This window comes from Passer montanus, unplaced genomic scaffold, assembly GCF_014805655.1.
Source record: "Passer montanus isolate IOZ18808 unplaced genomic scaffold, ASM1480565v1 scaffold172, whole genome shotgun sequence".
In the NCBI taxonomy this organism is placed as follows: Eukaryota; Metazoa; Chordata; class Aves; order Passeriformes; family Passeridae; genus Passer; species Passer montanus.
The window spans coordinates 285,260-357,348 of NW_024364493.1; the positions used below are offsets into that span (position 1 = coordinate 285,260).

At 42.5% G+C, this 72,089-nt stretch overlaps 1 protein-coding gene across 1 annotated transcript; it reads right to left on the reverse strand.

Moving 5' to 3' along the window:
- Nucleotides 1–1,553: 1,553 nt before the first annotated feature.
- GPR26 (G protein-coupled receptor 26) lies at nucleotides 1,554–16,588 on the reverse strand. The gene is made up of 3 exons (XM_039704351.1): nucleotides 15,539–16,588; nucleotides 10,368–10,481; nucleotides 1,554–4,367 (listed from the first exon to the last, which is right to left on the reverse strand). Exons 1-3 carry the CDS (start codon nucleotides 16,204–16,206, stop codon nucleotides 4,136–4,138), a joined length of 1,014 nt encoding a protein of 337 aa, XP_039560285.1. The 5' UTR covers nucleotides 16,207–16,588; the 3' UTR covers nucleotides 1,554–4,135.
- Between the last annotated feature and the right edge of the window lie 55,501 nt (nucleotides 16,589–72,089).

A 72,089-nucleotide genomic window follows, 5' to 3' on the forward strand; every position in this document is an offset into this window, starting at 1 on the left:
AAAGCAATTTCCAAAGGGTTATTCCAGAGATATTCACTGTACACATAAAAATGTATAGGACAAGATATTCAGAGCCTTCTTCATTTAGAATTGAGAGGTGAGGGAGCTATGAAACCTCGGGCATGTAGGTCCAGAAAAATTCACATTCTGCAGGTGACCTAAACCTCTTGGAATTTAAGAATTAGACTGTCTGGTCATTCAAAGGATGTGAGTAGTTTCCATAAAAATCATCTGAAGACCATGAGAGTCTTCCCAAACCCCAAAATATCCTCTTATGGCAGCTGTCAGCCCAATCTATGGCACAGCTACAGGGCTTCGACAGGAATTTCACCTTTTTCTTTGGAACGAGTCTGAGAGACTTGGAGAGCTCTCAGGGTGGAAGCAGGGCACTGGGAAAAGCTCACTGCAGCCAAGGAATCCCAAACCATTGCAGCAAAGCCAGTTTGTATTTCCCAGCCTCCCATTTACAGCCATTCCTGCCTCACTTTTGGAGCCTTCTAAAGATGTTCTGATACAGCTGGGGTTTGAAGTTTAGTCTAAAAGGTCTTCTCAAAGTTATTTTTAAAAAAAATAAAAATCCTTGCCAGAAGATTTTACTGTTGACCTGAAGCAGACCAAGATAATTTTCTAGGTGCTTTGGCAAAACTGAGAGGGTAAATCATTGCTAGAGGCAGGGATGGGGCTTTTGGGGGCTTTTTGAGGTTCCTTCCAACCTCAGCTGGTCTGGGATGCTGTGATATGTGTGGCTACAGCTGCAGCAGCCATCAGGCTCCACCAGGATTTGCCTGAAACATTATTTAATCTCTAGATTTGAAGGTTTGTTTTTATTTTTCAGACATAAGGGAAGTTCTAAAAAGTCTGGTTTAGGGCTACTGAAAAGAGGTTTTTAGGGTCATCTACTCAAAGTGTAAGAACAAGGATAGAACTTAATTAGTTATGTGGCTGCCTGGCATTGGAAGTGAGCACATCAGAGGAGCTCCCTAAATCCTGTTCACATCCTTCCATTTGTAAATACCATGAAACCAGGGTGCTACACATAGAGAAGAAATCTACAAATCCTGGATAAAGTCACCTAATGGACCCCATCCTCAGGTGAAACCACCATTATTTTGATTTATGTCAAGAGAGGGCCTGGTACTTAATAATTGTTCAACAGTCCTTATCAGTCTCTCATAGTTTTTGCCAGTTGCAATTACCCAGATTTTCACATTCCAACTGGCTCAAGAGAAAAACAGGAACCATCATCACAGCTCACAGTGAGGGCTCTGAAATGGTGTAAAAACCGTTCAAATGAACAAAGGGAAAAGCTCAGAATCCACAAAACAACGTGGTGGACTACATTCTCTTAATCATCTGCCAGTGCTCTGCCTGCCAAATTCACAAGCTCTGAAGGAAATGTTAATTGAACATGCGTGTGAGGAGTAGATATTGCATATGGGTCACAGATACAACAAACAGAAATCTGCATATTGCCTAAGCAGCTGCCCAGATTTTGCACATGCAGCTCCAGATTTTGGGCACAGGTTGCAGCCAAACTTGACAAACTTTTTTTCAAAAATATTGAAGTAACAAATGGAAATTCCCCCAACCCCCCACTCCCCTTGCACACACGTGTGTTAGACAAGAGAACAGCTCTGCTTCATGAGCAGAGATAATAAATACTGTGCATTACATTTACCAGCATGATTTTAACTCACTCCAGTCAGAGTGTTGTGTAGTACATATAATACTCAGCAGACAGATAGTTACTCATATCTACATTCATCACCTAGACACACATTTTAGAAAATTTTGCCAGTTGCCTATAAGAATTCAGCTGAACATCTAGCACTTAACAAGCCACAGCATCATATTTCGAGTATCCTATAAAATGTCATCAGGAAATGTTGGGGTGGTATTTTTATTTCGTGTACTGAGGCAGTTTGTCAAGCACCAGCATTTACAACTCCTGCTTGCTTCAGATGGTCAAAACATGACAGAGAGCTGATGCAAGGAAGGGGAAATCATATCTATTCTCTGTTACAAGATTAATTACGGAAGAAAGGCACCATGAAAGAGAGACAAATTTTTAAACACATACAAGGGGAGAGATTTATTGCTCATGGTGGGATATAAATCAACCAGTGACTGACTGTGATACACAAGCATAATGAGACAAGTCCAGTGCTGTGTTCTCCATCTTTTACTAGACATCCTACATGGATTATGCTTTTTTCTCCTGGGAAATTAGCTTGCTCTCTTTGAATTTGAAGGTTTAAATGTTTCTGGAGCTGCCCTTATTGACCTACAAACCTCCCATTGGCTTTGGCATCAGCTCCATGTGTAAGTTTACAACAGCTGTGGCCTTTGCTGGTTCAGTTTAAGCCAAACATGCTCAATATGGAGCTTTTTGTCTTTTTAAACTCAATAATATTCAACTTTCTAACATCCTGTATCTAACATTCTAATACAATCCAATCATCAATATGTCTTGAATTTCTTAACAAACAAGTATTGAACTGGGTGTTTTTATCTATTGCACCTGAGAAAATTATGTTAAACCTAAGAAGCAAAATGATTAAGATGAGGTAGACTATTTAATCTGGCTGAGGGCTCATTTAAATGCAGTGGTTTAAAAGCTTCCTTAAATTCTGTGGCTACAGTTATGTGTGGATTTTATTGTAATTATGGGTTTTTTTATAACTGAAATTAAGAATTAAGCTGAAAATTTTTATTTACATGGTAGCTGATAATCTTCAGATAATAACTGAGGTATTACCCTACATTCACTGACTTTGGGGTGAAGCCCCTCACTGGGTCCCCAGTCTGGACTTTGAATCAGAGGCCAGAAAATTCAATATTTTAACATTGGACATTTTTTGCAACATACCAAGCCCTTCTCTTGCATGAGAGAAGGTGGCAACTGAAAAATAATCCCACATTTTTTACAACTTGAGGCCTTATTTCCTCAGAATGGCATTGATAGATGGAATATGAGCTGGGATAAACGGCAGTACAGCCAGTTGTGTCAGCTGTTATTGAAGCTGCCTTTGCATTCATGAAGCCTAATTAACCAAGCCTATTTTAAAATCTGGGCAGGCATCTGAGTGCATGGTAAATGTTAATAATGCTCCTATGCAGAACTGCAATCCAGAGCTGTAAAGGTTTGTACTGACACCTCCAGAGATTTGCACATTCAGATGTGGCTTCACATTATTGGTTCCACTTTCATGGTGGAGAGGGGGGCCTATTATTTGTGCTCCACTTGCTTTGGAAATTATACTTGAAACTCAGATTTAGGCTCATCTTTCCTTTAAGTAGGAAAAAGCCCCATGATTAATAACTCCTCAGAAAAAGGGATTTGTTATTTTTCCTCCTGGGCACAGGGCCCAGATCTGCAGCTTTGGGCAAAATCCAGCTACTCAGAGCTGAGCTATATGGAAGGTAGGCAGGAGGCATCCTGACCTTTCCACCCTGTCTACCACTTGTATTTTCCTGAAATTTAATGGGGAGAATATTAGTGGGATTCTATGTAAATAACTTTAAAAATTTAGAGAAGACATGGCTGAATCCAGCACACTCCAGAAGTGGTTTTTCTCTTCCTTCAATTCTATGGAATTCTTCCTAAAATATATATCAGAAAAGGCTGAACTGTACTGGGTGCTGGATGAATATTTAGATTTTTTTTTTTTAAGCTTTTCCCATTAAGATATTTTCTACAAACAACCTTCTCAAGCCACTAGGGTGGGGTGGTTTTTGTAAAACCACGTTGGCAGCTACATCAGAAGGAGCTTTACCTGCAGCCAACGACAAACACAGCACAAATATCCCTGCGCAGCTTTTCAGAATAATCTTACACCAGCAGCAGTTTGCTCCCATTACCTTCATGAATCCCTCTGCTGAGGACTGGGTTTCTATCTCTAGATGCAGCTGCTGATGGAAATCAATGGGAGATTTGTATTTGTGGAGCCTGCAGGACCACGGATCAATAGCGCTCTTCCAGTCGGATGTGACACGGGCTGCTGGAGGGACACGGTCTGGGCTTCACCCTGCCCACAGCTGCCTCCCAAAACCCAGACAGCTGAGGAGAGCTACTAGGGGTGGGCCAGTTGCTGTTGTTCACAAATACCCCTGGACAGGTGCCATACCAGGCTCCTCACTCGTTCAGCTGCGGGAGGTTCCGGTTGTGCGACTCGCCCGCCAGCGCCGAGGAGTTGATGGAGCTTCTCTTGAGGATCTTGTTTATGATGTCCTTCCACGTCTTCTTGTACTGGTGCCGCAGCAAAGAGTACACAAAAGGGTCTGAAACAGCTTTGCTGTAAGCTAAGCACTTGGAGATGATCCCCCAGTGGGAGTTGATGTGGACCACAGAAGATAATTCAACAAGTCTGGGGAAAGAGGGAGGGTGAAAGAGTGAACGTTAAAAATTACATTAACCCACCCCAAACCCACAAATTATTGCTGAGCAATCGCAGCAAAACTAAAGGAAAGAAAGCCCTACTCGTAAAAATGTGTATGTTGTCCTCCTCTTATAAATTTTAAAGGCTGCAAATGTAAATTTGAGGCTTGCTTGCCAAAGTGCCATTGCTTGGTCTCAGGGGAACAAATTCCTCTACTATGAGCAACCTAAAAAACCAGCATCATTCTGAACTCTTGGTTCTGGGTCCCCTCTAGAGCATCTGAGTCACCTCACCAGGGCTAAGCAGCTCTTTTGGCCAGTTCACTCCTAGAGAGAGTTGATGCCTTTGACCACTTTGTCTGAGTTGTAGAAGCACACACAGCAAATTCATCGCTGAGAGATGGCATATTGTACCTTGAATTTAAAAACTGGCCAGTTCAAAAGGCAAGGATTCATATTTGCAACAAATATAGCAAGACAAAACTTTTTAATCGTTATGGGAGGAGGAGGGGGAAGAGCTTAATATACTCCTCATACCTACACTAGCCCAGATGAGAGCATTTTTGACAGGGAAATATTGATAACTCCCCACGCCTTTGAGCAGCATCAAAGGGCAGCTCTGCTCAATATGCCTCTATAGCTGTTAGAAACTATTGATTTTTATAGAGGTCAAACAGCCACGTGTGCTATTACAGAGCCCCACATGGCAGGTCAGGTCTTTGCTGGACCTGTCTGCAGCAGCAGATGTTCTTAAATCTGCCTGGGAAATGCTTCAGTTGCTCACATTTCTACAGACAAAGCTCCACTTCCAAGGAGCATTCTGGAGGGTGGTTCCTGCAGCAGCAATGACAATAATGTCGTTACTTCAAGCAGTTTAGAGATGAGGGTTTTTTTTCCTAAGTCATCCCTATCTCATAACCTTTCACTACAACATATTATTTAAAATAATGCTGGCAGATGTCACAGTCCAGTCAATGTGAGGGACAGTTCAGGTGACGAGGGAATGAAAATACTTGGGAATTGTTGGTGCCACTCCACTGGTACTGTTTGGCTCAGCAGAGTCTCCAAAGAGCCCTCATCTGTCCCATTTCTCTCTCATCTCAAATAAACAAATGTTCTTTCTGTAATTCATGGTTGTTATCTTTCCCACAAAGATCAGAACTGAGACATAATTTTCATCTGCTGGAGTTTCCAGGTGGTCTCATCTGGTGTATTCTCTCTTCTTTAATAAAATGCAACTTATGGCATCTACGTTAACGTGTTCTAAAATGAGAATTGACAATTTTGAAATTAATCATCTACTGAGTCATATTTGCTTTGTAATCTACCATGAGCCATCCTTGTTGTTCTCCACTTCATTTATTCGATGCCTGCTTCAAGTTTTGAATTTCACCACATTGAATCTCATTTGGATGATTTATTTTTACTGAGTGCTTTACAGATGTGAATTTGATTACGTTTAATTAAATTCAGCGGATGCCTTGAATAACCAAAATATGACAAATTTGTGTCTGAGGCTCTGTCAGTCAGTTCTATGAGACATTAACAACCTCCATTTAAAGCACATCAAGCAGACACTTCAGGGTTGCAAGCCTAGACTTGCTAATTTTGCCTTCATTGACTGATCAAATGAAAAGCCTACACTTTTATTAACAAGATCTTAAATATTTTCTTTGCGTTCTGTAAGTCTCCTTGACATTTACACATTTTTCAATTCTCATGCATTATTTTTTATGGTAAATTACATTTGCTGTTATCAAGCAGCAAACACAGAAATGTAGCCAAACCCTGAGCTATGCATTTCCATTTCATGTACAAACAATTAAATGTCAGCCTTTCAAGGCACATCACAGAATTTATTGCCTTTGAAAGGTTTTGTTTCTCATTTGTGAGGGAAATTATATGCACAGCTTCCATTTTCATGAAATGTTTCAGCCTAAAAGAAGACATTTTCAGTGAATGAACATTAATATTTCAGTGCTACCTGTAAATTAAATTTTACAGTATCAACATAATTCCCTGGCTTGCTTTCATAAGCCTCTCTTCTACTGTCTGCCCTTTTTATTTCAAAGCTGTAAGCTCTTTTTCTGTGATGTTTTGGTCATATTTTAGAAACTTACAACTCTGTAGAGTGTGTCATTTAACATGGCTATCCAATTATGCTATTTCCCCTTCAGTAAGTAAACAAGAATGCCATGTCGAAGACGGTGACCGTGATCTCTACACACATAATGCACACTGGAAATCCTTTATTTACATGTGCAGTTGATCACTACACTAAAATATTTTACTGAACGTGTGCCCACTCGGCTGGGATGCTGAAGAACACAAATTGCACAAGAATTCTGAGCTCTTTGTGTGCCCAAGCAGGATCTGCATATGCAGAGGGCAAACAACAGTTTAAAACCAGGGTTTGCTTACCCCCTATCCCCCAGGGATGATACAACAGAATTTTAATCATCTTCTGCCTGTTCCACCATCCTCCTCTGTAACCTGAGGGCATGGGATTATGAACTTCTGCCTGCTATTACTTCAGGATTTTTAATTTAAGGCAAATTTCCTCACACGTTGACAGCACTTATTAACTTACATGAGCAAAGTTCTGTATGTCAGTACGAAATGCCTAGAAATTTTAGAAACTCGTATGATTTATCTTCATTTTTCTTATGAAAAGGTTCCTTGGAGAAAAGAGGTTTGGAACAAATATATTTAATTACATAATGATAAATATAGGGAAGGAAGAAATGTGTACCAGTAGATTATTTAACAAAACAAGAAGCAAGCTATGCCTAGAAATATATAATGGGGGGATTTACACCTGTCATGTTGGTAAAGTGGAAACACTGGGTCAAAGGCAATCAGATTTTGATACACTACTTAAGGGCATCTACTGAGCTAATTAGAAGGGTGTTGTCTTGATAAATGAAGTGCCTAATCTGATTTTTGCCTGAGTGTGTTCTGAAAAACTCAGCTTTACCCAGAGAAGCATTTATCTGTCTGGGGACATGAGCACACCCCCTTCACTCGTTCATGGAATATTTTTAGTATGGAAACAGGAAGATGTTGTAGTGAAACCTTGTGATTTGCTGCTGTCAGCCCCCAGTTCAGGGAGTACTTAAGAGCATGTTTAATTTAAATATATTGCTGATTAGGAGAGGCTGAGCAAGGCACTCCCTCTCCTGACTTCTGTCCACGGCTTGTACTGATTGATCATGTCCCTTTTGAGGATGCAAAGCACTGGACGTGGTCCAGAAATTACACAAAATCACACACTTGCTCACACAATTAAACTCCAATTCTCCCAATCCCCTCAGTGTCCAGGTGCTCAGCCCTGTGTGTGAGGCCCAGGGCAGGCAGGGATGAGTGTCCTGGAATAACCAGCCCTGCAGGTGTCCAGCAAGGGCTCTCAGGGAGATCAAGAGGGAATTCCCCTCAGCCTGTGCAGCTCTGGGAATTGGAAAAACAGAAACTCCCACAAACACTGAAGGGTTTGATCTGCAGCCTTGGAAGAAGCTTGGATTGATGTAAAAGTACAATACACAGATATTAAGGAGAAAAATCATAAACTTGTGTTTCTATAGCTGTAAGTAAGAATATGCCTTCAGTAAGTGAGAAACTGCACTGATGAGATGGTGAAGGGTTTCCAGTGTAGGGGCGGGGTTGTGTGGAATTACTGAGAGTTTAGAAGTTATAACAGAAGCAGATGTGTGCCCGTGAGACAGAAGCCCACTGGACAAAAGCATCCTCAGTGCAGCAGAAGTGAGTAAAGGTGATAGGTCAGAAAAGCAAAATAAACCCTGTGGCAACTGTCCTTTGGGTTAGAAAGTTCTGTATTGCCTTGTGACAAAGAACTTGTGACTGCTCTGAGCTATGGCCGAGTGCTGGCTCCTCTGAAATCTCACAGCCTCTGAGACTGGTGTTTGTCTGAGCAATAAATCATTCATAGCCTGAAAATAGTCCCATCCTTTCATTTTTAGCAGTGACAATGATATGCAGTGACCTTTTTACACATGTCAGAATTGAAAAGGCCAGGAATGTGGGAGACTTCACCCCTCCTGACATGTCTGACCAGCTCTCACTCCAAAACACCCTCATGCATCCAGGACCCTGTATTTTCCCTCCCCTCACCATCACCCTCTGTTCCTCAGCAGAACATTGAAGTGATCCTTGTACAGACTAAAGGGAGGATGATCAGGATGGATGATCAGGATTGTTCTACCCCCTCTTCTGTATTTTAAGGCTACTGGGACACAAATTGGGATGCCACGGAGTGAAGAGGAGATGGGGAGGTGGTGCCTGAGTGCTGAGATGCCTTTGGAGGAGCACAAAAATACTCCTGACAGCTCTGGTTAGAGCACTCAGTGTCACTCAGGATGAGCTGCCACCTATTCTGTGACTGGGAGGATTTTCATTAAGTTCAGAGACCATACATGAAATGAAAATTAACCATTTGCAAAAAGACAAAACTTTAATATCTTACAGCTTGAGAATTAAGGCTAAATGTCCTTAATTACAAGGCCTTTCATACCATTTAGGTGCATGGCTTGCTGTGGTGTCTTGTGGCCACGAAGTGAAAGTGAAGGTAATTCTAGTAAATTACTTAAATTTTATAATTCTGGGAATTCAGGGTATTACACTGAGTTGGAAAAGTTCAAGGTTGGCCAAACGCTCAATTATATTGACTCTTAATCCAGATTTTTCAATGATTTTTTCAAGGTGTATCTGAGATTGAATGAGGTCAGCCTCACTAATTTCCACTTAATAGTATTGGAATAGGTGATACCTTTTTTTTTCTTTTTCTTTCTCTGTTGTGCATAGCAGCATCTCAGTTTTTCCAAAATCTTATAATAAGGAATGTAAGCTGTAAATTTCCTTTAACAGCTAGATAACTTTTTTCCTGGATGTACTCACTTTCTAACACTTTTTATTTCACAGGAGTAATTTAGTGTTTCCCACAGGAGCCATTTCCAAAGATAAGCTGGTGGATGGATATCTACCATAAATCACGAGAAGATTTTTCAGTTATGAGCCAGCACAGCTCTGATATTTGGTATTTATTACTAATAAACCCTACCCAATCAGACAAAACTGTTGTTTAAGTCTGTGGACCATGTTTTCGCCTCAGTAGAATCTTGTTGACCAAATTTTTACAGTCTGAGCTATTCAGGCGAGAGTTTCCCTGGAGATCAACCCCTGGACTGGGAAGTCAGTCAGAGCAGTGGGTGACAGCAAAAAGTGTCTGTGATGCCTTGAGAAAGCTGCCCTAGAGCAGAGGCTGGACAGAGCTAAAGAATAAAGCAGGGATTTACTCAAAGGATCTCCTCCATGGATGCCCCTTGGGCAGCACCAGAGCCCAGCCAGGGCTGCCCCCAGGATGAACCCAAATGGCCCCAAAATGCACGAGCGCTGCCGGGGTCTCTCCCTGGGCTCAGCTCTGCTCCATGTGCACATTGCAGTTCAGTGTCCAATCCCACTGCAGCCCCTGCAGTCCCACCCTGCTTGTTTTTCTCTCTGCAGCCCACGGGGTTTGTGCTCCTGGGCTGAGATTGGGATCATTTGTCCTTGGTGCCCAGCTGGAGCAGGAATTGTTTTGTCTCCCTGCTATGCACAGAGCTCAGCATCCCCTGATGTGAACCCAGACCCACACACTAAAGCAGCACAGAATGTGAAAAATAGAAAAGCTAAACCTGAGGCATCATCTGCAAAACCGTATGGAGTGACTTCCTAAATCCCTCCCATGCAAGCAGCACGTTGCCTGGGCTGAGTGAGCAGAGTCTGACCCTCAGACTGCATCAGGACTGAGAGGAGAAGCACTGGGCCATTTTACATCATTTGTTAGCTCAGTAAATGCAACCTCTGCTGCAGGAGTGGGAACGGTGCACCAGATTTCCCCAGGAGACTGGAATCCTGTTCTGGCTGAGAGAGCCCTGCTTCCCTGAGCCAGGAGTGCATCTCAGCAGCCTTTTCCAGGATGTAGGTTCACACTTACCTTGTGATTACATAAGGGGCAAAGCACAGTATGAAGGTACCAATGAAGGTACTGATTTTCTTCGTGGCCCGCTGCCTCCGCCTCCTCTGCTCCTCCAGACAACGCTCTCGCACGCTGCGCGACATTCAACACAAACCACAACATCAGTCACAAACAACACCAGGCAACAGCTCCCCGTGCCTTCACCGTGGAATGATGGAGAATAGTCTGGTTTAGATGTGTAAACCAATAAGTGCACTGTGTTTAAGTGGGACAAAAGCAAATATTAATGCGTTGTCTGTTCATCCTACCCTCCACAAAGTTCCTGACAAATTGTTTGTATGTTTGTGTGCACACACCCCCATTATATCAATTGATCTATTGAAAAATTGGTGGATTTCATCCTTGAATTCAGTTTGCAGCTCCTTCTTGAACTACTGTAACCTGTATTTGCAGGCAAGATGATACTTAGAGGTTTGGAAAATATCCCGTTGGAATCCGAAATGCAGGGAATTCTCAGAACTTTGGGCTTGTAAGCCAAAGCTTAGAATTAAACACAGGATTTGATTTGAGACCTTGGAAAGGTTTCCAATCTTAGGTGCTAGAAGCAAAAATGTGGATTTATAGTTTAAAGCAAAGACATGTCACGTTAAAAAGAAGAAGTTTAGAGTTTTAAGAGTTTAAGATATAGAAGAAATAAAAGTAGTTTAGGTAAAGGAGGAGTTTAAAATGCAGTACTGTAAGTTTGTGTATCATAACATGATTGGCTAAGAAAGCTTACACTGTAGCATGAGTCCATAAAATGAAATATTTAAGGATTGGGTCAAAAACATAAATGTCCTTGGTAGCAGTGTTTAATTGGTCAATAACTCCTTAAAATGTCTTGTAACTATAAGTCTTGTGACCTTATGAACCATGCAGTGAAGATGTGAGCTGAGCTCACCCTTCCTATGTAGAAGGTAAGAAAATAAACCAAATAATCAAAAGCAATTAAGAGGTCCCATCTCTAACTCATTCAAAATTCCTTCAAAAATCCCCACATATCCAGAGTGGGATAGGCAGGATGCTTCTTCCCTGGAAACAGCAATTCCAACACCACTGCCTTGGAGAGGAGAAGCACCCCAGCAAGATACCCAACAAAATAACATCATAATGGGAAGAAGAACACTCTGAGCCTCCAGCCCAACATGGGAGCTCTCACTGTGTCCCACTGCCATAAACATCCCATCAGATCTGCAGGGCTGAATGCTCCACAAAGCTGGAATTGTTTCACAAATCCACAGTCTGGGATATCCTCATTCCTCACCTCAAACCAGCCCTGTTTCGAACTAAACAAGTACAAATTAGTCACACCTTGGTTTCTTTCCTACCTATGGTATTTTAGGATGGGAACTTTTCCTTTGAGTTTTCTGTGGATGGTCTCAGCAGGCCACCAGGGAGTTTTTAATCTTCTCAGGGAACCAGCAGGGCTGAGACCTTGATTTCAGTGCAAAAAATCCCTGAAATCAGCAGATTGGCTTGTGAAAACAGTGATTAATCTGAAAGCTCATCTTCCTCCTCTGTCTGAGGGACTCCTGTGCTCCCTGTGATTTCTGAGGGAAGTGGATGAGCTCCTGTCTGCTCCAGGCAGGTGGACTGGGCAGCAGTGGTATCTCCCACAGTGCCAGGACTGCCTGTACCTCAATAAATCCCTCTGGAAAGGGCACAGCAAAGCCAGACTGGCATCCTGAACCCCTCTCTGTGCCCATGGCAGAGCTGCTGACTCCTTGCACATATCTATATATCTATATAATCTATATCTCTATATATTTATTTTTTTTTAAACTCAACTGTTTGGCATTGGCCTTTCCATTCTTGTTGTAAATTTTTTATTGGTGACTCACTCTCAGGCTCCACACTCTCACAGCTCTAAGGCTCATGGCCATACCCTTACATTATTTACTTCATCTGTAAATGTTTTATCAACACCCAAACACATGCTGTGTCCTGAGGATCTCAGTGTGTTTCAGTCATCTCTGTGGCAATGAGCTCCTTTGGTTCTGTTGAAGAAAAAGTGTTTCTTTTGTTCCTTTCTAAATTTGGTTTTACATTGCCAGGCCCAGAGCAGCTATCATGATGGAGGAAAAGTTTGTTCTTCTAACAAATTGTCTCTCTCCTAAAGAATATGACACATTTAAAGGTGTTACAGGTTCTATATGTGAGTTATTTGCAGCTAGAAATGACAGCTGAGAAGGGGGGAAAAAATATCCACCTTTTCAAAGGAACCTGTGTGCTTTCAGTTCTGCAAGAGCTGGGGAACTTGGAGTATTTTTACGTGCAGAAAAATGATCTGAGAGTTTCATGAGCTTCGTTTAAGACCTGTGTTCTTAAATTCAGAATATCCCAAGCCCATGACAATACAGGAAAGTGAATCTCCAAACCAGGTTCAATTGAGGTGTTGTTAGGGAGGAGAGGGTGGTGTAATTTTTGTCTCTGTTTCCTCAGTTACATCTTTCCCTTTCTGGCACATGCAAATCTGTCTCTCACTCCTGGAGCTCACCCATGAGTGTCCTGGTAGACTTAAACCCATTTCTTTTGTTCAGCCCTTCCAGATGTATCCAATAAATACCACATCACAGAGGAAGGTATTTTATCTCACTCCTTCATGTAGACCATGCACACAGATGAATATTTTGGTTTTGTGCACACTTTCATGCACTAAGATAAGACATGTGTGAGTTCTAGCAGTGACATCAGTAATAGAACAGGATTATTGGCTAAGCTTTCATTTAAAGATTTTAATATCCTGGGAAATCTGAGCTATATCCCTTTGAAGGTTTGGCATTTTAAACAAAGTTTATGAGATATTGGACCTCCTTAAGATGTGTAGAGCTGGATACACCGAAAAAAAAGATAGTATAGATAATTTGAATTAGGAAATACATGGGTTAAGCACTTAAGTGAAGTTTTGCCCAAGTCTCCCACAATACCCAAGATATTTTGGTCTTAAGAACAAAGAAAAAGCAGGATCCACTAAAAAAGCCCCAGCTAACTTGAAATGCCCCATGCCCTAAACATTCACACATATTTGCAGAGATTTGGAGATTTCCTTTTTACTCGTCCTGAATGATCTTCAGGAGACCACTGGTGTCTTTCTAAGTCACAGGTAATAAAGCCATCTGTCACAACTCCTGTCACCAGACCCCCCTGCAGGTGGATTCTGAGTCATGGGAAGCAGAAAATTGTCTGTACACATTTCCCAGTGTTGAAACTGGACCCTGCCAGAGGAGTCAGAGTAGCCTAAAGTGGAATTGCAAACTTTGCTCTCTCACTTGGGCTCTCCCAGCATCCACAGCTGTGCTGTCAAGTACTACAGTGCACCCTGAAATTGCCTGTTACACAATGCAAATGATGCCTTTGTTATCAGACGTTTCTGAGCATCTCTGACTCTGCCAGCAGAGCTGCAGCCCCTGAGCAGCTCTCACAGGAGGCTTGGTGACCTGAGATCTGCCCCAGGAGCTGTCACTGGTTAAAGCAGCCCCTCCAGGGGTCAAATCAGCCACCAGCTCTGCAGGGTAGCAAAGAAACTAAAACTCCTTTCTTAGAGGGAGGCACCAGAAGAACCTGGATGAGAGGTAAAGGCAGCGGTGCAGGTTACACAGCAAAGTGCCTGCACAGCTCTGTCTGCCTGAAGAGAGGAAGCATCATTCCCACAGCCCCACTGAATCCACCCCGCAGTGAGAGCATCACAAAATGCACAAACACCCTCAAATCAACCTCAACCAGAAAAAATGCAGGGGAGGAGAAGCAACACTGAGGTTCTGCCCTTTTACTAAACTTTGCTGTGCAGTCCAGGCATACTTTTAGCATTAGGCAAAACAAGTGGGGTTTCAAACAGCCCTGGTGGGTTTGTGGCACTTTCCTGGGAGTAAGCAGCACATCTCCTCATGCTGCAGGACCTGAGGCAGTCGAGGCACAGCTCATCAAGCAGACAGCACAAAGGGCAGGAGGGTGTTTTTTCTCTCAGTGTGACTTGGTGAATAAGGGAAGATTTATCCCTGTATTTCTCAAGAACGGCAACAAGACTTGCCCAAAGTTCTGCTCTGCATTCTTGGTCAAGAGACAGCTCAAACAGCTTAACAGGAGGATTCTGAGTGAATGTTTCTGTTCCTCTAAAATGTGCTGCCCTGCCCTGATCCTTCCAGACTTATTTGTCTTAGCCTCAGGCATCCCCAAACCATGACCTGTGTTTGAGGACAGCCACATGTGCTCTGAACCCTGCAGCTCTGCTCCTGGCTGCTGCAGATGGAGAGGCTGCTGGAGCAAAGGGGAGCAGGGATGGTCAGATGGGATGTGTGGCATGGGACTGCCCTCTCTGTCTGCTCCCTGCTCTCCTCTCTTCCAGGCAGATTTCCTCCCTGTATCACACACCGAGCCTGCATCCCTTCCAGACCTATACATCAATTATTCATGCAATATTTATGGCTTATGCATAATTCCTTCTGCACACATTCCTCTCCCTGTTTGGTTCTTGCCTTGCAGCCCACAATCCTGCCAGTCCCTGGGGAGTTTTCTCCTCTTGTCTCGAGGCACAAGGGACTTGCCGAAAATCTCCCATTTGAAACAAGCTTTATACATCCCTTGTTTGTCACATTAACACTGCTACTGAATTCCCTCTCACTTAAGGTCTAAGTACAGGCATTCGAGCACATGAATTTTGCAGATGTAATTCCCTTAAGGATTCTGCCTTCAGGAATGATAAAGTTACAGAGAGCACAGCACTGGGGAAACTGCTGGGAAAAGGAGCAGCAGGCAGCGCTCAGCTTCCCTTGCAAACTCCAAGGGACATGTGCAGCCTCCTCCCTCTCAGGGATCCAGCATGGGTTTGGGGCTGACAGTGCCCAAAATATGCAGAGCTATCGACCACTAAATCCACCTTCAGAGACAAAGGGCAGTGATCTGATCACTGTCTCAAAGGGAAGTGCATGCTTGGCCAAAGCTGCCTGTTCATTTGCTCTCCCTCCCAAAACAAGTCTTTAAGCCTAACAAAAAATGAGTTCAGCAAACAGAGAATTCAACACAAGTGAAAAGAACCGTGCAGGACAGAAACAGGCTGAGACAATTTTTGTTTCCTCCCCATCCCCTGACACAACACTGAGCCCCCTCCTCACTTCTTCTGCCAGGAACAGCTGCTGAACTCAGGGGAAGCTTACCTGGGGTGGATGTCCACGAGCAGCACCAGGGTCTGCATAGTGATCACATCGATGCGCTTACAGTGGAACCGTGCCACCTTCAGCACTTTGAGATATGTGAAGCACAGCACTACCAGGGAGAGGAGGAAGCTGAGGGCGTGAAAGACCCCAGTGAAAATCACAAACTGTGTCCTATCCTCTGGTCTCTTGCTGTAGAGCGTGCAGGAGGCGTAGAGGTGATGGAAACCCACCCAGGAGAGAGAAGCTGCCACTATGGGGAAGGACGCCGAGTGCAGCCACGTGTAGCTCAGAATGAGAGCGGCGTCTCGGTACCTCATTTTGGAGTGATAGCTTAGAGGGAAGACCACGGCAATCCACCTGTCAATGCTCAAAGCTGCCATGCTCAGCATGGAGTTGGTGGTGAGGAAAGTCTCCAGGAAGCCCACAACGTGGCAGACCTCATCTCCCGCCGGCTGACTTTTGTAAATGATCCCAGCCAAGGTCAGGGGCATGCTCGAGACGGCCATCAACAGGTTGCAGAAGGTGAGGTTGAGGATGAACAATCCCGGGACCTGCTTGCGGATGTCGGCGCTGTACAGGAAGCACATCAGCACCAGCACGTTGGCCAGCAGGGCCACGAGCATCAGCACCACCACCACGAAAGCCAGGAGCAGCTCCCAGATGCTCATGGTGCGTCCAGTCACAGCAGGGACATCTCCGAAACTGCGCCGCGCCGGCACCGGGGGACCATGGTGCGAGGTGCCCCCGCCTCGCCCTCCTCCCCAGCCTGCTGGCTCCCGTGCATGCCCTCCGTATTTTTAGAGGAGCTGCAGTTTTCTCCTCCAACCTCCCCCTCCTCGCTGCTCCTTTCCACGTCAACGCTTCCCGAGACGTGCACAAAAGCACTGGGAATGCCCATCAAACTGCAAGGAGGGCTTAAAAAATATCAGCAGGGCTGAACCACTGTCTGCCGTCGGTCCATTTGGAGGAGAGCGTGCTGTTCTGAGAAGCTGCTCTCCTGAGATCCCTAATTATCAGCCCCAAGCTTGCAAGCAATCCACCGAGCGAATTGTGCTCTCTTTCTCCCTTGCTTTCTGCCTCTCTCTCCCTCTCAGTCTTTCTCTCCCCTCCCCTCTCCTCCAACCCTCGCTCTCTTCCAGGCTGAATGTAACCTGCTTTTTATGATCACAGATAAAAACCCCATTAATGGATTAAAGCATGCACACTGCTGGTGATTCGCAAACGTGATTATGTCATCCCTGCTCCACAACCCCTCCCCTTCTCCCTGCCACCGTGACTAGACTTTCCTCAAGAGAAATCCCATGCTTTCATTTAATTGATTTAGCCATTAATTTGCAAACTAGCCTTGTAAATTAATTCCTGCACTCCAGCGTGTTCCCTGCTTTTCAGTGCATCACTTGCAGTGCTGCTGCTTGCTCTCAGCCAGGGCAGGGGCTTTCTTTTCTCTTCCTCAGCCCTGCTTAAAGAGATGGGGGAAATGGATATATTCTGCTACTTCTCTGGGGCTGTCATTAAGCTATGGGAATGGTTTTACTGCTCGGGTTCAGCACTTTGCAGTTCCGTGTCTCCAAATACCATGTGGAAGAGGAAACGGATTGCTTCCCTTCCTTTAAAAGCAGGGAAATGAAAGCCCACATGCCCAAGGTCACAGAGCAGGTGAGGGGCAGAGGCAGCATCGTGCTGCAGGTACCTTTATTCCTCCAGCCTTTCTCCTCTCCAGGAGTTTCTCCTTCCTCCTAATCAAAGCCTCCCTCCCTGTGAGGGTGAGCACCCTGTGAGATCAAAACTAAAAAGCAGCTTGGCAAAGGGAGTAGGAATGAATCTGACTTGCACATAATTAGGTGTCAAAATTAAGTTTGTTTTAAAGGATGGAGCGGGAGCTGATTTCTCATTGCTTTTCCTGTCTCTTTAAATCAGTTTTAACCGGGGAGGCTGAGAGTTTGTGAGCAATCAGGACAGCTTTCTGATCCAGGCAGCCAGGCTTTAATCCCTGCACAATAAGAAGGCAAAAGATACCCTGCAGCACAGTTATTGGGGCTTAGCAAGTGCCTCTGCACGTGTGGGAGAGCTCGGTGCTCGATGCTCGGGCAGTTTTCCCTCGGAGCCTCCGGAGCTGTCATCTCCACGAGCAGCAGCTGTTCACTGCAGCTCCGGAGCAGGGCTGGCAGCCTGCACGCTGCCAGAGCTTGGCATGGTGGAGAGAAAGCATCTTTCACTCCAGTTTTGGTGTGTTTTGTTTTCAAAAGCCAGGCTTTAAGGGGCTGAAAGGAGCAGGTCAGGGTGTGACAGCTCCCTGTTTCCAGAACAGAACTCCTCATGCTGAGGGGATGAGGAGAGACCTACAGTGTTTGTCTCCTTTCCAAAATCAGTGAAGTGGTGGAGTGACCATCCCTGAGAGGGGTCAAAAACCCTGTGGATGTGGCATTTGAGGACGTGGCTTAGTGGTGAACCTGGTGGAGGTGTTGAGTTGATGGCTGGACTTGATGATCTTAGAAGGATTTTCCAACCTTAGTGATTAAATGAGAAAAGCCTAAAGGTGATGCCTTCCTTAAAAAGCAGGGCTTGTTACCCTCTTAGAAGAGGAAATGAGGGAGAGGAGGAAGGTTTTGTTGCTGCTGCTTCACAGCCCCAGAACCTCAGCAAGTTTCCTCTTTGTGTAGGAAGCAGCAGCCCTGCTGAGATGGGTCCCCTGGACCAGCCTGGGCAGGTGTCCAAGGGACACTCAGGGACAGATTAAAGCCTTCAAGCTCAGCAGGCAGGGGCAGCTGTGGGACCACAGGAAGGTGATGTGTGATCTGGGATCCACTGTGAAGAAAAAAGTGGGAAAACTTGCTAGGAAGAACAGGGTGGAAAATGAGAAATTCTGGTGATACATTTATGAGAGGCAAGAACTCTGTGACAGTGGTAAAGGGGAAACACCCCCACTTGGCATCAAGGGGATTTCTGCCTCTTCTTTCTACACTCAGTCTCTTCTTGGGCTCAAATGAACCCTGCAAAACCATCAGCTGCACTGGGGAATTCAGGCTTTTCCTCTGCCTCCAGTGCACGATGCCCTGGGTTTATCAGGGTGGTTTCCTGACACAGCACGCTGTTATCCCTTCAGTGAGCTGTGGTGCCTCCAGGATTGAAAAGCTCTGCTCCTGAGTAATTCCCTGCTGTGACAGGGGTCTGGCGTCAGAGCCAAGCCTGGGTGAACAGTGGGGGAGGAAATTCATGCCCAGAGAAAAAAGATTAGGGATGACAGTAGGGAAAAGAGGATTCTCCCTAAGTGATAGATGTGAAATAATGGGAGGCAGAATGGGAGAGTCCAGTGAAGCTGTGATAGAATATGGAAGGTCAGATCTGGGGGGAAATCTACAATCAAGGGGAAAACCTTTGTAGATATCAGGAGGAAGCTGAAGTTTTTTTTTCTCAGTGTGTATTTTGTATTCTGAAGACCCAAGTGATTTACATAACTAATTCCCCTGCTGCTAATTCCTGTAAGAGGGGGTTTGCTGAACACTTCTGGGCTTATTTATTTTGTGTACCTAAGGGAGCACGAGGGACCCATGAAATGGCTTCATTTTATACAAATCAGGAGGAAAGAATCTGCTGGGCATCTGTCAAGGGTTAACCCCAGCTGGCAATGGAGCACTGCTCAGTCACTCCCCTTTTCCCAGGGGATGGAATCCTGGGATGGAATCACTGAGTCCTTTGGGTTGGAACAGAGTCATTTAGGTTAGAACAGAGTCTAAGACCACAGTCCAAGGCTTTGGACCAGAGTTCAAGGAAGAAAAGGAAGCTCTTTAGGCACTCGTGGGTTTTGGTCTCTCCTCAGCCAGTACTATGCAAACCCTTGTTTGATGGAGACAGAAGTCACAGGTCTGTCTCTTTTTGGGGCATCAGAAGTGACCTTTATACTTCCCCTGTCACCTTCCCTGACCAAAAATTAATTTACTTCAGCCCCTACTCTCCCCATCCCCAGATAACAAGGATCACCCTGTGGATTCTTGCCTGGCTCCCTCCTCTCCAGCAGGGTCTGTGTGTGGCACACTGGGACTAGCTGGGAGTTCCTGGCCAGCCAGATGGCTTCTCATGGGCCACCACTCTGGGGATGTGGGCAGAGAAGCCCTGCACTGCCTCACCTCAGAGCCCTGGGGCTGGGAGTGCCAGGACAGCTCCTCAGCTGCTCCCCAGACCCTCCTGGTGAATTATTCACGCTCGGGCTGTCGCTGCTGCTTTGCTCCACGGAATTAAAGAAACATCAGGCACACGGCTGGTGCTCCTGGAACTTCTGCCTGCTGGATGGGTTTTTAAGGACTCTCAGGGCAGCTAAGGAAATCAAATCAAGCCAGGAGAAGCAGAAAGCCATGGGAAGATTTGAGTCAGGGAGGGTTGTGGGTAGATGTGTGTGTGGGTGGATGGCAGAACTCTCTCCTTCCCTGAGCTCCTTTGGAGCCAGGTGAGAGCTTCCTTCCATCCTGGGGACCAATTAGGGGATGAGCAGGCTCAGTGACTTGGTCCCTCTGTGTTATTCTGGCAAATGCAGGATGTTAAATGACATATTCCAGCAGGGGCTATGGTTCACAATTCATATTTTAGAATCACTCCCTATCAGCACCATCAGTGATGCAGATATTGAGTCACACTTCATCTTCATATGGAGCTCTGTAAGAACAGCATTCTTTTAAAGGAGAGAGTGCGTGGATGTACCTGCTTTATTTGGTTTACCTCAAAGACAAAAAGGGGGGCTCAAAATAGAGCTTGGGCTTTAGGTTTTAATTGCCATTTCTCACCCTGGGAAATATTTATTAACAAAAAATAATTAGCTACATTTTAATGCTTTTAAAGATATAAGAGAATTCTAGTTTGGTTTTTTCTGATTTTTTTTTTGTTCTCAACCTATTTTTACTCCTCGCCTCTTGCTTAATGCTAATGAATAAAAGAGTAACTAATGGGAAAATTAGCATCTTTGAGGGATCTTGAAAAACCCCAATTAAACAAACAAAATTCCATCTTATTTAAATGGAATTCAATAATGGATATCCATAATATCACAGCCTGTAGAGTTATTGAGCACACACCAACACTCTTTCTGTTTCAAACTTTTCTGGAAAGAATAATTTCCAGCCTCAAACTGCTGAAATAATAACTTGGAAATATAATAACAAAAAATATAATAATTCTAAATAGAATCTTAGAGTGGCTTGGGTTGGAAGGGAGCTGAAAGCTCATCCAGTGCCACCCTGCCATGGCAGGGACACCTTCCACTCTCCCAGGTGCTCCCAGCCGTGTCCAGCCTGGCCTTGGGCACTGCCAGGGGTCCAGGGGCAGCCCCAGCTGCTCTGGGCACCCCGTGCCAGTTTCCTATTTCCCTTTCTCTCTAGGATGCTTTTTGCAGCAGCTGAAAGGGAATTGTGTTTGCAGTCAGAGCTGCCTTGTGAATTGATGTCGCAGCCTGAGCTTTGCTTTGCATTGGGAAGTTTGTTCTTGTTCAGGGGACCTGGAAAGGGCTTGAAGAGATTCATGGACCTGTATCCAAGTGGGAAGGTGATGGAACTGGAAGGCTTTTATTCAGGGAAAGGAATGAGGGTGACCTCTCATAATGTCACCTATGATGTGCTGTCACTGGGATTTAAACTGTCCTGGGCAAAGCACTGGGTGTTTGAAATGCAGAGGAAGAAGGAAGACACTTGCTAATTTAAAGACCCCCAAATATTCTTGGCTGTCTGAAGACAGGTAAAGAAAATTATTTCCCATTTTTTTAGGAATAAAGGCAGGACTGGATTTGCTAGATGTTACATTTTATATTGGTCCTATATGTGATACAAGTGATAAAAGTGACACCTGTCAAATCTACACCGCTCTAGATAGAACTTGTTCACTTCACCCTGTACTCCTTCAAAATGTCAGAGCAGAAATCACTTTTGTCACACTTGCTCTTTTTAGATGTGTGGTATTTCAATTTCCTCTTGTTTTAAACTGGGCTGGCTCCTTCTCACTCAGCAAAGATGAAAATAGAGGCTTGAACAGAAGGCTTTCAAAATGATACGTAGATGTCAGTGCCTGCTTCTATATAAAAAGTCATACATGAGCATGCACCCTTGTAAACTTCCATTTAGCAATTAGCTAAGTGTTTTATTTGTCATTTCCTCTACTATAGCAATTTATTGTGGATGCTCTTATCTATCCACTTCTTTGCATGGCATGTCCATTATTAATCTTGTTCACTTGTGATTGCAATATTTGATTTTTGCATCTTGGCTGGTTTGGGGTTCAGTTTGTTCAGGTTTTTTTGACTGAACAGAATAGCATTTCTGCTCCTTCTAATAAGTTCTGCAGGGGAGGAGGTTATGATACATATGGGGATGATCTAACCAAATGTGTCTGTTTTATTAACGAAGGATGTTTGGATCTTTGCCAAAGGCTGGGCAGAAGAGTTTGGGTTCAAAAATACATTTAATTTCCATGAGCATATGTATTATTTTGCAGAGCTTGGTTTTGCTTTGCCTCCCTTACTCTGCTGGGATTTTGGACTTCAGGGCTCAACTCCTTGTGTGTCACCTGCAAATTCTGCACAACTAATTTAAATATACTGGAAAGCTCATTAATGTTATTCTAGCTCAGGGAATGAGACATGCAGTTCATCCTCTCTGAGACTAAAAGACTCATTGCAAAGCAGTCTATTAAGAGCTTAAGTTATGTCCCTGTAACAGCTCTTTTGGGGTTGTGATTCCCTTGGATCTGTGATATATTGACAAGGTTTTATAAGGCTTGTTTCACTGGCAGCTTTTCTACAAGTCCAGTAGGTTTAAGGACTTTGAAATTCTAATTTTAATTATTGATTTAACTGGCTTACTGCGGTAATGAAGAAATTATGCAATCCCTTCAATAAACTCAGCAGCCTTTTAAAAATACATAAGTTCTTTCCAGGCCATAGTATGGGAAGAACTATTAATGAGGTGTGGCCTGCCCTTGCCATCAGTTTGGCTTTTTCATTTTGAAATGTTATTAGTGTAAAAGGGTTTTGGTTAGAACCGGTAAATCTCAGTCAATACTTCACAAGCAAAATAGAATCATAGAATGATTTGGGCTGGAAGGGACCTTAAAGATCATCTCATCCCCCCCCCTGCTATGGGCAGGGACACCTTCCACTGTCCCAGGTGCTCCCAGCCCCAATGTCCAACCTGGCCTTGGGCACTGCCAGGGATCCAGGGGCAGCCACAGATTCTTTGAGTAAGTGGAGGGCAAAAGGAGGTGAATAATCACCACACATGGTTTCTATATTAATGCAAAACAATCCTGCATCCATCAACCCTGACCAGCAGGCTCTGAGACACGGAAATCACCCGAAATGCAGCTGTACTGGCATTCCCATGTAATCCAGGAAGATTGCCAGGATCGGTGGCTGCTCTTTGAAAACATCTTGTCTTCTTGTATCAAATTATGAAGATGGTAATAAACTAGAAGAGCAAATCCTGAGACCGTTTATTGACACCAAACAGGACTTTAGCTCTGAGCTATCCCATTTGTAGCTCCACAGTTGCTTTCTACAGCAAACACGACCTTCATTTTATGTCAGGTCCTGTGTGATTGCTGTCCTCAGACTTGGAGCAGAGCATGTTCCATAAAACCATACAAATGCAAAATTGGTGAGTTATGTTAAATTCCACAAGGAATAATATTGGGGTTTTTTTAGCTTAGTAGCTGAACCCAAAGAGTTCTGAGGTCTGGGTTCAGGAGTTTCATCCTTTGCCAAGATGCAGCTGCTGCAGTGTTTGTGTTCAGGAGCTCAGCAATGTCCCTCATCTCTCCACTAGTGTAGAACACAGGGATAAAACCCCTCAAAAACAGTCACAGCCTTTCAGTCAACTCCAACTCTGCCTTGTCATCTCCTTTAATTTTTTTCCAAAGCAGTAAATGTTTAAAATAACCCAAACAATGAAATAGGAAATATTGGTCACTCCCATGTAGGTTACCTGGAATGGAAGAAAACTCAGAGACAGAACCAGCCTGGTGTCCCAGCTCAGCAAGATCCTGATGGAAAAATCTGGAAAGCTGCCCAGTCCACAGCAATACTGTGCATTTATTAGCTGTAAATGAACAGGGATACCTCCAGTTTAATTTTACCAAGGACTCCTGACCTGTCTCAAGTGAGTTCTTCCCATGGAAAAAGTTGATTGAATCCACATTCATGTAGACTGTTTCCATGTCTACTGGTTAATCCATTTGTCTTTTTAAAATATTCTTCTGATAAAGGTTCAGAGAAATCATGAGAAAAGAAAAAAGCAAACACACAGGAAGATATAAGATTTGTGGAAGGAGCAAGTGAGGACAGAGACTTTGAAGTGAGCTGTTATATCCTCTATATTATAATATTCTAGAACTTCTCTTTTTACTTTTCTTATATTAAATTTCACCTGATAGCTGGGATTCTAGCCACAAAACCTAATTATAAGGCAGAAAAGAAGAAAGTGGTGAAGTTTTGTCTATGTCCCTAATCACTCTTTGATTTTTATCAAGCCAAGGCATAATAAACATCACCTGCAATTATCTCCCATGCAGAAAGATGACTTCCTTTTGTCAGGAATCCCTGTCAGCCAGACCCAGGAGCCCTGGGTTTTTATTACTTGGGGCTCCAGGAACACCTGCATTTTCTTGGCAAGCTCTGGAGATGAAAATGCTTTTACAGTGCTCATGTTAAGAATTTCCTCTGCAGCCCTGAGTGCCTCATTGATCTGGTAGCTGTAAAGAGGGAAAAATTAAAGGAGTTGCTGACTGATTCTTTTCCCAGTGCTGAGGATCTCCTGCTCTTCATCAGAAGTTTTAGTTTTATTTAATTAACTCTGAGTCCCCACTTTTGTTATTTGTGTGAAAGCCAAAGCCCCTAAAGATTTGCACAGAAAGCTACAAACAGGATTTTCTTTCCTTGCAAAATGATTCTTTTTCTCTCATGTGAAAGAAAAAATGTTAATTATCACTAACAAAGGTTTTGTTTGTTTTTTTTTAATTTCCATTTGAAATCAGTATAATTCAATTAGCTTCAAGGAGATATTCCTGCTCATCCTCTGGGCCTGGGAGGTGAGGAAATAGTGCAGGAGGAGCATCCCCACATCTGGAGGCACAGGAAATGTCCCTCAGCCCCACAGCCAGAACCTGCTGCAGCTTCTTTTTACTTCCAGGTACACTCTTTGAAATGGGATAAAATTGCTTCAAAATGGCTTTAAGTGAAGAGAAATCGAACTTGTCTTAATGCAAATCTCTGCAATATTTCCTCATTTGCAAACAGTGCTGCTGCCTTGGATTTCCAGCTATCATCACTCCTCTCTGGACACAAAAGGGTTTCTCCCCTTTTTTGATTCCAGCTGTAGAAATCACACTGGATTTTGGATTTAATTTCTTCTAATCTTTCTTGCAAATCTTCCCTCATTTCTTCCCTCATGTCTTCCCTACTTTCCTTCACTTTTTCCCTCATCAGAGCTGTTTCACTTCTGACAAATCTGCCTTTGGTGTTGACTTAAGGGAAGGGAAGAGCATCCCAATGAGTGATACTGGAGAGCACACACACAGAATATAAAGTTCAATCCAATTAGTAGAAACTACATGTCTGCCCCTCAGGAAATCTTCTAACTCACCCTGGCAGGGCAATCAACCCTTTCAGATCATGGGATCACAGAATGGTTTGGGTTGGAAGGGGCCTTTAAAGGTCATCTCCCTGCCTATGTGTTACATGGAGGTGGCAGCAGGATTGAAAGGGCAGAAAATCCAAATCTTTTGATGTCAAAAACTGGACAATTTCTGCCCATGATTTTCATGTGGTCTTTTGAATGATTTCCAGAAAGAAATCTTGTAAGAATTTGCTCATTTTTGGGACAAGTAAAACCTGCCTTAAAAAGATGTGTAGGGTTGTTGCAACTGGAGGAGATGAAAAAGCAATATTGAAACAAACTTGGGGGCTTTATCAACAAACAGCTTGTTTGGTCTAATAAAGTGTAATTCCAGAGACAGCCAATCTCCTTTTGCAACAGGGACACCCAAACTCTGCATTCCCAAGCTTTCCAGGGCAAGATAAAAGCTCATACTTATCCACTGAGTCAGGAATCAGCTAAAATCAATATTTTTATTTCAAAGTATGCTTTAGGATCTTTTTTTTTCCTTTATAAACCTCACAGGATGAGCCCTGCACTGCCAAACCCCAGCTTTAAGATGATTTTTTCTGACAAGACATGCATCACTGAGAATATTTGCCTGTAATGGAAGTGATGGCACAGGTTTGTGAACACAAACCTGCACTGACACAGGCTCAGAGAAACCCTCTGTGATCCACATGGATGTTCCTCAAAAGCCATTTTGCCCCGGTGAGACCCCCATGAGGGTTTAACCCACAACAAATCTGAGCCAATTGGTGTGATTTTCCAGCTTTTAACAGAGCAGTCTGAGCTGTGGTGGCACAGGGGATGAGCAGTGTGTAAAATCCCTGGTGTGGGTGTGATCCTGGGTGCAGCAGTGAATATTTACTGCCTTTCTTTGCTCAGATCCTGTGAGGTATAAGGGCTGAAACTGGTGAAATCCTTTTTCCATCCCAGAAAGGACTGGAGGCTCTTTACAGCCTTAACTTGCTCCCAGTTATCCACAGAGACCCCAGAATGAGGAATGAGGTAAAAAAAAAACCCTCTCTTCTCCATCTCTGAGCTGGTAACAGGAAAACTGGACTTTTGTTCCTTCTTCTTACACCTCTCTCTATCCTGAGCATGAGAATAACCCTGGCTGCTGTAATTGTTCTTGGAAAATTACTACAGGTAAACAGAAATACAAATAAATCCCTGAATATTCCAGAATACTACCTTTATCCACCAAAGGACAGGATTAGCTGATGTGCAGCTTTATTGAGCACTGTGTTGGATGATTTTCACCAGAGAAACGTGTATAATAAGGGGGGTGAAAAACAGCACAGGATCTGCATTAAAAATTCCAAGAAGCAATTCGTTATCCAAACAGAACTTCATCTGTTTTAAGGGATTCTGGTTGCTTTGTCTCATTTCCTTAATTTTTTAATTGCCCCATTGTAGGATGCTATACCTGGCATGTAGAGAGCCAAGGAGGGGTTTTCTGATAATTTATTTGGAGAATAACATATTAATACATATTTTTATTGCCCAGCTCTTGGGTCAGGAGTATAATTTTAGCTCCAAGACAAATTAAGAGAAGGATTTTGCCTGTATGGGTATTAAAGGAACATAGATTCTAAGAAGGACTGGGTTTGTGTGAGCACCTGTAGGTATGGGTGGGTGTGGACTTGGAAAAGTGGGAACTGGGAATAGTGACACTCCTTACAAAAACAATGTCCTGCTCAGACTTCCATTCTAGCAAAATATGTCCTAACTCTATCTTTGGTTTCTTGGGCTCTCTCCTGATTGCAACCACCCTGTTTATCTGCTGCTGTCTCTACCAGAGGAAACTGCTTTAAAATATCACTAAATTCTCCTTTGGTGATTTACTGAATTTATATGGAAAGACCTTTGGGGCATTCACATTTTCTGAAAAATCCTTTTCCCTAGGATTTTTCTCCTGGGAAGATGAGAAGCCTCAGAGAAAAAGGAAAACAATATTATCTCATTTGCTTCTCCTGTGTTTTGCTGCTTTGGAATGTGGTTCATTGTTTACCAACAGGTGATTGTTTCATTGGTTTCATGTGGATTGTTTTGACTTAATGGCCAACCAGAGTCAAGCTGTGTCAGGGCTCTGGAGACAGTCAGTTTTTATTATTATCTTTTTAGCCTTCTGTAAGCATCCTTTCTGTATTCTTTAGTATAGTTTAGTTTAGCATTCTTTAATATAATATAGTATTATAAAATAATAAATTAGCCTTCTGAGAACATGGAGTCAGATTAATCATTACTTCCTTCATCTGGGCACCCCAAAATACAATAGACCTTCATTGGAATTTTTTAAAAAATAAAAATATCCTTGCTCTGTTTTTTCTAAAGCTGCTCCTCCAGAGCTGGCTGCCTCTGTTAGCCCTGAGCATTTCCCTCCCAGATGAGTGTGGCAGCATTGCTTCTTTCCTCAATACAGCAGCATGAAAGGCACAAGCAAAATGTGGTCTTTTCTAATAGGATCTGAAAAGCTGCACTTTCTGGGTTAAGGTTGCTTTTTGTCTAAAGAAAAAAATCTCATAGGTAAGAAGGACACAGCAAAGAAAAAGGCTTTCTGAGCTGAAACACTGAAGAAAGTGTTCAGGAACAGTTAATCCCCCAAAAGATATGTCTTGAGCAATTCTGGCAAGATTAGATAGAAAAGGCTATTACTTATGTGTCTTTCTGTTATTTGCAGCATGGGCAGGAGTTGTCAAGGCAAAAGTCTACTGCATTTCAATATTTTAGGTCATTCTTTATGCTGGAATCAGGATTATTTCTCATTCTTGTCACTTCTATCCCCTGCTGATTATTTGATTTAGACATCCATCCCTATAGCATGCAGTATTTTATGCCTGACCCTGAACTTGCTGGAGCAAAGACTTATGTAAAGATCAGTGGGAAGAATTTGAGGGATTTTAATTAACCCTTGTTAAGCTTTTCAACAAACAGGGAAAAACTTCCCAAAAAACCAAAAATAATTGGCTTTAGTTGCCTTCCTGCATTAATTGGGGAAGACTGAGTACTTCCCAAAGTGGCAGACAACAAATCAAGTTATGAAACTCAAATACTGAATATATTTATAACAAATAAAATGAAAAAATAAACCCAAGAGTCAGTTTGCAGTCAATCACTCAGGACATTGAGGCTTGTATGATCTCAGTCACCCTGAAGTAGATAAACCAGCACATGGAGTAAGGCACAATTTTCTCTTGATGGGACTGAAAGATGAGTGACAATCCAGCCCTGTAAATGACTGATTTAAAGGCTTCAGCCTCTCCCAACACATCTTTGTCAGTAAAGTGTCTGCCAGCCTAAAGGGTTTTCTCCAATCAATTTTTACATTAGTTGCTGATAATTGAAAATCTTCAGCATGTGTCTGTGCAGATCTCTCCATCTTTTCATTTTTCGGGTGAAAATGGTGAGTTTTTATCTGAGATTGGGTCTTTGTGTGTGTCATATCTGCTCGAAGGAGTGCCCTGTGGCTGTGGTCAGCCCTGTACAAGGTGTAATCAAACACCCTGATCACCATGGAGTTCACCATGGAAAAATGGAATTCAGTAAGATGCTCTGTCTTAGCTGAGTAAATGCATCCAGGAATAGGAAAGTAAGAACAATCTAAATTTGAAAGCCAGGCTGAGACCCCTTTTAATAGTTTGACCTCTTATTCCTAAGAAATGACCTCTTATTCCTAAGAAAAGCACATTAATCCTTTCTGTGAACTGTGACACATTTCAGAAAGGGGCAGTTGTGTTCTCCTGCTTTCTTTTTATTTATTACCCCAAGAGGCAGAATTATATGCAGTCAGATTTCTTGGCACTCTAAATCTTAAAAAAATTAGTTTCTGCTTATAAACATGAACAAACTTCCTAAACAGCCATCATTTCTTTAACAGATAGATTTTTAATTTGTGTGGCCCTTGTTCAAATCATGACTTTAAGTGAAATAAAAAGACTGTAGTAGGTGAGATATATACAATTCTTTAGAGCTAATTTATCTAGTTAATTATACATATTCAGGTTCTTATCAGAAAATTATCAGCCTGGAAATAAATACTCTGTAGCCAAGGTAATCACTCAATATTTAATAAACTGTGTAGCCATTTCCTGCCATTAGAATTCAATGACAGTGGCATTTCAAAGAGCATTTTGGATAAGAGCTGATACACACCCAAGTGGTTTGTGCAATACAGACATGCAAGGAACATTTTCCAACTCTGAGGAATAAAACAAGATTAGGAAGCCATGACAAATGATCCAAAATAGGGTAAAGTCCCAAACATCATCTCCAGTATAATACAGGCTTAGCCAGCAGATGGGTTTAGAAACCACTCTCGTCTCTTATCAACAGCCCAAAGATATTCCCCTCCTTCTGCTACTCTGCCCTTTCCTTCTGGCTGCCACAACATTAGAAAACTGATTTTCCATGTGATTTATCTCCCAGACTTGAAGAACCACAGTGAAATCAGCTTGGTGTCCATGAACCATCATGAATCCGGGGAAACAACATTCAGATGTTGTGGGCATCCTGTGTCAGACCAGACTGCAATCCAGAGTTTTGATTTCATTTAACAAATCCAAATTACACATTTTGACTTGGGCCCATCCAAACCTTTTGCTTCCATTTAAAAAGTTAAAACTAAATGTTTTGCTGTATCCATGTTGCCTTCAACTTTCCATTCTGCAAATCACTCAGCTTGCTGACTTCTCAACTGGACTTAGGCAGAAAAACATCAGGCTTTTCCATCGAGTGGAAAAAGAGCTGGGGAAAAAAATTGCTTATGCTAAACCTAATTGGCAGCAGGGAATAAGATCAGATTTCTGAGAAAAATGTTTATGTATAACAGCCCTTGCTGCTTAACTGGCAGAGGGGCTGAAAATGCAGCTGGGTGAGCTGTGTCAGACTTTTCAGTCTGACAAACTGGGGACAAACATTTTTTCAGGACCTGTTGTGGTGGGACAAGGGGTGATGGTTTGGAACTGAAGGAAGATCAGTTTAGATCAGATCTAAGGAAGATGGTTTTTACAGTGAGGATGGGGAGGCCCTGGCACAGGGTGACCAGAGCAGCTGTGGCTGCCCCTGGATCCCTTGAAGTGTCCAAGGCCAGGCTAGACAGGGCTTGGAGACAGTGGAAGGTGTCCCTGCCCATGGCAGAGGGTGGCACTGGATGAGCTTTAAGGTCCCTTCCCACCCAAACCATTCTATAATTCTTTGCTTCTCTGTGTCCCAAATGTGAGAATTCACTTGTGGGGAATTTTGGAAGGAATTTGAGATGGGGCCTCTGAGTTGTTTTTGATGATGAGGTTTATTTTCTTATCTTTCACATAAGCAGGAAGGTTGAGCTCAGCTCACATCTTTACCACATGGCTTATAAGGTCACAAGACCCTTAGTTACAACACCTTTTAAGGAGTTATTGACCAATAAAACACTGCCAACAAGGATATTTATATTTTTGACCCAATCCTTAAATGTTTTGTCTTATGGACCATGCTACAGTGTGAGCTTTCTTAGCCAATCATGTTATGATGCAGAAACTTAGAGTACTGCATTCTAAACTCCTCCTTTACCTTTGTAACTACTTTATTTTTTCTATATCTTAAACTCTTAAAACTCTAAACTTTCCTTTACTCAGCTTAACGTGTCTCTGCTTTAAACTCTAAATCCACATTCTTGCTTCTAGTACCTCAGTTTGGAAGCCTTTCCAAGGTCTCAGATCAAATCCTGTGTTTAATTCTAAGCTTTGGCTTACAAGCCCAAAGCTCTGAGAGTTCCCTGCATTGCAGATTCCAGCACCCAAACTCCTGGCTTTCCTGAATGAAGTGGCACTGGCTGGCACAGGTGCCAGATCAGCAGCAGGGAGGTGACTGAGGAGCAGGCACCCAAATCTTTTCCAGTGTTTCCACAATGCCCAGGAGCTTTCCGGGGGCCAGCTGCAGCTCCATGATGAGCACACAAGTCCTTGCTTCTGCTGTTTGAGGAGTGGTCAGCTGCACACAGAAGAATTCCTCTGTGCCATTGGATTTTCCTGCCTCTTCAGCTCATGGGAGAATTCCAAACGGCAGCACCTCTGTGCTCTGTCAAACCTTCCCCATGGAAGCAGCTGAACGTGCTGAATGCAATTAAGTTCATGTTTAAATTAGGATGAGAAGTAATTGACAGTGAAAATCTGGGAAGTATTTCAGACAGAAAACAAGTGGTGAGTTTTGCTTTCCCATAAATTTCCTAAGCGCTTAAATATCACTGTGCTCTAGGAGACTTTGGGTAAAATGTTATGTTTGCTTCTCAAAAACCAACATGGAAATGGTATTTGGAAATGGGAATGGTTTTGTTTTCACAATGAAATCCTCAGCAAACATTATCCTCTCCTCCTCGGATTTGTGTGACAAGTTTCACTGGCTCAAATCAAACATGTTTATTTTCAGAGAACCCTTTCAAGAAAATTCTTTTGAAAATGAGTTGACTTTGGTTGTTATCCTACACTTTTTCATATTTCATTAACTTGACTTTTAACAGCTGGTGTTTAATGAATAATTACACAGTAATGAAAAATACATCTTGCATTTAAAGAAAGCTTTATGCAAATTTGCTAATCAATTTAGACACTGTATCTTATTTGTTTATAGTACAACTCCCAATTGGAGTGTAATTATCAAACTTTGCATCTATATTTAACTGTCTAAATTGAAGGAAATAAAACAGAGTTGAAGCAACTAATTGTCAGCATTACCAACCAATTAGTATTCTGAAAGATTATTCTGTTAAAGCTTTTCCATCCTGTATAACTCATCTTAAACACCCCTGGGGTTTGCTGTTCTGTCCATAATCTCCAGGTATTTTTCAGCTCTGGAAGCAAATTGTGGAAGAATAGGACTAACAGGTCCCTTCAGCTATGAACAGGAAAATTTTAGGCAAATAACTGAAATTACAGATTAATTCTCAGTCTCTTATTTCTTCTAATACCTGAGATGGGTTGGAAGGAATGAAGGTTCTTCTTTTTTTAAAAAAACAGATATTGTAGTTGATCCAAAGTACTGTTGGAAAAAAATACTGCAAGCATGTTTAGTTTTTTGATTTACAGAAAAAGTAAGAAAGAGAAAGAACTTGCATTGTTGCTGTTCTAAAATGTGTTGCTGATATTCCACATGACATCAAAAAGCACTTTTAAAAGGTCCTTTAGCACATTAAATAAGTGTAACTGGATGAATGCCTGTACCAAAAAAATCTGGACAAATTCAGCATCATGTTCTAAAGAGCAGTAAAACCTCGCTCCCTGGTTAAAATGAATTTAAATAAAAATAATTGAAAGAGTGGATTTTCTTCCTGTGGTCTGCTGTACTTGAAAACTACCTTATCTTCCATATTATGGGGGGTTTACAGTCCCTTAAAATGTTCTAAGCAATAAAGATTAAACACAAAGAAGGAAAAGCTCCTGCTGTAACATCAAATGGGGCACAGCATCTGGATACAGACATGGAAGTCAGTGAATATCTGGAATGACAATAACAGTTAACCTAATGTAACATTACTCCAAATACAAATATGCAGATTAAATGAGCCACAAATGTGACATTTCTCAAAGTCTCCAGGAATGCAGCATTTCCCAGTAAAACCAGAATTTTCTCAGAACAGGAATTCAGAAGAATTCAGAATTCCAGGATTCCCTGGAAAAGATGAAGAGATGTGCTCAGGCTGTGCACCAGCCACCAGGCATGGGTGTCACTGATCCACCACAGATCAGGGGGGTGTTCCTGAGCCATGGTGGTGCCCAGGAGGGAATGGATCCAAAGGAAGGTGTCAGACTGCCCAAACTCCACAAACCACTGCTGCTGGGCTCTTCCTCCCCCTCCTGGGGATGTGCTGGGGTTTTCCAGGTGGTAAAAATTTGGGCAGCAAGCAGCAGGCATCGAAAAAGCATCGGATGCTCCCTGGAGACACTGGGCTTGCTGCCCATGGGGGAGAATTGCTGATGCACACCAGCTCCTTGTCTTCCATCCCATGGCAGGGAGCACAGTGGGATCCTTGGGGTGTCTGTGCAGGCCCAGGAGCTGGACTTGATGATCCTTGTGAGTCCCTTCCAACCCTGGATATCCCATAACTCTCTGATTCCCCTGGATCCTCTTGCATCACTGCACTCTAAGAGCAAAAGCCAATTCTGACCTCTTACCACAGTGTAAAACATGGAAAACTCCGACCATGTCACTTTTAAAGCTCATGTGTGGAATAATCTTGAGGTGAGCAACTTTGGAGCTGCCTGCAGGGTGTTTCCAAGAAGTGGGAAGGTGTTAGGGGAGCACTGAGCTCCACTCAGCTCCGGCAGCACAGCACAGGTATTTTGTGCCATCAAATAAAATCACTCCATGCAAGCTAAATAAATCCTGTGCATGCAGTATGAATATAGGGTGTAGTGGGTAGAAATCCATTTTTTTATTCATGAGTTTCTACTTTTGGCTGAAGATACATGCAGTGTGCTGTCATGGGACCACTGGGGACAGAGCAATCCAGAGAGATCAGGATGGATCCAGATGGATTTGGTTACAGGAACAGGAGGGGAGATGTGGTAATTGCAAGTGGTGAACCTCTTGGCTGCCTGTTTCCCTGGTTGCTCCCTCAGTGACAAGTCACTTTAGAGAGGAAATCCAACAGTTTGTGACATTCTGCCTACAGGGAGCAACTTCTGGAGATGGGAAAATGTCAACCCCTGCGAAGGAATCGTTAACTCTTCTCCAGCAGGGAGGAGTGTTAATTGCTAATGAGAGCAGGGCTGTGAGCAGACCTCACAGTCCGTATTTTGCTTGCACCATCTTTTGAATTTGCTAAGGGCTCTTCTGCCAGCTCTGCAATCACAGAGCCTTTGACCAGGAGAAGTGTTAGATGTCTCCCTGTCTGACCCTGGGGGAGGTCAAGCTCAGTCCCCAGGACCCTCCCTGGGGCAAACCTGGCCTCCAGCTCTGCAGAGGACTAAGGGGAGATGTCCCACCAGCTGAAATGAGAGGCCTACAGAGATATTGAAGGGGTAGTGTTGGCTTTAGCCAGGCATTCAGCCCTCCCAGATTCATCCCACTTGGTGTTTATTAGCTCCAAGCTCTTGTGCTACACCTTGGTTATGAAAAAAGAGCACAAAAATGGAGAAATCTAGTGGAAAGGTGCTCCTGCCCATGTCAAGGGGGTGGAACTGGATTATCCTTAGGGTCCCTTCCCACACAAACCACTCTGTGATTCCATGGCAGGATCCAATCCTGTGAAACTGTGTGCCAGGCTCATCTGCTCACACAAAGGATGGAAAAGCCTTTTCTGGCCTCAGAACACAGAGGTGGCTCACAAAGCCCTCCCTTGCTGCTCTTGGTCCTTAGGAACACAAGCAGGGGGTAAAAGGAGAAGCAGGCCATGTTTTACTGCTCATATTTGTGGTGAGCCACAGACTTCAGTGTGCAACATCAACTATGCCAGGCTTGTTTGATTATGAAATCCAGATAATATCCTAGCAAAAGCCATGAAAACAACTCTGACTCTGCTGAGATTTGATTGTCCCATGATGACTACGTGAGAGTGCAACCTCTGTACTCAGGTAACACAGCAGCAGGGGGGGATCTGCTCTGCAAACCCAAACCCAAACCCAAACCCAAACCCAAGCCAAGTGCAGAGGCAGTAAATCAGCCCAGAGCCACAGGAAGGATATAATGAGTCATGAACCCCAAAATCTGGTCATTCCCTGTGAGAACTCTGGCTAAATCACCCTGCAGCCAGCCAGCTGAGGTGATGTGGGAGAGATTTGGAGAGGTGTATTAGAAGCTCTAATCAATGTTGCTTTAAATCCACCAGGTTAAACATTTCTGCACAAAGCTTATTTTGTTCATACATCCTCCTCACTTAGAAACATATTTTAAACAGACACACTCCATTTTTAAAGAGTTCTATAATAATTTATGTGACACAAAAGGGGGAGATTGCCAAAAGAGTGAATCACATTATCTTGTTTGAAAATGTTATAAGGTAAATGTGAAGTTATGAAGTATTATAACACTGTTATGTGTCAGGAGCTCGGTGCAGGATGAGATTTAATGGGAATTGGTGTTAATAGTGTGTAAATTGCCAAAATAGATGAAAGGCTTAGAGCTGGCTGCAGGAGCAGAGGGGAAGCCTGTCAGAGGGGAATCAGACACACAAATCCCACTGAAATGCAGTGGATTTAGGGTGTCTGATTCTGCTGCAGCTGCAAAGAAAACCAAAGAAAACCCCAGCCTCAGCAGGGAGATGATGGATCTTGTACTCTTGCAAGGTGTGTGATTTGGGGTTGGTGCCATTGCAGTGGCAGCTGTGACAGCTCTGATTCCTGCAGGAATCCAGAGAAGCTGCTGGGAAAATGCCAGAGGCGAGCAGGAGCTTCATTTCCTGCAGAGCCCAATTTGGGATGTGAAGGGGCATCATCTTGTGTGAGCACAGGTAAAATAACCCAGCCTCTGAAAGAGGCAGTGTCCTAAAAGCTGCAAGATATGGCTGGGACTGTGTATTCCATTGCCATCTGTCAGAGGAGGGGCAGTTATCCTCTGTTCATTGGGCAGTTTTCTTTATCTCTCCCACAGCCAATCCTCCCTCCAGGAGATCTCTGCTGTTCATGAACCATTAATTATTAATTATCTTCTGTTCATGGCAGTGACTGTCCCTGCAGGGCTGATCAAATTCCATTATCCCATGGGGAGATGCTCCACCCAGGGGAGGAACATCCCATCTAAAAGCACACATAGGGATTTTTTTGGTTTTGTTTTGTTTTTTGGCGTTCTTTTTAGTTTGGGGTGATTTGAGGGTTTTTTGCTGGCTTTTTGGGGTTTGTTTGTTTGGAGGAGGGTTGTTATTTTTTAGGGGGGTTTTTTTGGTTTTTTTTGGTTGTGTTATTTTGTTTGTTTGGGTTTTCGTTTGTTTGCTTGCTGCATCCAATCTAAAAGCACACATGGGGATTTTATTTTGTTGTTGTTTTTGTTTCGTTTTTTGGTGTTCTTTTTAGTTTGGGGTGGGTTTTTTTCTGGTTGGCTTTTTGGGGTTTGTTTGTTTGGGGGGGGTTGTTATTTTTTAGGGGTTTTTTTGTTTTGGGTGGGTTTTTTTGTTTGTTTGGGTTTTCGTTTGTTTGCTTGCTTTTTTGTTTTGTTTAAATCCATTCCAGTGTTGAAGCTGAATATCCAGCAGTGTGGAGATGCTGTCAGGTTTTTAAGAACACACTACACCAGCTGTTTCAGGATTGTATCCCAGCATTATTATTATTATTTAATAAGCTCCCTCAGCCAGCATGTTCACAAATAAATAAACCAACAGACTAAGGGCAGAAACAACCCCCCTAAAAGGCTGTGCTCCATTTGCTCTGGTCAGGTGTTGCTAGTAATAGAAGTATTGTGGAGTGATTCAAAGTGCAGCAGAAATGTTGAATGCTCGAGTGCACAGGGCAGAGGATTCCCAGCTGGACAGACCTGGAATCACCCTCTCCAATTAGCTGGGGAAGGGAGGAAGTGTGTGGGGAGATTTTTCTTTTCCACAAACAGAACAGGACTGCTGGGAGACGTTCCTTGAGCTTTTATTTGCAGCGTCAGCCTCATGACATGGTTGAGACAATAGAAATATGACAAAAGCTCACATACAGCCAGGAGCAGTGAAAAATTTCTTTGTTATAGAACACTTTAAAAACTTTCTAGCCAACAGCATATTGCTAAAGCTTGCAGACAATTGTTCTAGCCAATCACTAAAAGCACATGTACACTGCTTCACACAATGCTTGCTTGTTTGTTTTCTATTAACAACAGACAATACTCCAGTATTAAAATCTTCTACTATCTTGCTAAGCATATTTTCCTGCAGTCTTAAGGTCTATCTTAGCCAAGCCTAAAACTCAAGCTATTGTTTCATGTCCTTGCTTGCTATACTACTATAACTTTTTCTGCCTTCAGACTTTACGGCTGTAGCTGGTTGCAAATTCTCCGTTCTTTCTGTTTCTAAGGCCTGCTTTCCCAACTTTCTGAAAATCTTCTTACACAAGATTTCCCACAAGGAAGCAACCCTCCCTGAGCAGCAGGGCTTTAACAGCATTCCAGTGCCTGTCTTTGGGGAAGGCAGCATTCCCTGGGAAGAATCACCTCTCCAAATGCCAGGCACAATATTTATCCATCAGCACATGTGCATTTAACAGGCTGGGCTGGCTGCCCTGGGCTCGGGCAGCTTCAGGAAAGCCTCCCTTGCAGGGCACTCGGGGATGCCAGCCCTCCTTCCCTCTGCTGGCTCTTTTCCACCTATTTGCTCACTCTTTTCCATCCCAGTTAGCTCTCGTAGCCTGGAGGAAGTGAACTAGATTCTCTTTCTGGGCCATCATCAAAAGCAGTGTTTACAGGCTGGCAGACAATCACATCTGTGTGGCTCTGGTGGCAGCGCATGTGTGCTGCTGTGCCTGCCAGAGATTTGATTTTCCCTGAGAGCACGGGGAGGAAAAAGCATCCAGTGCCCCCCAGCCCAAAGCCAGGACCACTGCACAAGCCCTGGCCAGGCATCAGCACTTTCTGTCTGCTTGGAAACAAAAGCATTTGAACTGGGACTAATCAAAGTTTATAAATCCCAGGGTAGCATTTAAATCATGTTTCGAAACAATCTTCCTCTGAAACAATCTTCATCACTCTCCCTCCATCAGCTGCCAGATTATCAGCTGCCACATGAAAGAGGAGTTTGTATCTCCTTGGAACAGATGTGTCAGCCAGAATATTAAAATATTCAAAGTAATATCCAGTTAACATGCGTATTTCCTGAGGCAGAAAATATTTTTCCTGTTTCATAAGACTCTCAGCAATCAAACTTCACTGACAGAAATTAGACTTCATTTTCCATCAAACTCCTGGATTTCCAAATACAGTTTTCCAAACAATCTCTCCTTTAGAGCAGACATGCTGCCTAAAAACAACTCAGTCCAATGCCATGCCAGGTAAAGCCAGGCTGGCTCAGTGCTGGAACATTCACATGGAAACAACTCCTCTTTTCTGAAATTCCACCCAAACTGGCCAAAGAAATAGTTACATGCCATAGTGGAAGCACTCACTCACATTTATAGGTTTGAATCACATCAAAGTTGTATTTTACCTGTATTTGTTATGCACCCCCTGAGTTTAATAATAATTTTAATGAGTTTATCTTTCACCATATTTGACTTTTTATCAGTAAGACTTTGGTTGGGGCTGGGAGACATGCTCAGCTTCCAGGTGGTGCCAAAATGTTCCCTCCTGTGGGGTAAAGCAACGATCAGGAACTCACAGGCACACATCCCAGGGGGTTTAGACATTGGATTACCACATTTAGAAAGGAAATCACTAATTAATAAGTTTATGACCTCTGGAGATCTCCACCAGAGGCTGGTGACACAGATGCACCCAGGGAGGGGTTGCAGGACACAGCACCAACACAGCCTTTCCTTGGGGGGTGTGAGAAACCTGGGAACTGAGCAGCCACAGCATCTCCTGTGGGGATTGACAGGGAGAAACATGGGAATGAATCTGGTGGAAAAGGAGGCAGGTAAATATGTCATTTATGAGAGACAGTGAAATGATTAGGTGGGGAAAAGTCACTTTAGCAGAAAAACTTCAGACTTTCCTAGGATGCAGCATTCCCACCTTTCTGCTGGTAATACTCAGTTATTTGACTTTCCTCCCATCAAGAAACCCATTGGTCTTTGACTGCGCATGAAGGTTTATTTTACTTCTAACTCAGCTGGAGTGGCAGCATTCCAAAAGGGTTTATTTCCATGTGCTCAGCCTTAGAATGCAATTCCTGTCCCCAGTATTTTTACAACGCTGTTTGCTTTGTGTTTTGGTTTATTTATTGAAATTATGTGCGGTTTATTCCACCTGTGCTTTATTGGAAGAGCAGCACTGCTAACTGAGAGGCTGTTTCCACTTTTACTGGAAAGGCTTTTCTGAATATTACCTTTGGATTGGCAAATTTTCAGTAATCTGCACTCTCAGCAACACATTGCTATGAAAATTGGATTTGGGCAATGGGCACTCCCTGAGCTCCTTTACTCTCAGGGTAATGGCTTTAGCTGGAGGTTGAGCATACATCATCCTCCCAGCCACTGCTTTCTGCTCAGCACCAGCTGCAGATTTGGGGTCCCAATCCTTTAACCCTTATTCATGGGAAAACACCATCACTTGGATTGACCTGCTGAGCTTGAGAGTTTAAGCCTCCATTAAGAGACTGCTGGGAAAATTAGGAATCATTTAACTGTGCTTAGGTAACAATATGACCCCTATTTTTTTTCCAAATTGCTGCTCCATGGTACAAACCTCTCAATGATTTTTTGCTTTCTTTCTGTCCTTAAGCCCCAGATTTGTATCTCTTAAAAGTATCAAGATATATGAAGATGGATTCAGATAAAAAAAGAAAAGGAGTGGTGGATGTTGATTTCAAATCCTAAAGGGAGGGGTAAATGTAAAACACTTTCTTCATTCCCACACCACCAAATACCCAGGAATAAAGCTCCTCATGGATCCCGTGCTGTCACCAAAGCAAAGATCAGAGAGGCATGCCTGTCTTACCTGAACCCATTTAAAATGGAATTAATCTCTTTAGGCAGCTGAAAGACTGAGATTGTTGCAAATGACATTTTTTCAGCTGTCTCCTGCCTTTGGATGGCTTGCTATTATTGATGCTCCAAGTCATGGAGCCTGAGGATCCAGGACAACCAGTGCAGATTTTCAAGTCTCACAGCAGTGAGATATTTTCTGCCTTCGATTTAATAGGATTAATTAATCTTGGTAGTCATCCCTCAGGAAATATTTGTTAGGAAAACAAAGAAAAATAACTGTGTCCACTTCTGTAGGGAAAGTTCTTCCTGTAAACAAACAGAACTTTGCAAGTAACAGGACTTAATTACTTCTCCCAAAGCTTCTGAAATCCTTGCTTTATCCTTCTGCATAAAGACTCGCTGCTTACAGTAATTTGCAAGAGCTCTGAAGACCTAATTTTGCACACTCCAATTAATAATATTCTAGAGAGACATAAGATATAAACAGTTTTTCTAAATTAATACTCATGCTTCTCTTCAAGCTTTTAATCAAGGAAGACAGCATGACACCTCCAGAGGCTTGTATGCCATTGTGTTGCCAATAACATTATATTGTTCTAGTCAAAATGTATTTTATTCCCCTATTCTCATGGTGTTCTCAGCTCCTTATAAATTGCTTCTAGTTATTAGTTCTGTCTGTGGTTGGTCTTCACTTGGGGTGGATGATTGGCTTTGGAATGGGGTTTTATGCTTTGTATTTTTTCATCACTGCTGTAAATTATTTTTTATCAAGGATCAATTTTGTGTACATTTCCAGGGTAAAATGCCTTCTTTATTTATATCCTTGTGGATATTGTTGTACCCACAGAGGGCCCGGGAAGCTGGAAGTCCCCTAGGACCTCAGTGCCAGCAGAGTTTGTGGGATGTATCAGTGGGGGCTCCCACAGACTCTTCTAGAAGGTGTTATTAACACTTTCCCACATTTTCTCCATATTCCTGTGACAAATCTCACATTCTTGGGGTGCATGTGCTGGTAGACAGCAGTTGCAATTCAGTAATTTCATTCTTCATGTCTTGGTTTGAAAGGCCAGGTGTCTGCTGAGGAAGGGAGGAGCCTCCCCTGAAATGGAAAATATAAACCCTCTCCCTCTGAATTGTTGTAATTTTGAAATTAAGGGGCTCTCAGGCAAATATGTGGGACAGGAATAAAATTTCTACAATATGAAAATTAAAAACACAAATGTCACCACAGCCAGAGTCAGATAATGCACAGTCCCATCCCATGGGGGCTCAGCCCTCCTGCAGTGCCAGCTGTGCTTCTGCTGGAGCAGGGATCCTGCACAAGGCTGCAGTTTTCCTCTGCAGCTCCAGGGCTGCTGGAGATGGGCCTGCTCTCCCTCTGGGAATGCAGGGCAGCAGAAAGCTGCTCCTCTGGGAATGCAGTGGGCAAAGGCTGCTGTGCTGTTCCAGGCTCAGATTGTATCCAGGTAGGAATGCTTGGCTCCTCCCCTGGGCGGAGCATCTCCCCATGGGATGATGGAATTTGATCAGCCATGCAGGGACACTCAGTGGCCATGGACAGAAGATAATTAATAATTAATGGCCCATTGACAGAGGAGATCTCCTGGAGGGACGATTGGCTGTGGGAGAGATAAAGAAAACTGCCCCATGAACAAAAAACAACTGCCTCACCTTTAACGTGGAATAAACACCCCCAGCCACGTCTTGCAGCCTAAGACATCTCATGAGGACAAAACTTTGTCATTAACACACCATGACAACAGAAGCCATACTGCTGGATACACCATTCCTTAGAGCTTCAGGCAAGCAGCTTTCCCAAGGGATGAAATACCTCCCCAGCTGCCTTGGATGCCCAGAAATTTTAGGAATGTAGGATGGTATCTCAGCAGGTGCTGAATTTGGCAAAGGAAGGGCTGAAACCACACCTTCATCATAGCAGGTATTGCCAATTTCGAGAGATTCCTGCCTCACAAGAGTCTGCAGTCCATTCAGGGGCACAGATGAAGACTTTTGAGGAAATCCTGTCCAAAAAAAACCCCCAAAAAACCCCAGTGCTTTGCCATATCAGTGATCATAAACAGGAACTCTTGGTTCTGTAATCAGGTGTTCAGGTGCCTTGCTTTCCATTTCATGAGGACATTTTGGGCACAAAGTCCCGCAGTGGGCTTGAGGGTTGGCATTGGCACATTTTATTCTGTTTCTCTGTAGTTATACACAAGTTTGCATATGTTGGTTCTTGGGTTTTGGTTTTTTTTGGGTTTTTTGTTGTTGAGGTTGGGATTGAAGTTACTTGAGATAGGATTTTGTGTTTAGATTTGTTTATTTTTTCTTATTAAAATGTTACAGTTTCACAGGCAGTGAGTTTAGTAGTATTTTACTAATAAGGTATAAAATGGTTATTTTTTGTTATAAGGTCTTTTAAGGTTAAACTAATTAAAAATGACACTTAAATTATTTTTACTTTTAACTTAATAACTAATCACTTGAAATCCTCAATGTGAGTTTTTCAGTTTAATTATGAAATATTACTTAAACTTATGAAGAAGGAGGTGAAGAAGGATTAGCTTCTGTTCTAAAATCTTTATTTTGTTTTATATATATATACTATTCTATATTAAAAAATTCTAAACTCTAAGTTTTCACCCTTGTGATATTACACACTTCTAATCAAATTATGCTCTCATAATCTTAGTGTTATTAATTGATTTTGGAAGCTTTCTCTAAGGTTTTAGGTTAAATGTAGTGTTTTCTTGGGAGTTAGAGTGTCTTAGTACAGAAAGTTTAAAATTTTAGTATCTAGAACTCTTAACATCTATGTATATAAATACATAAGCACATATATACATATATAACTATATATAGATACATATAAATTCATATACAAGCACAATGCAGCTTCTAAAAACATCACTTATCTGCTTACCTGAATGAAACCAACATTTTCCCCCCGGGCTACCTTTGCAAATCCCTGCTATACAGTCTTCATGAATATCTCTGCAAGTGACCTTTTTTTATTTATGAGAATATTTTTAGGGAAAAAAAAAGATAAACTTTTGGTATTGCTGTGGATTTTCACAACTATTTCCCCAGAAAGAGTTTCTAGGGGGTCACTGAGAGCTAAAGTGGCAGGGAAGTAAAAATATATGCAATTGGGCTTCTGAGTAAGGAATTACTGACAGGAGTCCCCAGAAGACACTGAAGTTAAAAGCAGACAAACCCTTAAAAAAAAAAATTACAAGGGACACACAAAGGATGGGCCAAAAAGATTGTCCTGGTTCTTCTGCTTCATCTCACAGAGTCAAGCACACAATGAGTCTATCCCAGGAAAATGAAGATCCTACAGTCTTGATATTTGTGCTGTGAAGCTGAAATATCTTTTTTACCCAATAAAAATGTCAGAGGCACAGAGAAATAAATTATTTTCTTTGTGTTTTAGGTGGCTGCATGTGCAGCTATGGATTGCTCTTCTGGAATTTTTCCTCTTGTGAAGTTATAAAAAGCTTTGGAAAAAAAAAATAGTGAGCTGATGATTTGTATTTTCCTGAGGTAGATTAATTAATTTGGTTTAAATTAGCCTGAGCTAATTGCCTGGGTATTGTTTTCTCCTAAGTACATGATATACAATTTATTTTGACAACTGTAGTGGATGATGCACAAGGAAACTGGTTTTTTTTGGGGGGTGGCTGCTTTTTGACCTATGCAGAAGAATATTTGGCTCATAGGGATGGAAACTTCTCCCAGTCCCACCCATCTTTTCTCTCTGAAGGAATATTTTATTTATCATGCCTTTTTATGCAGAATGGTGTATAGGAAACATTCCTTACACATTGAAATATTATGGATTGCCATTGACAAAATAGCAACAAAATTAAAGGTATCAACACTGTCCTTAGCCAAGGGAATAAATATTTTTCAGTAGAAATGCATCAGTTTTCCCCCAAAAAAGAGAAAAAAAACTGAGTAAATGTAAAGGAATATAATAATTCTAAAGACAGTGAAAACTGAGCATTTAAAAAGATTCTCATGATTTTAAGCATGTGACCTGGTTTTATTCCTGTTTTTAAGAAGAAAAATAATAAGATTAATTCAGATCAGGAAAAGAGATGTCTGCTCTTGTAGAAAAGATAAAAGGAAATACAAACTTTCAGACAGTTGGTGAAAAGTTAGAATGGGGAATAAGAAACATTTTTGTCCACATGTTGAGTGATATTCAGTGTGGTCTTACCTGGTTCTGTTTGCACTCTCTGCATTGTGGCCTCTGTTTTTTACAACATTCTCTTGCATTTGCAAGTCTTACAGGACCCATGTAGGCTGAATTTGCTTCCAGAAGGTAAAACTGCTTTTTTCACCAACAAAAAGAAAACTCTTCCCCCTTAAGTTGTTGATTTCCACTCGCTGAATTCAAAGCTATCTTGTTATTCAAGTGGACTCTGAGATTTTGCTCCCAGGAGCAATTAAAAATATAAAACCCTGTGACACTCCCCAGCAAAACAGATCAAAAGAAGTGGTGGAAATAAAAATTACATATTTTTCACTGGGCTGTGTGTTCATCCAGGTTGCTCTGAGAAGGATGATGCTTTGATAGATGAAATTAATTTTCTCCCAATTATTAATGACCACAGCTTGCCCTAATTTTGATAGCATGAGAAGAGTTTTATTTTGTGTTGCCGTAGAGGAGGGTGAGGAGCAGAGAGGTCCAAGAGCTGGTGTCACAAGCTGTGCCACTCTTGGCATCATTCTGTCCAAGGGCATTTCCAGCACTAGATTAATTAATTTGGTTTAAATTAGCCTGAGCTAATTGCCTGGGTATTGTTTTCTCCTAAATACATGATATACAATTTATTTTGACAACTGTAGTGGATGATGCACAAGGAAACTGCTTTTTTGGGGGGTGGCTGCTTTTTGACCTATGCAGAAGAATATTTGGCTCATAGGGATGGAAACTTCTCCCAGTCCCACCCATCTTTTCTCTCTGAAGGAATATTTTATTTATCATGCCTTTTTATGCAGAATGGTGTATAGGAAACATTCCTTACACATTGAAATATTATGGATTGCCATTGACAAAATAGCAACAAAATTAAAGGTATCAACACTGTCCTTAGCCAAGGGAATAAATATTTTCCAGTAGAACTGCATCAGTTTTCCCCCAAAAAAGAGACAAAAAACTGAGTAAATTTAAAGGAATATAATAATTCTAAAGACAGTGAAAACTGAGCATTTAAAAAGATTCTCATGATTTTAAGCATGTGACCTGGTTTTATTCCTGTTTTTAAGAAGAAAAATAATAAGATTAATTCAGATCAGGAAAAGAGATGTCTGCTCTTGTAGAAAAGATAAAAGGAAATACAAACTTTCAGACAGTTGGTGAAAAGTTAGAATGGGGAATAAGAAACATTTTTGTCCACATGTTGAGTGATATTCAGTGTGGTCTTACCTGGTTCTGTTTGCACTCTCTGCATTGTGGCCTCTGTTTTTTACAACATTCTCTTGCATTTGCAAGTCTTACAGGACCCATGTAGGCTGAATTTGCTTCCAGAAGGTAAAACTGCTTTTTTCACCAACAAAAAGAAAACTCTTCCCCCTTAAGTTGTTGATTTCCACTCGCTGAATTCAAAGCTATCTTGTTATTCAAGTGGACTCTGAGATTTTGCTCCCAGGAGCAATTAAAAATATAAAACCCTGTGACACTCCCCAGCAAAACAGATCAAAAGAAGTGGTGGAAATAAAAATTACATATTTTTCACTGGGCTGTGTGTTCATCCAGGTTGCTCTGAGAAGGATGATGCTTTGATAGATGAAATTAATTTTCTCCCAATTATTAATGACCACAGCTTGCCCTAATTTTGATAGCATGAGAAGAGTTTTATTTTGTGTTGCTGTAGAGGAGGGTGAGGAGCAGAGAGGTCCAAGAGCTGGTGTCACAAGCTGTGCCACTCTTGGCATCATTCTGTCCAAGGGCATTTCCAGCACTGAGAGAAATGAAAGCACATAAAATCTTTGCCTTCCAACCTGAAGTTTTCTGCTCTCTCTCCCCCTGCCCTGGCTGTAGCAGTGCAAGGTTGATTTCTGGCTGCCTTTGGGTTGGAAGTGTAAGGAGAGTTCAAATGCACACAAACACCTACTTTAATTCTGTCCTGCTACAGCCTTTCCCAACACCCAGATAAAAATCAAAAATGGACTCAGAGGAGAAGATTAAAAGTGAAAAGGATAAAGAAATCACAAGCAAACTGTGCAGCCTTCCGTTGCCTAGAGGTGCCACAGAGGAGCTGCAGAGAGAATATTTACAAGGGCATGAGGTGACAGGGCACAGGGGAATGGCTTCAAACTGAAAAAGGGTAGGTTTAGGTTAGAATTTAGGAAGGAATTGTTCCCTGGGAGGGTGGGCAGGCCCTGGCACAGGGTGCCCAGAGCAGCTGTGGCTGCCCCTGGATCCCTGGCAGTGCCCAAGGCCAGGCTGGACAGGGCTTGGAGCAGCCTGGGACAGGGGAATGTGTCCCTGCCATGTCAGGGGGGGAATGGATGGGATTTAAGGTCCCTCCCCACCCAAAACAGTCTACAATTCTTTGATTATATCACCCCATTTATTTTAAAATAACATACCAATTACTTTATATATATATATATATATATCTTATACTGAAATAAAACTTTTTAAAAACTGTAATGAAATGCATTTGATAGCTAAAACACAAATAAAACTTTTTAAAAACTGTAATGAAATGCATTTGATAGCTAAAAAAAAAAATTGAAGCAATTTTTTTTCTGGATAGGGGAATAATTTGTCTTGAATTTATAATAGTGATGGATGGACGTTTTTCCTGAAGAAAATGAAGTTCTTGGGACAAAAATAGAAGCCAACAGCATACTTGAATTCAGTATAATGCAGAGGGAGGCTAAACCCTTGCTAATAATATCTAACTTTTGCACAACAATTAAACCATCATTACTATTGAGTGCAGGGATGAGTAGGCAATAAGGAATGTCTGAATGATCAGTATATTTAAGGTTACTTGCTTTAGGTCCCCATGCATGAGGAAATCACTCCATGGGCAGAATTAATTCACCTGAATAATTAACCTGAGGCATGGTTACTGCTGTGCCTCCAAACACAACACCACAAAAACAGCTCCTACATATTTATCTTTTTTCCTTTACATTGCACCTCTCAAAAATTTTAAGGGAAGAAACTTATACTCTTTTTCTCTTTTTTTTAAAAAAAATTGAGCTCTATTGGGAGTGGTTCGAACTTCTCACCAATTTAGTTTTTAATGAAATATATGGAAAAATGACAGAAAAAATGGTCTTCAAAAATGGTATGAGAGTTTGGTGGTAGGGTTGTTTTGGTTTTTTTTTTGGTTTTTTGGTGGGGTTTTTTTGGGAGGGCAGGGTTGTTTGTTTTTATAAGAATACAGAAGATAAAGTTATGAGCCAAAGCAGAAGCTGTGTGTGTGGATGCTGCTGGGGCTCTCCTGGGATGAATGACTTTCCCCCAGCGATGGCAGGAGCTGCAGAAGCTGCAGAGGAGCCATCCCAGCACTGCCACAGCCCCTCTGGGGCTCCAGCACAAAAGCAAACCTAAATATTTCAAATATTGCAAATATTTCCAGTCAAAAAACACAGCAAAGAGTAAACTGAAACACCTCCAAACGTCACTGACAGGGGCAAATTATTTTATTTGATTTTCCCCAGCACAAATCTGTCCCTGTGAGACACCAATGCAGGTGTGTGAAAGCCACCAACCCCTCTGCTGCAGCTGGCCTGGCCCATCCTGGCTGATCACCCAGCCCATGGAACTCAGATATCACTGCCCCATCAAATTATTTTGATTGTAGCATTGCCAGAGAGCATTTTCAGCTTGCCTGTCACAAAGTCTGCATGCAGGAGTTTATAATTAAGCAGCTATTATTCTCTATTGCCTGATAATTGCCATATGCTCCTAAAGGGTGTTTCTTCCCCCATCTATTGCAAATCTGGCTGTGTTGGATTTTTCCACACAGACTGAAGTCCCCTGTGATTAACCCACTTCTCTCTAAAGATCATCTTTAAGCCTCTGAGGGACCCCAAGTGCCTGAGGGACACGGCTATCTTCAATAAGGTTTAATTTCATTTAATTTCATTTTTAAAGCATCTCTGACCTTTTTCAACACACAGACCATAAAAATACTTTCCCACATGGTTATATCAAATGACATGTCCACCTAGGTTTGCTAATAAAGCTGCACTGCTCTGTTCCTGCTGGCCCCTGGCTATATTAGCTGTCTGCTTGCCTTATTTGTGAGTTATAAATAGCCAAGGACTGCATACTCACTGTCTGGTTACATTGAACAAACTGTGATTTTAATTCTCTCCAACAAGCCTGTCTCCTGACACAGGTCTGTCCTGAATGCTCAGTCTTACCTGTTTTCCTTTATTTTTGCAGTTCTTACATAGCTGGGAGATTCTTAACCAAAAATTCCCCCGCTGTAAAATATCCCAACAATTAGCAGAGCCACTGAGAGGCATTTTTCCAGCATTAACAAGCTGTTTTCTGCAAAGAAATCCTCCACATCATTTGTTATTTCCTGATTTGGTGACATTTTATATACTCAAGCTGCACAAACAAAAGGCATCAATTTGTGAGGTGTTCTTCCCGGGTGAGCAAGTACCAAGAAGTTGTGAAATCCTCTCCAGGCCCTGCTGGACAAATTTGCTGCAAACCAAACACAACAGGCACTGTCACCTCCAGAAGCCTCCCAGCCTCAGGCCAGAAGTGCTTTACAGGTGAGCTAAGGCAGAGAGAGCTGGAGGCTGCACTCAATACAGGATTAAATTCCCTGAACAAGGGTTTAGGTGGGATTAGGCACCTAAATCTAAGGCTGCAAGCTGCAAATCCTCTGGTCCCAGACCTGGGCACCTCCCTGTGTGACAAGGGAGGTTTTTGGGGTGCTGGGTGCAGGAGCTGCACCTGCCCCAGGTTTCTCAGCATCTCACTTTGTGCTGAAGCTCAGCGAGTGCAGCTCTCTGAGGTCCAGGGCACACCTGAGCTCTGTGCTCACACCCCACTGGCAGTCTGGAAAGGTCATCCCACTCTTTTAAGGGCAGTAAAATCCAGCAGGCCTCACTAACTGAAGCAGCAGGCAGGGAGGCCCAAAACCTGCCTCTCCTGTACACTCATTTTGGGAAAATAAGTTGAAATGGCTCAGTGTTGGCTCCTCCGAAAAAAAAGAGGAGTTTTCCAAACCCTGTTTCCAGGTGAGTGATCTGGTCTCTCCACCAGCTCCCTGAAAAACGAGCAAGAGGTACTTGAGTATTCCTCATGGAAAGCCTTCCTTGGGGCAGCTGATCCTTGGGTGCCAAACCCAAAATCCAGACTGCAGTGCCTCCTACCCATCAGAGGATTCCAGTTTAGGGAGGTTCACAGAACCACAGAATACCCTGAGCTGGAAGGGACCCACAGGATCATCAGTGCAGCTCCTGCAGAGGCATCCCAACAATCCCACCCTGCAGTGCTGTCCAAACTCCTGGAGCTCTGGCAGCCTCAGGGCCGTGCCCATTCCCAGCACCCTCTGGGGAAGAACCTTTCCCTAAATCCAAGCTAAACCCCCCTGACAACACTCCCTGGGTCGTGTCACTGTCACAGAGAGAAGCTGACACCCCCAAACACCCTCCTGCTCCTGCCCAGCAGGCCCAGGGTGCCCAGTGGGACCCTGGTGGGAGATGCCATCCCAGAGGACTGACAGGACCAGAAACAAACCAGAGAAGGGCAGAAATCTTCAGAACAAATTACAGGCATGATTAGTGTGTGAAATGAGCTCGGATGAGCAAGTTCCTCTAAGAAATTACAGCCTCTGGGGGAATAATTTAAACGTCCATGATGAGCAATGTCTCACTCCGTGATTCCATTGACTTCCCCTTCCCTACAGTTACAGTGAGGGTGAGAAAGATCAGCTCAACATTTCCATGTGTTTATATTGGCAGGAACTGCTCCCAGTTTTATCACTTTTATTAACACTGGTGTGGCATTTGTGTTTTGTTCAGCCACACTTGGAGCAACCTCACTCAGAGGAGCTCCATGAAAGCTTTTCCATGTATTTGTGTGCTTGGCTGCAATCACAACTCATTAATATTTCTAAGGCTGGGTGTAAGAGAGATCCAAAATTGCTTCACACACAAATAAATGAGATTTTTGGCTGTGTAAAGAAGCTATCCACCGATTTTCTTTGGTGTGAAAATTTATAAGGATGGTGCTGTCTGCAAATGTGTTTCTCTATCCTCGTGTACTGCAACATCCAATGACACAGCAAATTACAGTTCTTATATTGCAGGCTGCTCCTTCATTTCGAGCGTTATGCCATTATCACCTATGTTAACATGAAAATAAGATTTTTATTTTTTTTCTCAGACGCTTTAATGGAAAAATTAAGTTTGCTGCTTCTTCCTGTTTCAGTTTTGATGCAGAAAACACCTGGGTTTGTTGTCAGTATCCCAGACAGGTTTGGGATGGAAGGGACCTTAAAGACCACCTTGTTCCACCCCCTGCCATAGGCAGCAACACCTTCCACTGGACCAGGTTGCTCAGGGCCACGTCCAGCTTTGCCTTATCTTACTTTATTTATTTTGTCACTCTGTAATGTGATCCATTCCTCAAAAATAAGGGTGTCAGATGTCATTTCTCATGACCAGCTTCTTTCATTTTCTTTGCTGTCAGTTGTTGCAGACAGTTTGCATTTATGCAGCAGTTTGGTGAAGTAATTTCCATTTTCATGCCCTCATTCACTTTATTAATTTATTTTGTTTCTGCTGTGCTTGTTTCCTTTATCTCTGCAAAAAGGAAGCAGAACTTCCATTAAGTTTGGGCCTTATGTGGATTATCTCCAAGCTCTAAAATATCCTTCCTGCATGGTAATCCAGCTTCTTTCCTTTTCATGGTTACATACTGTAACAAGCTTTTGCTGTTTGTATTAAAATCCTTCCCAAAGCCTTTAAAAAAAATTACTTTTGTCACTTCTCATTTTATTCCCTTCCTTAATGACATGGAGCATACGGACAATTTTCTGATTATTCTTTTGTTTTTCCATTCCTTATAAAATATGAATTTTTTTTCCCCAATACTTCTTTCTAACACAGTTAATCCCCTGTTTAGGCTTGGTGTCTCATCAGGATGTTCTTGCACTTTTTTTTTTTTAATATTTATTCATCTGTGGGTATTTGTGTACCTGTAGTTGAAAAACTCATTAAAATCACCAGTTTATTGTGTTTAATTTCAGCAACTTGCTTATTGCAGCCTGCCCTTCAGAAAATTAAAACATTCAGAGTCTCAGCTAAGCTTTTAAACACATGCTTAGAGGCAGTTTTGAGCAAAAGAAATTATGCTTTATATTTTTATCATTTTTTAATTGTCTAATCCAGGTTTACCAAAGGACTCCTGGGCCTCAGCACACATCAAAAAGATGCCAATAGCTCAGAAAATCTCCCCTCACAGTCATGCTGGAAGGTTGGACTGGATTTCCTCAGTCACATCCAGAAAAGCCTCCTTGCCTTTAATCGCTCCAAGTGTGTTTTTATTATGATTGTTGCTATTATTATTATTATTATTATAATTCTCAACATTGTCATCATTAGTAATTATTTCCCCTTCAGTTTCAGCTTTTCAGTTTGTTGATTAATGCCCACAAAGGCAGCTGTGTTGCTCCTGGAAGTGCAATTTTCCATCTCTGTCAGCATTGGGCTCCATGTGGTGCCACGTCCCAAGGACCACGCCAGGGTCCCGGGTGACACAAATGAGCCTTGGCCTGCACAGAGTTTGGATTTAATCTCTGATTACCCCAGGCCTCTTTTCCCACCCACATTTTCCGCAGGGTAATAGCCCCATGCATTATCTGCTTGTCACCCACTTGCTGAGAAAAAACACAGTAAAAGTCCATAATGGACATCTGAACCCAGGAAGAGCTTCCCAGGGCTTGAGACTGCCTAGTGAAGATCCATAACAGCAGAGAGTGCCTGCAAATGCCCAAGAAGATTTGGAAATGATACAGAGTAATAGTAACAGGGAGAACAATCAGCATGTGGCTATCTGGATTAATTGACATTCCCTTGAGTAGCAGAGAAGCCAGGACTGATTGCTCTGATCCCTTTTCTTTCAGCAAACTTGAAATTAAGGAGGACATATCTGGGCAAACAAATCTTGCCACCAGAGATAAAACCTGTGAGCTGCAGTGGCTGGGGAGGCTCTAGCTCTCAGCACATCAGTGTGGGGGTTTTAAAGTTTCTCCAACCATCACCTGCTGTTGTGGGGTGGGGAAAAGCACAGCAGGTTAATGTATGGTGACATCATCCTGTTTAATGTGGTTTTCATGTGCCTGTGGCAAACATCACACTGGAGAGGGAATGGGCTCTCCAGATTGGGAGAAAATCTCAGCACTCATAAGGAAACGTGGAATCTCAACTCTTGCCTGTTGCTTTTATTTTACAGCAGTTTCTCTCAGTACACCTTTGCAGGATCTCAAGAACATGGCTTTTTTGTAAAAGCAGTCTTTTTTTTTTCCAGGTGCTGCCAGTAAAAAGAGACTTTATTTGATGTTGCAGGCATTGCTTTGGGTATTCTCTATTTTCTGCCCTCTAGAAAGTCACTGAAGCCACTGCCATGTCACCTGCTGGTGCTGGGGACACATTTGTACAGCCAGAGGAGAAGGTGTGTCCAACATGTGTCTCAAATCTCCCAGCTGGTCTTGACAGCACATCGTTAACTTTCACAACTGATTTCATTAAGAAATTACAAATATGCAAAGCCTCAGTAAATTATTTAGTCAGGAAGTTATTGGATACAAATAACTGCTCAAGGGAAAGATGCTGCCTCTGTGTTACAGGGGATTTCACTGACATCCTGTGTGGGTAAAGGAGATGGATGCTCAGTTGCTTTGGTCTGTTATTGCTGGGGAAAAAACCCAAAACACACACATGTTGCTATTAAAAAAAAAAAGAAAGAAAAAAACAAAAGAGACAAAAAAAAGCTTGGTTTCTATGCATTTTCTTTAGGAAGGAATGGGGTTTTTTACCTGGAAATTCTCAGCCCAAACTAGGACTTGTAAGGACAATCAAGAAGTAGAGAAAGGAGGTATGACTTGACTTCTGTGCATAAACAACGAAAGGTTTTGGATATTTGCTGGGGGAAAAAAAAAAAAATGTTATTGGCACAGCCCAAACTAGGACTTGTAAGGACAATCAAGAAGTAGAGAAAGGAGGTATGACTGGACTTCTGTGCATAAACAAGGAAAGGTTTTGGATATTTGCTGGGGGCAAAAAAAAAATGTTATTGGCAAATCTGAATCAATAAGAAAACAAAACAAAACAAAAAAAAATAGTGTTTCATCACATCCAGAGGGCTGGAAAGGAGACACCCATTGTGTGGGGTGTGTTTATGTACAGGGATGGTGGGATAGCTGTGAGCTGACAGTGCAGCCCTTCCCTCTGCCACTATCAGTTATTTGCCTCTGGGGCTGAATTCCCAAGAAAAGCCTCCAGTCTGCCACTAAATGTAGGATCTGGGTAATTTTAGCTGTAGGGCCCTGCTATTTCCCAGCTGTCTGCCTCTTTGGATGGGTGTATATTTATGGCCTCGGCTACTCAGCGTTAAAATATTTAAATTCCCTTCTCTTCGTTTCTGCTGGAATTTGCCAGAGAATTTCCTAGTGCTGAGAAATCCTCCTCAGTGTGTTGCAGGCATCACAAGTAATCAGAGGAGCATTCATATGGTTATATCTCACTGCTATCCCCTTGTACCACAGAAATAATTGCATAGAAGCAATAAAGAGCAGACAAAACCCGGTGAGAGACTGTAACCCCCGGAGCACAGCAGTCCCTGGAGGGTGAATTGTGTAAATCACCCACAAAATGACAGCAGCCGGCATGAGTCTTTTACAAAGTCACGGTGAAGTACAAAAGACATTAAAAACAGGTATAAATTGGAAATCCCATTACACCTAGGATGAATTCTTAACGCATCTGCAATTCAAGGAGTTCTGCAAAGAGTTTCACTTTTCAGGGATGCGGGGCTGGGATGCGGGGCCGGGAGGTGATCCCAGTTGCTTTTCCCGGGATGGAGGGGTTGGGATGTATTCCCAGCCCGCTTTTCCCGGGATGGAGGGGTCGGGATGTATTCCCAGCCCGCTTTTCCTGGGATGCTGGTTCGGGAGGTGATCCCAGCCGCTTTTCCCGGGATGGAGGAGCCGGGAGGTGATCCCAGCCGCTTTTCCCGGGATGGAGGAGCCGGGAGGTGATTCCAGCCCTCTTTTCCCGGGATGCGGGATCGGGAGGTGATCCCAGCCGCTTTTCCCGGGATGGAGGAGCCGCGAGATGATCCCAGCCCACTTTTCCTGGGATGCGCAGCCCGAGGCCGCCCTCGCGTGGCGTTGGCCGGGCGGGCGAAGGGGGACACGGAAAATGTGGGAACGGGGAGATGCTGGAGGGGCTGGAAGTGGAAAACAGGGGTGACATGCCAACCACCCCTTTAGGGAGTGCTTGGGAGCTTTGTGCAAATTCTGTCCGAGCCCAGCAGTGAAGGGGAACCCCGGGGATGCCCTGACGGGACCGGAGTCAAACAGCAAATCCTGCATCCCTCCCAAACCATCCTCCTCCTCTGGGGAGCTCGTGTGTCCATGAGGAGCAGTGTGGCAGCAGGACCAGGGCAGTGACTGTCACCTGTGCTGGCACTGCTGAGGGACCTCCCGTCCTGGGGACAATTTGGGACCCTCATGATGAGGAATTGAGGGGCTGGAGCGTGTCCAGGGCAGGGAATGGAGCTGGGAAGGCTCTGGAGCCCCAGGAGGGGCTGAGGGAGCTGGGAAGGGGCTGAGCCTGGAGAAAAGGAGGCTCAGGGGGCCCCTGTGGCTCTGCACAGCTCCTGCCAGGAGGGGACAGCCAGGGGACAGCTGGTTTCTAACAGGTGACAGGAGAAGAGGAAATGGCCTCAAATTGACACAGGAGAGGCTTAGTTCGGATATCAGGGAAAATTTCTTCACCAAAAATCCTTGTCAAGCTTTGGAACAGGCCCAAGGCAGTGGTGGAGTCCCCAGCCCTGGAGGGATGTGTGGATGTGGCACTCGGGGACATGGGTCAGTGCTGGGGGAACACTGGACTCACCTTTTTTTTTTCTCCTTGGTCTTTTCCAACTTAAATAACTCTGTAATTCAGTGATCCCTGTTCAGCACAAGCAGGTCTTCAAAACCTGTTTTCCGGAGCCTAGAAAGACACTCTCCTTACCAACATACCTCATTAAACATTACTAATTGCTAAGCAAACATTCCTAATTATCAAGTAAACACTGCTGACACATTTCACACAAATAAAGCCATCAAAACCCTGGGAGGAAATTTCTCCTCTGACAGATGCCTGTGGGGTATCCAGGCACTGGCTGCGAAGTCTGGTGCACCTGTTTTACCCCTTGAAAACCATCTGATAAAATGAATTACCAGTCTCCTGTAAGCCTGGCAGCTGCCAGCACAGCAGAAAACATGCTCAAATTAATATTAGAGCTCCAGGAAATTCATCTTCAGGGCTTCCAATGCACTGAATCAACCCAGGGCGATGCAAGGAGTCATTAGAGCTCAAAATGAACCTTCCCCATTCAGTTTGAATAGAATCTGTTGGATATATTTATTCAATATCTTTTTATACTGAACCTTGGGCATAACTCAAACACTTTGGGCTTTGAAGTTATACTAAATCTGAATTTTCTCAACTATTTTTGTAGCCAGAATTGTATTCACTTGCACATGTATTTTACCTAAAGGGGTATCTATTCCCTCTATGAGTTTTATCTAGGTAGCAACAATTTATAAAGTAATTGTCTTTAGATAAGAGAATATATTTGCATTTTTAAAATCAATTAATAGGTAAAATTATGGCCTCACTGAGGTCAGCATGAATTTTGCTAACAAGTCTGTCTTCTAAGACAGATCAATCATGTCTTTCAGCAATTATACTCTCATTAAATCCTGTCACTCATAAACAGACAAGGTTAGTCTCATCTTATATAATATGCAACAGAAATTCACATTATTTGCCTTCACCCTGAAAGTGTTCCAGGCCAGGGTGGACAAGGTTTGGAGCAACCTGGTCTAGTGGAAGGTGTCCCTGTCAGAGTTTTATAACCCTGCTTTTATTTGTGCATATTATCTCATTACCTCCCTGCCCTCAACCCCTCCATCCTCCTGCTGGAACTCTCAAAAAAAAAATATATATATATACAAACAACACTTTGAAAACTTCAGGAACATGAATATGGGTAAATACAGCTCAGCCTAAAAGGGAATTGCTGACTTATGCAGGGTAAGGCTGATCCCTGCAGCAGCAGCAGCAAGCAAGACACAAAACTCCGTGGGGCACAAGCAGGGGTGGCAGAACCCATCCAAAAAAGGCTTTTCCACCACAAAGTTTATCCCAATTTTTTCCTCAGCCACAGCACCCTGCCTCATTAGAAATAGGAATATTCCCCCAGTAATTTTACACTTGCACTGTATTTCCTTTTGTTATGGCAATCTCTTCATAGTCTTAGCATTTGCTTTTCAGAATGTTCATATCTTGAATAAAAAATGAAGCAACAACAAAAATCAACCTAAAAAAGCCGTGGACTTTCCCTTTTCAGATGCATCTGTCTGTTGTAAGTTTAGTGCTACTGATCTGGTAGTTATTTTAACAGCTGCTTGGCTTCAGCCCTGTTGATATATTGGTTATTTTTATATATGGGAGGCCATTTGTGTGACTGATTTTGCAATTCATGCTGCCTGCTGGAGGACATCCCTAGAAACAGACCTCAGAGCTGTATTCTCAAGATGAAAGCAATTGGACAGAAGTACCTTTCTCAAAAGAGGGAACTCTATTACATTTATTTTTTTCCCCCTGAATTGCTTGCTCAAGCCAATTGGTTGGGTGATTGGAAGAAATGAAACAGGGAAAAATTGATGGGATTCACATGTCGGTGTGCAGCATTAAAGCCATTTCTTATCCTTAGCAAATGGGGAGTGTTGGATCAAATTCCAGCATATGGCCTAAATACAGTCCAAGGGAGAAAATGATTATGCTTATCATGCCAGCACGGGGCTGGGGGAGGTGAAAACAAGAGCATCAAAAAAAGCACAACCAAATTGCTCAGGGTTGTTATTTCAGGTTGCCAGTTGCTCAGGCTCCCTGCCCATGGAATAGAGATGCTGCAATAACTATAATTTCACAGATAACTTGCATTTTAGGGGTCAATATAAAAAAAAAATAAAATCAAGAGCCAGGAAGGAAAATATCAAAGGCTGGCAAGAGAAAGAGGCTTTGGTAAGGAGGTTTGTGCAGCTTTGCTGTTTCATACCCTCCTAGGGTATAAAGATGTGACCAAAAGGCATCCTGACTCAGTGAAATCATAGATTTAGATGTATATAATCTGCACAGTATGGACCTACAGTTAAAATTCCTCAAGATGCACACCCAGATGTACAAGTGCTTGCCAAAAATCCAGACATGAGCACCCCTGGGGCTCACACACCTTGCTGAACTTGTTCTGTCTGAAGTTTTGGGGATGACAGGAGCTGTTTCTATGTGATGCTGAATATTTCTGACCTTCCTCAGTGAATGTGAACAAATGAACAGCTGCACTTCATCTGGGCAACATTTATTGATATTGTTACCTATTCTCTAGCAGAGAGTCACAGCAGAGGCTTAAGGAAGAGCAAAACATCTTACAGTGAAGGTTTCAGAGCAATCCCTCATCTGCTGATCAGTGGCTTAGAGATTTCTTGAGTCAGATATAGACATTATGTCACTAAATGACAATTTTATCTGCCGACTTTGGGGTCCAGGTCCCAGACTGACCACCCACAGGAAAGAGGCTCCCCTTTTTCTTAGTTTAGTCTTGTCTTTTGTTTTTATCAGATGCTCCCTAGATGCTTCAAGAGGTCAGAAATCACAGCTTGCTCCGCTATCCCAGGTGACATTTAAATACTTCTGTTTTAATTTCTGTTCAGCTCAGTGACTGCAATTATTTCTGTCAGATGTGGACCAAGGTAAACAATCCTACAACAATTTAGAAATTACAGTTGTTTTCCAAATCATAAAAAAAAAGATCCTTGTTTATGCCACCCATCTGGATGCACATGGTGCAACATCTGCAGCTCTGAGGGAAGGGCATTGCTTCTGAAAGGCACACACAAAATGCCATCCCAAAAAGTTTATGTTGTATTCCTACTTTTCAAACACAGCTGAGTCTATAAAACAAAAGTGGGCTGTTCAGGTTGAAGGATTTGTACTGGGAGGTGTCCAAGGAATGACTGGATGTGGCACTCAGTGCTCTGGGCTGGGTGACAAGGCAGGGATCAGGCACAGCTTGGACTTGATGATCTCAGAGGACTTTTCCACCCTAAATGATTCTGTGATTCTATGAAAATTCCAGCTTCTGTCCATCACAGTGGGTAAGACACAATGGCCTGGTACTCAGCAATGCCTTGAATCTTCTTTTGAAAAGAAAAAGAGTGGCTGCTGGCAAAGAGAAAAAGATACAAAAAATATACAAAAAATATACAAAAAACACATAAAGAAGCAACACACAAACTCTGCCATCAATTCTAGAATCAGTTTCCTCCATCTCCTCCCCTCCAAAAAAAAGCTCTTTGGGGTGAATATTCAGCATCAGTTTGCACTAAAATAAAGATTGATGTGATTCTCCAGCAAACTGATTGATTTATAAAACTTGTTTAAGCAACAGGTATTGTATGGGAATCATGTCTTTTTGACACTGTGCCATTTTTGCTCAATTGTCTTACACTTCCTAAAAAGAAGGTATTCTCCTTCAAAATATAGCTTGAAGAGAACATACAAGATTAAGTCACTTTGCATTTTATTGTGAAATCAAACAGGTGTGTGGGTTATTCTGCTTTGGGGCAGGGAAGAGAAGCCAGAGTGGGCTGATTCTTACAGGGCTTTTCTGACATTTTTGCTCGAAAACTGCTGATCACAAAAAAACTAGACCCAGGTTTGAGATCTGATATTTTCTTGGTGCAGAACTTGCTTCCTCAGGGTCACACATCACAGCCCCCAGGGCAGGGAGCTGTTTGGAGCAGGCTGAGCCAGATGGGGAAATCTCCCGTGGCAGCTGCAGCAGATGGGAGCTCAGGAGGGAGATCCCACAGAGACCCTCCATCTCAGACTTCCCTCACTTGCCAGCAGCTCTGGATTCTTGAGGCCTGAGCAGATGGTCTGTAAAGCTTTCAGACACAGCAGCTACAGGGGTTTGAGGCAGAGGTGGGCAAGGTAAAGTTGGTGTGCTGGAGGCCTGCCCATTGCTGGGATACATCCCAGCCCTAAGGGCTCACCAGGTGCCAGTATCCCACAGGAAACTCTTCAAGTGGAAATTTTGATCTGAGTGCAGAATTAAACTGGTGCACATTTAAAATCTAACCCAAAGTTTACTGAAATTATTTGGGATTCCTGTGGGTTTCCATGTTCTCTGCAGAGTTCATTCCCAGAGCTGCAGCCCAGCTTTACCCTGCTCTCAGAGCAGCAATTCCCTTCCAGCTGGGCAAAGCATGGTTGTGCTGGAACTCCACAGCCTGTTCTTGGCTTCTTTTTTTGCCTCTGTCAAGGTGGGGATTGAAGCACCAAAGATGGAATCTGGTGTTTATTATTAAACTCACATGTTTATTATTTCTTATCTCTTTTACAAGTCGTGAGTTCTACAACATTTTACTAACAAGCTATAAAATGGCTAACTATCTTTCTATACAAGGTCTTTTAAGGTTAAACTATTTAATTAAGAAATGACACCTAAATTATTTTCACTTTTAACTCGATAATTAATCACTGAAATTCTGCAATGCAGACTTTTCTATCCAATTACAAAATACCATGGAGAAGAAGGTGAAGAAGAAGGACCAGCTTCTGCCCTAAAACCTCCATCTTGCTCTCCATATATGTATTACTATATTCTATATTCTAAAACCTTGAACTCTAAGTTTTCCACCCTGTGATATTACACACTTCTGATCAAACTACCTGTATTCCTAGTGCTATCATTCAATTTTGGAAACCTTCTCCATGGCCTCAGGTCAATGCAGAGCTCTCTTGGGGGTCAGAGTCTGTCAGCACAGAAAGTCTGAAATTCTCAGCATCCAGGACTCTAACACTCCACCTTTTTTACAGGTACCACACATTTAGCAGGATATTCAAAGTGCTTGGAGTGCTATAAAGAAACAGTAATTGTGGAATAGAAATCTCTCAGAAACTTGGAATGGTTTGGGCTAAAGGGAGCTTAAATCCCATCCAATCCCCCTGCCACAGGCAGGGACAGCTTCCACTGTCCCAGGCTGCTCCAAGCCCTGTCCAACCTGGCCTTGGGCACTGCCAGGGATCCAGGGGCAGCCACAGCTACTCTGGGCACCCTGTGCCAGGGCCTGCCCACCCTGCCAGCCAGGAATTCCTTCCCAATATCACATCCATCCCTGCCCTCTGGCCGTGGGAGACATTCCCTGTGTCCTGCCACTACATTTGCAGTAATCTATTTTTAAGTGGCAAAGCCTTGTATTAAAAGAAAATGAAACAAAATTACCTCCAACAAACAAACCATAAGAAAAGCATATACAGAAGAGCGTAAAAATATAATAAAAATAAAGACAAACAAACAAAACTGAAATAAAATTTCTTTTTCCTTTCCGAGCTCTGCGCTCCCTCGCATCCCCTGTGCAGTCGCATTCCCGGCACTGCTCTCTCCTGTCTCTAGAGGGCTGCCTTAAACCACGGAAAAGTGTCCAAAAAGCCGCTTTTCAGCGCTTTCCTTCTTCCTCCCAGCCCAATTTCTGCACCGTCATCAGCAGCTCCTCTGAACGAATTCTGTCACCAGCCTGGAGCAAATGTCCTTTAGAAGGAGACTCGTCTGCAGCTGTGATCTTTGGGTTGTCCAAGGCTGCACACATGACCCCAGCACTGGATAATGGTAATAGAAAATCTTGACACTGTGCATTTTGGCTCAAACCAGTGCAAAAGTGCAGGTTTATTATCTGGCTGGGGTTCATTCCACAGCCACCTTGCTGAGGAGGGTTCAATCAGGGTCTCTGAACAGCTTTAGCAACTTAAATGCAGCTCTGAATGTGCTTGTTATACTCAGAAATCAAGGAAGGGTTAAAATAAAGAACTCTGCTGTAAGTGTGTCCTGGTCCAAAATGATGCTGCATAATAAAGCAGAAAGCAAATGGATTGCATAAAAGTGCATATTCCATTTCCAAATGCCACATTTTAGAACTTGACATGACAGCTGTTATTTCTAATTGCTCTCTCTTTTTTTCGTGTTTTTTTTTGTTGTTTTTTTGGGGTTTTTTTGTTTGTTTTTTTCTTTTTTTTTTGTATTTCTAATTGCTCTCTTTTTTTTCGTTTTCTTTTGGTTTTTTTTTTTTTTTTTTTGGATACTAGATCTCCCAAGGAATGTAAGTTTCAAGAGTTCAGTGCTTAAAAAAACAGAGTCTAAATGAAACTGTGTCATTTAGTGAGGGTCTTTATTCCTGAAGCAGTTTGTGTTGAAAACAGTCTTGTTTTGTAAATCTGATGATCAAAAAGAACCTGCTCAGTTTTAAAATAAAACAGAGTCAGCACTTTTTCAATTATGGGTAAAGCATAGAGGAAGCTTTTTAATAATTTGCAGCGAACTCCAGTCTCTAAATATCAGATTAATACCTGAGCCACTTCAAAAGCCAAGCAAAACAAACTGCTGCACTTGTGTGGAAAACAATTAATCCAGATTTTGAAGACATTTGGAGGGTTCTTTTGAGGTAATGGCAGTGTTTAGAGGCAGGGAGGGGTCAGAGCCCTTGGCCCCCTCAGCTTTGGCTCACTGCCCTCAGGTGTGGCCAGGTCTGGCTGTGTCCTGCAGCATCCTGTCCCATTCCTATTCACACCAGGACCTCCAGCATTCCAGAACAGCAGGAGATACAGATCCCATGGGATTCCACAGAGGCCACCCACCCCTCCTGCAGCCAACCCCCACAGAGCCAGAGTGGCCCAGCTCAGGCGTTCTGGCCATAGCACAAAGACACCCTACAAGCTTGTGAGTGAGAAAACCACCCTTGGGAGCCCTTGGCTCATGGCTGCATTCCGATTCCTTGAGGATAAACCCCCAAGTCCCCTTCTTTGCCCTCCTTCTTTCAAACACACAGCATTTTTGATTCTGAGTCAATGATTTTCTCTTAGAGTACACTGAATTAAAGTAATTTTCTTCCTGTGGGTGCTCCCCAGCCCCACCTGAGGCAAAACCCTGAGACAGGATTATCCTCAGAGCCTCCCCTCATCCCTGTGGGGTGAATCTCACCGTGCTCCCTCCCCAGGGGTCAGGTTTAATCTCAGAGTCACGAGGCACAAGCAGCACTGTGGAAACCCTTGAAAGACCTTCTTTAGAAAAAAGGCAGTGCTTGAATAATAAATTCATGCATGCGAGGTGAATATTTTATATACCAGAGATGCAAACAGATTAAATTAATTTACAGCTATTCCATTTATTACATAGCATTTCACCAAGGGCCACGGATGGGATGGTTTACAAGGGGTAAGGAGGTTGCATTTACTAAGCTGCTGTGAAAATTGTATAGGAGAATCAAATGCATTTCCTGGCTTAACTGAACATGGGATACAATTTCTCTAAGTACTATCACCAGTGTTAAAAATATGTGATGGGATATATCAGTAAGAAGCATCTTCAAAGAGGATTAAAGGTTCAGATGGTTTTTTCTTTTGTTTGAGGCAATAATATATTGAATTCTTTTGGACTAATTAAACTTGAAACTGATCCAGCTTGCTGGGTTTTTTTTCTTTTTCTTTTTCTTTTTTTTTTTCTTTTTGGGTACAATGCTTCTTACAGTTTATAGCTAATTGGCAGGTGAGCAAGATAAGTAGCACTGAACACCACTTGATGCTGTTACAGCCTAAGGGAGATGGGCAGCCTGTTGTACAGGAAGAGGTTGCTCGACACACACCGAAGATGAGCATAATGAATTTTCACCTGAGGAGATAATGCAATGACTTAACCCCCCGCAAGAAATAAGACCTTGGTGTTCCAGGAAATTTCTTATTGAGGAAGTGTTTCAGAGATGACAGCAAAGCTTCTTTGTGGCCACCTAAACACTAAAAAGCCTGTAGGTTGCTTTGCTTCTTGGCTGAAATTACAGAATCAGAGCACTTGACTCGCATTCAGGCTTTGCTAATCCCCGTGGAGCTTTATCCCCTGTTTGTCATTAGCTGGCTGCATTGACAGCCTCTCCTGCCCGCCCTCCCTAACCAAAACAGCAACAAAAACTCCTTTGCATCAAAGAGAATTCTCTTTCAACTTTGATCACATTTCTCTTGCTGCTCAAGCCTGTTGCTAAGAGAAACTGCGGTGGTGAGGAATGGGCGAGTCATTATTATAATTACTCTTGTTACACCCCAGTGAGAACAAGCCTCTCCCAGCACTCGGGGAATCATCCAGCAGTGCAGGCTTTAATTGATAGAGTTACTGACAGCCCTGCTGGGCTGGAGCTGCAGGAGAACCCGGCCACAGCATCAGCAGGAGGGGCAGGAGCTGCTGCGCTGGACCCCTCTGCCAGCTGAGGGGATGTGCAGGGCTCTGGCTGCCCCCAGCACTGGGGTTTGTTCTGTCAGAACTCATTGCTGGGAGCTCAGGACCAGCACAAAAGCCTGTGCTAAAATATCTGCTGTGCTGGTGCTTCTCAGCCTGACCTGTCTGCACGGAACTGACATTGTGGAAGAGGTTTTACAGTGACTTCTGTGGGCCAGAGAGAAGTTTGATCAGAGGATCCATGTTTACCCCTGAAAGAATTCCCTACCAAGGTCCTTGACACAAAAACCGGGAAAGAAAGAAGGATAAATAAGAGAAACCTGCAACTGCCTGTTCCAATGAGCACTTTGTTTGTCTTTCCTGACCAACGAGTAAACTGACTTTGTCTTTCCTGACCAATGAGTAAACTGATGAGTTTTGTAAGAATGTATAAAATGCATGCTAGAATAAAAACAGGCTTAAAGCCTTCTGAAAATGGAGCGCGTTGCTTTGTATTGTGACCATCTCAACTACAACACTGATGGGCAGAGCAGGAGCACAAAATGTCATGCTAGATGGAAACATGCTAGAATAAAAACAGGTTTTAAAGTGTTCTGAAAATGGAGCGCATTGCTTTGTATTGTGACCATCTCAACTACAACACTGATGGGCAGAGCAGGAGCACAAAATGTCATGCTAGATGGAAAAGTAGGAGCCAACCCTTCTGTCTGCCACTTGTTCCACTGACCCAGCCCCATTCTCTGGCTGACACTATTTATGGGTCTGGAACCTTTTATAAAATCTAAAATATGTAATAAAAAGCACTTACAAATACTAAGCAGAGACATGGTACCTTATAAAGGGACAAGGCAGGCACTTTCACAGCAGCCAGGCATTGGACCAGGTGTTTTTTGGTCTAGTATGGGATGAGATGATCTGGAACACCTTCAGTGGAGTTCTGCTCATTGCTTCTGCCCCTTCAGAAATTTCAGTTAGTGGTTTGTTGGTTTTCTTAGTTTTTATAGAGATGGAGTAACTGAGAGGTGATGTTGTTTTGAGTTTATTTTTGAGTTGGTGTTGTAATGAATGAATTATTTATGTAATGTAAAATTTTTGATTGCGGGTGTTTTTGTTGGGTTGGAGATAAAGTTTGTATTATAAAATATTGATAAATAGTAGGTGATTTTTTTTATTTCTTGTGGTAAAATTGATTAGTGATTTTTTGTGATTTTTTTTAATTGATGGTTGAAATTAAAAAGGTAAAATGAGGAGTATGTTTTGGATGTAGTGGAATGTTGAAAAAATATTTTTTTAAGTTGATGATAATAAAAGGTTAGTTTTTTGGAATTATTGAAAGAGAAGGAAATTTAGGTTGTAAGGGTTTAAAAACTACAAAACTGTGTGAAGGTTTTATCAAGTTCTGAGAATTCTTTACAAATCCATTTCCCACACTAAACTCTATAAAGTTTATTTCTAAAGGAAAAAGAATGATGAGATACATGCATGCTGCTAAAGCAAGAGGCCTTTTTCTTTCATTCCTAAGCATATGAGGAAAACTGCAGCATATACCCTATCATCTGCTGGAGGTGTCATGAAAAAATACAAATACATCAGCTGCTGAGACTGCAAGGCAAGAGCTGTAATAAATCCACATGCAGTGGTGTTGAGAATATCTGCACTCATTTCAACATGTGCTTCCCAAAGAGCCTCGCTATTTCAGAGAGATGCTTACTCTGGAGTAGCAGCCCTAAATAAAAGTGCTTTAACTTTTCAGGCAGTACAAATAGAGTGATTTGTCTTTCAGGTGAAAGGAAGAAGGGGAAGGATTGTCTTTTTCACCTCCTGTGGGAGGGGGATCCCAACAGGCTGCAGGTGACACGACTTACATGGATCACTGCTTAGGCATTCATGCAGCATGGCTGGAAAATGTCAAGTGCAGGGCAAATACCTGCAGATGGCAGACTGAGGGGGTTGCACTTTGTCCTTAAGGCCTCTAAAGGATCACAAGGAGAGGGTAAAACTGAAATAATTTCGACAAATACAGCGGATCTTCAATGTAAAAAGGAAAAGGGGACATTGAGGAAATGTCCTCAAATTGCGCCAGGGGATGTTTAGATTAGATATGAGGTAAAATTTCTTCACAAAAAGCATTGCAACAGGTTTTTCAGGGAAGTGGAGCCATCATTCCTGGAAGCGTTCAAAAAAGGTGTGGGTATGGCACTTGAGCACAATATTTGGTGTTGAACATTGTGGTGCTGCTGATGGTGGACTCATGACCTCAGCAGCCTAAACAGTCTGTGAATCTGTGATCCATTAATGTGGAATTCCAGCCTCAAATATTCAGGAATGAATATTTGTGGAATTCCAGCCTCAGATATTCAGGGAGATTTTTGCAGATGTGGTCCATGGAGCAGTGTCTGCAGTACCTTCCTTGGTTTGGGTTTTTTCTGATCTGAGCTTGGGGGAAATGGCAGGGAGGAGGAGAAGCAGCATCCTGTCCCAGGGAACAAAAACCAGGGATTATTTTATTTTATTTTATTTTATTTTATTTTATTTTATTTTATTTTATTTTATTTTATTTTATTTTATTTTATTTTTTCTGGTGTGATTTTTTTAAACTTTCTTTGAAGATGTAGAGAAACTCCAGTACTTTCCTTCCTTAGGTCTCCCAAACCTTTCAGAAATGCTGCCTAAGGGTTTTCTTTCCTGCCTGGGAGCAGAGATGGGAACAAGGGAATTGCAGCTGAGTGCTGTGTGCACACAGAGACAGGATGGGTTTTGCCATTTCCCTCTGCCTGCCATCAGTCAGAGCCTAAGACTATGAACTCTATCCCCAGCTAAAAAAAGTCTTCTCTTTGCTTAGAAAGAGAAGGGCTGGCAGCTTTGTAGAACTGGAAGGCTTGGAAGTCCTTTAAAATATACTCTACAGAAATTCTGCTTTGGCTTTACAGCACTTCTGGAGTCAATCAAAAAATAGAGCAGGGAAGACTGGGAGGTTGAACCCAGCTATTTTCTAGGAGTTACAGCTATTGATTACAATTGCATTGACTACCAGACCATTTAATCTAATGAAATTTTTCTTGAGTGACGCTACTGCAATTGAGAAGAAAGTGTAGTCAACTTGGAAGGAAAATTTAAAAGTGTTAGAAGAGGCAATAGTTAGATTTCAGAGCACAAATGGGTTTGTTAGCACATGTTGTGCACTGATTGTTTTGTGTTTAATTGTATTCCTCTAGAAATTGTGGGATTTCACCAGGACTAATGCAGGAGAAGAATAGAACATTAGTTTACCTACTACTTCTATCACTGAATTCCCATGCAGTGAGTCTATAAAACTATCAGATCCTAAAGCTGAGTCAAAAAACAAAGTAGTTATTGAGAGGTAAATATAGCTCTCAAAATCTCTTAGATAATTCTGTTACTTGCAGCTTAATATGAAGAAGGAGAGTTAATTATTTATACCATGCATGGGGTTCACTAAATGAGAGCTGCAAGATGAGATGGAGTCATAAATTAATGCTTTGTAAAAATTGTTCTTTACTCAAAGCCAAAAAGATTGGTGTTTGTGGGATGGAGCAGGGACAGGCAGCACTGAAACAAAGCAGGTCAGACTCCTTCTGGAGAGCTTCCCATCACTCAGAGCTGCTTATGGAAAGGGCTGTGCTGTGTTCTGGGTTTCCCCAGCCTGTGTCTCACCCTGAATATAACACCATGCCTGGGTTTTGTCTCCATTCCAAAAAAAATTACAGGAGTTTGAGTTTGGCTGCTGAAAGAACTCTACATATGTGAAGACTTTGGTCTGTCATGTCTGGTCCTGACACAAACCCAGGAGCCCTATATTAGTTCTGTGGGTTTATTCTTGAATTAACTTTGTCCTTCCTTAACTCGTTTTTATCTGCCATTAGACCCCTAAAAGACAGAAAGTACTTGTTTCCACAAGCTTATATTTAAGTTACCTTTTCAAATTAGATAATTATGATTAATTGCTTCAGCTAGCAAGGGTCTTCAGAGGTGGCTTTAGAGAAGGAACCTTTCTAGTCAGGACAAAGCTGCAAGAGAGAATGTAATGGGTTGGGTTGGGAGGGACCTTAAAATCCATCACTTCAAACCCCCCTGCTATGGTCAGGAACAGCTTCCACTAGATCAGGTTGCTCATGACTGTCCTCAAAGAGCCCTTGCTTGATTTTAAATTTGGCTGTAATATTTCAGTGCGTTTCCCAGTAAATGATCTGTTCAGAAAAGGCTGAAGGCAGATCTGCTGTGGAAATGAGGGAACCAAGTGTTTCCCTCTGAGCCCTGGGAAACACCTGCAAACTCCTTCCCTGTGCTGTCCCACAGCAGCTTCAACTTCTGCCTCTGTTACTTCTCAAATTTATTTCCTCTTCTTCCCTATTTAAACCCTGAAATTCTGTCCCAGCCATCTTTTGTAACTGCACCCACCAGGTCTTCCTTTGGAGCTCTTGGGTTACCCATTGCCTCAGACCTTCAACCACTTCACACTTTTATTGCAGCACTTAATTGTGAGTGTTAATTGATGGACTACAACTGAGAGTTCTGCTGTTGTGCCAGACAAAAGCATTCAGATGACTGCCGGCTCCTCTCACTTTACATGCAAATAGTGCCCGAGCTCTGGGAGACCCAGAGGTGAATTATTGATGGGGAAGGGGCACCTGCCTGCCTTGAGCAGGTCTTGACATCCCAGCTCGGACAGGAAACACTGGGAAGTAAATCAGGGATGAACAACCCTTTCCAATAAACTGCAGACAAAAATCGCCTTGGCCAGTGAAAGGTTAAATAACAAGTCAGTCACTCCATCTCCTGCCCTCCCCCTCTGTCCCCACACTGCAAGTTTAATAAGCCAAAATCAAAACCATCTAGGCCTGGAGCTTTCTAAGATTTAAGACTTTAAAATGTGAAGCACCTCATTATATGTGCCTATTTTCAATAAAAAGGGGAGATAACTGGTGGCACGTCAATGTCTTATCAGTGATATTTGTTTGACTTCTATTTCAAAAGTGCACTGCTTGCTTTTCCTGGTGCTGGAATCAAACTCTTCTGAATTGTACAGTATGAGGAGAGATATCAGTTTTCACCTAAGAACTTTCAAAAGGACACCAGTCTGTGCCTCACTCTGCAGAAATAAAGAACTATTGTACAGTCGAGCGTATAACACTTGCAACATGGCCAATTGACTTCCTTCCTATTAATCAACTACTCTGTTTACCTTCTTATACAAACCATTTCAAAACCATTAAAACTAAGAGGATTAGCATCGCATTTCTGGCAAAAAGCACCTTAATTTCAGCAAATGCTACTTTCACTCTCTGAGATTTAGAAGAAAAAAAAAAAACCTTGAAAGAATTGAATTCTTTCTTGTGGCAAATTCACTGAAACAGGAATAAATTATATCTCCCATGTAAAAAAAGGTGGAGGGAAGGGGAGTAAAATGAGGGCTGGAGGAGTACAATTCTCTCAGTCCAGTGAGAGAGAACTGCAGAAGAATTAAATTACCAAGAATGAAAAAATTTCAAAGCAATCCTGAAACATGAGTTAAGTCCTGACAATTTGAATCAATTGTTCTGTCCTGGCTGTGTACGAGCAGTTCCTACTTTTGTAGCCCTGATTTCGGAAACAGTTGGGAATGGTTCACTTGGTCTGCAAATAATACTGCAGCCAAAAGTTCAAGGCCCAAATTCCCATTTTCCTGTGCTCTGGGAATTTGTCTGGCACAGACAAGGAGGTGCCATTTATACCAATTCCATTTTATTTAGCTTCCAGACTTGGTTGTAAAAGTTTTGCATTGAATTAAAGGGGGGGAAAGTATTGTTCCCAGTAAATTTCCATCTCCTGAGCACCACGCAGCATCTGTTTAAATGTTTGCAGCCATGCATTTTACTTTGTTAAGTGGGAGGTTTAAGAGATGTAACAACCAAACAAATACCTGAGAAACAAAATTAATCATAAAAGCACATTAAGTTGATATATAGAAATCTTACACCTAAAAGGCGCAAACACAAGAACACAAGAAAATTATATATAAGTTAATATAACAGAAAAATTTACCTCACAAAGGGAGAAAATTAGAAGAGAATTTAAATATTTTCAAGAACTTATCATACGGCATCCCATGGAATGAGAGTACCTGGAGAAGTCTTAATTCCGAAAATCATATTAAAGACCAAAAATTCCAGAGAGGATAAATAATGATGCCAAGGGTGCTGCAGAGATCTCCACACAGGGCTGGGATATGGGGTGCAGGAATCCCTGCAGAAACATCATCCAGAGTTACTTTGGGATGTCTCAGAATGGCAAAAAGGACAGACAAGGGTGGATTCAGGGGTCTAAATTGTTGTGTGCAAAGATACCACAGATTAGGCATATTCCTTTATTTTTATGTTTCTTCCCTAATAGTTTTTAGCAAAAAAAAATTATTTTTATGCACTAAATCTCCAAAGAAACACCAAAAATCCCTCTTACAAATAAAAACACTGATTTAGAACCCTTTAGCTAATTCATGTCTCTATATTCTCAATTCTGCTATTAAATTCTACATTTCTGCCATTTGTTGATAGTGTTGAAAAATAACTTTTTTCCCCACTTTCATTCCTTGGTTTGAGCCTGCTGAGCAGAGCACAGAGTAAGGGGCACTATTTTGATTTCTTCATGGCTTCTCTGAAAAAAATTGATTGGTGAATGAAGGGAAGAATCCACAGAAATTGTTTTTTCTACGACGGAGTATTGAAGTATTTTCAAAGCAACACATTTTCAGGGTAGGAAGTGTATTGAAAATAAAGTTTTTAAATAATTATTTTCATTTTGGCCCTTTTTTCCCAGCTAGCTCTCCATAACTCATGCTCAGAAATAAAACAATGACTCCAAAGGGAAGTAGCAGCTTGATGCTAGAGGACACCAGTTAAAATTCCTCTGAATTTCAAAGCCTGTCCTGGTTATATCCCAGTGATCCATCCAGTGCAGCTCCTGTAGTTAATATATGGCTGTTGCTCTGAGATTGCTGGTTTGGGATCGGGCTTTTTGAGGCACATAATTTTTCAGGCAGAGCTTGATGATCGTTCTCTGGGGTCTGGTGCTGATGGTCCCTTCTCTCTGACAAGATAAATGGTCCTTTATAACTCTTGTCACATTGTCGAGCTGGCATCAGGAAATTAAGATAAAACTTTTTTGCTGGCATTGCAGTGTTATAGGGCTGCAGCACTAAACTCCTCACTGCTGGAAAAAGTCTAACCTAGCCAGGGATTTTGTGTTCAGCACAAACCTCACCAAATGAGAACTTGCAGGAATGATGTTTGTGTTTCTGTATCATTAAAAATGAACTGCTTATCTCCTATTGCTACCAGAAAAAAAAAAAAAAATCAACTTCATAGGCTTGTTGATCCAAAAAAAAATTATATATAAATATAGTCTTAATTCCAGTTTACTCTGATGAGTTTGACTAAAGCATAAAAGTCCTATTCTGGAATTTCTTATTTTAAAAAAAGACTTACAAAATAAAATGTCTACCTCTGCTAGAGAAAAAGCTTCTGCTAAGACATGGCTTTGGTTCACAGAATCATGGAATGGCTTGGAAGGACCTCTAAACGTCATCAAGTCCAACCCTAGTTATTATCAAAAAGCTTTCCTGAGCAGTGATGCACAAAATACTTGCACAAAGGTCATGGAAATAACATTTTCCCACTGATCAGGTCTCTTCTCATCACCAGGTTGCAACAAACAGCTCTTGAATATTGTTTTTCCAGTGAGAGCTATAGAAATTATAGAAATACAACTGAAGAAAATAATTGTGTACTCAGGAAGAGGATAAGCAGAAAACAAATACTGCACTGGCCTAGGCAGTGATCCATGGCTCCAGTCCATCCTGTAGGTCCTTCTGTTATAAAAATACTGAGGATTTCACAAGCAACATCTTTCCAAAGACCTACATTTCTTGCCATCTTTTTAGAAATACCAACTTGGAGGAAGAGTTTCTCCTTTCTGCACAACCACAAAAAAAAAAAAAAAGGGGAATTTCAGTGTCATCTATCCCACAGGCCTTTTCATAGCTGTGTCTGGTTTTGTTCTACAACAAAATACAAGCTCCAGTCACACAAGGCTGGGCTGTATCTGGTGACCATAACGCAGATAATGCTGCCTAAACTGGGGGTTTAGCCCTGATAAAGAGAATTATTGAATGGCCTGGGTTGGAAGAGCCATAAAGCTCATCCAGGGCCACCCCTGCCATGGACAGGGACACCTTCCACTGTCCCAGGTTTCTCCACGCAAGGTGTTTACAGCAAAGCTGCAAGGTGGGTAAGACTGAATAAATAAGCCCAGCTTAAACCCTTGGTTTTGTTAGAGCAGTTAAAGGCCATTAAGCTGAGTCTTTTAAGCTGGCTAAGAGAAAGCCAGGGTAGATTCTGTGAGATACACTGTATATTAAAAGGTTCCTGATTTTTTTGAAATGATAACCTGCTGAAGGAAATTATGTCCTCTGCCACAGTACCTGCTTGTCTAATTGCAAACCATGCAACCTTATCCCCCCAGAGATTTACAGATAAAAAACCCCACTGTCATCACCTCCACCCTCCCTGTCTCCTCTCTCTCTGTACAGCAGGTAAGACAAGAAACAGGGGCTGGAGGATTTAAATAGAGAGAGTACATTTGAGAAACAGGACAATTACAGACACCAGCACGGACACGTGTGCAGCAGCGATGTTACAAGTCAGTGACAGCAGCCTTTTCAGCTGAGTACCAGGAAAATAAATAACAAATGTGGCTCTGGAGGAACACAGCAGCCCTGAGTACTTCAATTAAGGCAATCAATGAAAGTGCCCATCTGGGTAAAGTTTTGAGAGTGACTTGTT

What these genes read in the sequence shown, in the direction of transcription:
- GPR26 (XM_039704351.1), bottom strand. Translation starts at nt 16,206, where the DNA reads ATGAGCATCTGGGAGCTGCTCCTGGCTTTCGTGGTGGTGGTGCTGATG. An exon ending in CTCGTGGACATCCACCCCAG is followed by an intron (nt 10,482 to 15,538) that starts GTAAGCTTCCCC and finishes AATGTCGCGCAG; the next exon opens with CGTGCGAGAGCGTTGTCTGG. An exon ending in GCCCCTTATGTAATCACAAG is followed by an intron (nt 4,368 to 10,367) that starts GTAAGTGTGAAC and finishes CTCTTTCCCCAG; the next exon opens with ACTTGTTGAATTATCTTCTG.